General features: G+C 37.2%; 1 long non-coding RNA gene across 1 annotated transcript; it reads left to right on the plus strand.

Moving 5' to 3' along the window:
* The first annotated feature begins 3,669 nt into the window (after positions 1 to 3,669).
* LOC120097925 (uncharacterized) lies at positions 3,670 to 27,722 on the plus strand. The gene is made up of 4 exons (XR_005495849.2): positions 3,670 to 3,812; positions 4,899 to 5,025; positions 27,215 to 27,321; positions 27,425 to 27,722. It is a non-coding gene; the product is annotated as an uncharacterized LOC120097925 (long non-coding RNA).
* The last annotated feature ends 44,367 nt before the right edge of the window (positions 27,723 to 72,089 follow it).

Here is a 72,089-nt window from a genome sequence, read left to right on the forward strand (position 1 = left end):
TTGGCATAGCATACAGGGCTGGCTCTCTGTAGGAAACAATGAATGTCTCAGAACAACTCATCCATTTGAAATAATAAAGCTAAGAACAAGCTTAATCTACCTAATTCAGTAAATTATAATGTATAAATTGTTTACAAATACCTTAAACAAGTTGCAAGAGCAGTAAATCAAGAGAATAACACACTGAAGAAGTATTGACTAAGGAATGAAAAAATTGAAATTAAGAGACCCTACATGATTACCGTACAGTCAGCTGTACATTTGAAACCACACTGGCTCCAGAAATGGAAACCCATTGACTACTGAGATATGCATTTTCCACTTACTGCTTTTCTTTAATCATTGTGTTTCAGGGAACATAGCAAAGACTGTTGTAATTTTGTAAGCATTGATATGACTAAGCCCAGTTATGACAATAATCTCTCTGGCATAGATCCCCAGCTCTTCACTAGTCCTGCTCCACACAGCCACTCAGAACAAAGGCCATATGGCTGTGTGTTATAACGTGTCATGGTGCATAGTCTTCTAAAACCTAAGCAAACAACATCCAAGCAACGGATTCCACCATTCTGTATTCACTATCAAGAAGATCTGAGAGAACCCAATCTTCTCAGAAGTTTTAGTCCAGTGTCTACACCTCGTACTTGAGGTTTTCTAATTGAATTGACTCCTTCAAAATGAGTAAAAGGAGATATTTATTCAAATAAGCATCATTTATAAGTTTAGACACAATAAAAAGAGCATACTTGGTAAGGTTCTGGTTATTCAAATAATATCAGGTCACGAAAAACCTGGTCTTGGGCTAATTGATCAACTAATACCAATGGTTATCTTAAGTCACCAAACACTAAACTTTGATATATCCAGATCATCAGCTAATATTTACTCTCTCCTTCCAATTTTGAATTTTGGATATCTAAAATATTAAACCAACACCACTTACATGTAATGTTTAGGATAAATGTCTGCCAGTAGTTCTGAATCATTTTCCTGAGAAATCTCTAGTTCTCCAAGGTCAGATTTCATAAACTGGTATGACAAAAATCTCCTCCCATACAGTGTTATTGGCTGCATTGTGATGGCTATCTAATTGATGAAAGCTTCATTTCCATAAAGAGGAATATTCACTTTGAAACTTTTAAGAAGTTACAAAGCACGCCCACATACTGAGATTGATAAACAGTATCAATCCTGAGAGGAAGAAATCTGTTGACTTAAAAAGAAATCTCAACATTTCAACTGTCCTTTATTTTGCTTACAATTTAGTAGTTCTGGAGAAGTGAATGCCCTTTTATTCAGAACCCATTTTCACCTCCTGTCTCCCAGCATCCTTTACCCAAGGAGCCCTCACCAGTACTTGAAGAATACAAACATCAGGTATGTACTTTGGCACCAGAACGTTCCAATGGAACGCCGAATCTAAGAGCAGACAGAAATAGCTCAGCTGGTTAAGTGCTTGACTTTACTCAGACTGCAGTTCCTTCTCAAGACTAAGGCAAGAAAAGTGCTGGTGATGGTGATATGTCCTTCTAACTCCAGTATTTGGGATGAAGAGACGAATGAATCTCTGAGATCACGGGTCAACCAGCCTGGCCTGCCCGATGAGCTCCAGATAGGCCATGAAGAGATTACGTTTCAAAAATCAAAACAAACACATTTAACAGTGTAGATGGATAGCACCTAAAGGCCAGGTGCTCTGCTCTCTGTACACATAAGGGGGTGGGGAGAGAAGGAGGACAGAGGAGGGAGGGGGAGGGAACAAAGGAGGGAGAGAAGGAGAGAAAGAGAGAGAAAGGGGGAGAGAGAGAGGAGTCCAATAATTCCATGCACCCAAAGCAACTCTGTGTAAATCCAAGTGTGTTTGCAGAAATTGAGAATTCTGGGAGGGCATCTACTTTGTAAGTAAAAGCTCTCCATATGCATGAATGGAGACAACCAGCCATCCCAGGCTGACAGCATCATCCGGCTATCATTTAATAGACAAAATTTTTCCCACAAATGAACAATGACAAAGAGTACAGCTTCCCCTTTAGTACTTTAGCTTAGTTAATTAGAATCAGATAATTTCATTGGGTACAGACTAAATTGGATCGAGAGTAAGAAAACAGCTACTGAGGAAACTGAATGTAACACCACATTTATTCTGGCACTTTCGCCTTAACACAAAACTGTGCAGGGGCAAAACCTGACTGCAGAACTAAAAGATGGGGACCTTTGTTTTTATGGGTTTCTCTAGACACTGAAATAGCTGCCGTACTACCCTTAGGTTTGGTAGGAATTATGCCACACAGCCAATAGAGAAACACAAGAGAGAAATGAGATATCATTACTCTAATCACACACTTTATTTGGTCAAATGATCGTTCCCTTTTCTTTCATTTGCATAATGCTATTTTAATAGTGTTCCTTCTCTATGTGACAAATACGCATTTTTGCAGGTATGAATAGGTATCTGCAGGTATCTATGAATAGTTGCAATATGAAGAAAATAAAAATTTTTCTAGGGGATCAGGTTATCTGCACTGAATGAAGCCTTAGGTCCTTTGTGACTTATTGAGTGTGTCTGGCAAATTCCTGACAAGTGTCAGTTTTAGAGACTCAGTTTAACCACGTGGGCATGAGAAAACTCTCTCCAACCCCTTGAAGTCTCACTAGTTTCCAGGTTCAGTAACTTTTCTGAAAGCTTGGTCAGTTACACAAAGGTCATTTAAAAGGAAAATCAAATATTTTGACTTGGGTAGGAACTACATATGATTATGCATTGTAAACCATTTAGTTATGTGAATACCTCTAAAATCCAAACACTTCACTTCTAAATTCAAGCGTCTTCCATAGCATCTTGCTGGGGTTTGCACTAATTGTCACTGTGACTGGACAGGGAAGCAAAATTGCTGAATGCAAAGAGGTCTGTTATTTCCGTAATCTGATCTACCATAAATCTTAGAATAAATGTCAAAAGTAGTTAAGAGATATTTAATGCAAATCAATACAAATTTTAGGTAGCTTTTAAATAGACATGTGGATGGATTCTTTTGTTCCATGGCTTCTGATAAGAGTACTTACTAAGATTTTTGTTATTTGGTTATGCGGTTTCAGTATACCTGATGTTTCTAAATAAATAGTATCACATGGGAAATGGACATAATTATATAACCTTCATCTATGACAATGACTGCATAAAATTTCTTTGTAAATATGCATATCCTTTTCTGTAAAGGACAAAGAAATAAAGTCCCCCAAGTCTATTAGTGCTTTCTCAAACAATTCAAATGGAAGCCAGACCCTTTTGATCTTACCTAGTTTACTGGGCCCCATTTCCCAAGTCAGCTTCTTCTGTGAAATCAGCACAGATTTTACAAAATGATTTTATGTGCTAAAAATGTCATAATATGTAATAATGAAAGATGTAATAATTGGTTGAAAGATAGGAAAGGGCAATAAGAAAATCACAGTTTTGTAAAATGAAGTTTCATATTACTGTATAAACATTAGGTCTTACACTAAAGAAAAGCTAAATTTAGTGACTCTATTACATAGTAGTGTTGATATGAGTAATTTCCTTTCCACTAAAGCAACCTAAAACCCAACTTCCTATCCTAGTGTATAATCTGCCCCACCAGCAGATTTTAGATCTCATTTCTACATGTCTTTGTTCCTCAAAAAGAAGAAGAAGCAAAAGAAGTAGAGGGAAGAGGAAGAGAAAAGAGAAAAGAAAGGAAAAAGAAATAAAAGGAAGGAAGAAAGAAAGGAAGGAAGAAGGAAAGAAAGAAGAAAAGAAAGAAAGAAGAAAGAAAGAAGAAAGACACCTTAAGGTACGTTTTTACTTTCAGAGGTAGAGAGGCCTCCTAACAATAATAATGAAAACAAACTGTGAAAACTAAGCAACCAAGTTCAGCCCAAAACATTTCACTTTCAGAAATGGAATAAGACAGAGGTTAAACTCAATGGGTACCTTAAAAGGAAAGGTTAGGGGGAATAAAGAGCTGTATTTAGCAAGGTAAAATGACTTGCATTGAATTGAGGACACACACACACACACACACACACACACACACATGCACACACATACATACACACACACACACAGACATGGTGGTTGTGACTTCTTTGTTTCAATTTCATGATGACACCTTGTATAATCTTTAATAATGTAACTCACTTTATAAATGAAAGATAAAAAGAAAACTATTATCATTGTTATAAGTTCTAGACTCTTTTTCAGTCTTAACATGATTTCTCTTGACATTGCAATTTAGTCCAAATATTTAAATACTTATAACATTTTCTAATTCATTCTTTTGTTCCAATGGATGATTTACGCATATGTGGACATGTCTTCAACTCTGGACCATTGTCATCCATCTCCTGGCCAGGGAAAGAGTAGGCTAGTATGGTTCACAAAGCACACCATAATAGCGGTTCTTATAAGATCCTTTCATTGCCAAAGAACATGAAGGAAGTGAGTATAAATTGGAAATATCAGATGGAGACGGCCACAGTTTGAGTTACCAGGTTGCAAGCAAAGAAAGAGCAATGTCCAGGGAGACAGCATTAGTGAGCTGAGGGTAGAATCCATCAGATAAGGAGAATCGTGCAGTTCAGAATAGTTCTTTACAATGAAGGAAGCAACTCTTAAATTAAGACTGAGAATTCTGGGTGATCCTTGGTCTACTAGAAAAGTGTTTTCGTTTTTGATTTTGTTTTTGGTGGGCTGTTGGGTGGGATAATTGGATGATGGGAAAATGTGGTTGGAGAAGACTGAACATAGAATACAGAGAGGAACAAGTCAAGGGCATAGGCTACAAGCAATTGCAAAAACGAAGGTTATGATGATAGCTGGTGTGAGAAGTAGGTCCACTCTTGAGCACGTTGGTATAAAGAGTATGTTTATTTTATAGTAGTAATGACTGGTTAAAGAGAAAATGGAACCTTCCTGGAACATTTGACCACGTGAGATGAAGCGAGGACTCCAAATCAGCAGACGGACCGAGCCAACCCAACAACAGAAGGACTTGATTAACAAAGGTAAACAAGAACCAATGGTGCATGGTTTGAGACAGTGATGGAGAGGCAAGGATGATGTGTGGAAGTTCTCATGTGCTTCTTCTAATTCCCTCAATGTAGCAGAGGACACTGACTAGGGATGAGAATAGGGGCAGAAAAGATGATGGAAATTTGTGTAGAGAAGGTGAATGGTGGATGTCTAAAGCAGTTTATAAAACTATAGATTTCAAACCCATATGGGGATCATGCACATCAGTGTGGAGCTTGCAAAAACATCATCATCAGTAAATGTTAATCATTGTTCACAACCAAAATTTAATTGGGAAAAAAACGATGTAAGCAATTTCAGCTCTTTCTTTGGTATCTACGTCTCCACTTTCATCTTGGTTCTGAACACACAAAATTGACACTTTGCACTGTGGCCATACTATGCATTGTGACTTGTCCTACCAGTATCATCTCAGCTCAGATTCAAGACTGCCATATGTCATGAATTGCAAAGTTTTTAAAAAATGTTTTTACTACATATGTATAGTTCTCCGCTATTAAAAACACCACATTTTGGTTAAGGGGAAAAAGTCTCTTGAATTTTTTTTTGCTTTAGACTGTTTTCCTTTTTAATTTTATTTTCTTGGATAGTTTATGTATTTACATTTCAAATGTTTTCCCCCTTCCCCCCTCCCCATGCTTCTATGAGGACGCTTCCACTCACACCCACCCATTCCCACCTAAACACCTTGGCAGTCCCCTACTTTGGGGAAACAAGCCTTCACAGGATCAAGAGCTTCTCCTCCTATTGATGTGAAACAATGCCATCCTCTGCTACATACCTGCCTAGGGCCTTGAGTTCCTCCATATGTACTCATTGGTTGGTGGTTTAGTCCTTGGGAGCTCTGGAGAAGTCTGGTTGGTTGATATTGTTGTTTTTCCTATGGGGTTGCAAGCTCCTTCAACTCCTTTAGTCTGTTCTCTAACACCTCCATTGGGGTCCCTGTACTCAGTCCGATGGTTAACTGCAAGCATCCTCATCTGTATCATTAAGTATCTGGCAGAGTCTCCCAGGAGACATCACTATCAGGCTCCTGTCAGCAAGAACTTCTTGGCATCAGCAATAGTGACTGGCTTTGATGACTACATATGGGATGGATTCCCAGGTGGGGCAATCTCTGGATGACCTTTTCTTTGGTTACTGCTTTACTCTTTGTCCCTGCATTTCCTCCCATGAATACTTTGTTCTCCATTCTAAGAAGGAAAGAAGCACCCACTTTTTAGTCTTCCTTCTTTTTGAGCATCATATGATCTGTTAATTTTTCTTAGGTATTCCAAGCTTTCAGCTAATATCCACTTATCAGTGAGTGCATACCTATCTTCTATCCTTCTTCAGCAGCTGAGTATTACATTATTATGACTTTATTAGGATGTGCAATTTTTTTTCCGGAGCTGGGGACCAAACCCAGGGCCTTGTGCTTGCTAGGCAAGCACTCTACCACTGAGCTAAAACCCCAACCCCAGGATGTGCAATTTTTAAAACTGCTTTTGGAGTTGCTGATTTAAGTTTCAGTTACACACATAAAATCATTCAATTAATTCTGGCTTGAGATTAAGTCAGAAATTCTAACCACTTCTGAAATGGCTTTAAACATAGATTTGTCATTTTGTTTTGGTAAGCAAAATGATGTATTCCACAATGGGTCTTGTAAAATCAAAATTTTTATCAGCTCAGAAAATGTTGAGGAGACCCTGCATCTTCATTATCAAATATTCATCTGAGGTTTGTGGTAACCAAAAAGGGGATATCATTTGAAATGTAAAGGAATAAAATGATTAATAAAAATTAATAAAATAAAAAAATATATATCATGCTTCAAAAAGTAAAATTTAATCTTTTCTTAAAGGTAAATAAGCACACTAAAGTCTCACTACTAAATTTAATTTTGTCTAAGGAGTTGCCATAAAATAAATTTCAATTTATTATTAACATGCCAATTATATAGAAAGATACACTTGTATGATATATATATATATATATATATATATATATATATATATATATGGAGAGAGGGGAGAGAGAGAGTGAGAGTGAGAGAGAGAGAGAGAGGCATTAGACATACAGATATACAGAGACACATACCTATTTCATATCTATTCAAACAAAGCAAGGTAGATTTCCAATAACAAATATCAAATTTTTGTCATATGTGACATCTACATTTAAGGAAAAATGGACATTAAAGTAAAAGTGGACAATTTGAAAAGAGTAAGGGGGCAAGAATGAGGATGTGCAGACAAGAGAGGGAAATGGGGTGAATATGGTAAACTATATCATGTGTAAGAATGGGATGTCAATATGAAATGCAAACACATTTGTATAGTTAATATGTGCTAATAATAAAGTGTAAAACATTAAATCAACACAGAGGAAATAAAATCCTAAAGGCAGAAAGGAATCCAATCAAATAATTTATCGTCTTTCTATGTTGTAAACCTAAAGCATCTATCCAATGATATAAACATTAGTGAAGGTTATCTAACAGTCCACAAAAACAAAACAAAACAAAGCAAAAATTGAACAGTTACCACAGTGCTCCAAGTCTTCTATGCCATAGTAGCTGCCATTTGAGCCTCTGTGCACCTCCTTTCTTCTCAGGTCAAGGCCATAAGTTTTCTCAAGGGCCATTGCTGGTGAAGAAACACAATGGTCTTCTATTTCAGAACACCCTGAAGATCTGAGAGGAGGAGAGCCGAAGAATCTCGTTAATTATTATGCAGAGTAAAGGGAATCTGGTTCTACAAATGTCCATATCACCTGGGGCCGTGAATCATGTCTCTCATTAACAAAGAAAGTAATTAAAGTCCTTTCCTCGTGTTCAGAAATGCAAATCAAGGAGTGTATTTTGAAAACAAACATTTTCCTTGGTTATAGTGTGAAGTAAAACTACTATGTCATCGTAAATGGTCCTGTCGTCTGCCACAATCATTAGAAAGCAAGGTCTTGGATGGTAGATACTGTGCTTTAATCAACATGAGTGTGAACTCCTGACTCAACCGCACATCACTTAATTAAATGAACTAAGTCTAGATGGGTTGCAGATGTAAATTTAATAGTAAAAGAACAGAACCTCTTAAGTACAATAGGATGGCATTGGCATGCCATCGCTTCAGGTAAAGCTTTTGTTTAAAAGGACTCAAAATATTGAGTATAGAAGAAAATTTCACAAACTGAATTCACTGAAATTAAACAATTTATAAAAAAACATACCCTATAATGGAGAAAAGAGAAAGAGAAATCCTTACAATGGGAAACCACAGATTATTTTGTACTGTACCAAAGAATGATACCCAAAATTATATAGAGAACCATCAGTACAGAAGACAGGCTATCCATAGAAGTACAGCCCAGAGGACAGAATAAGTGCTTCAGAAAAGAGTACACCAATAAACATATGAAACGCTTTCATCTCATGGTAAAAAATGTAACTGAAGTCATGGCATCATTCTACTATGCTCTAATTGAAATTGCTCAGTAATTTCAATGGTGAGACAGAAAGAACCATGTTCAACTCAGACTTTAAGCTTTGGTTGGTGGTGGACATTCCAGACAGTTTTGGTAGCAGTTTCTTCTAAAGAGGACTGAATTACAGAGGCTGCAGAGATGGTAGCATGGTTAAGAGCAAGTATTGTTCTTGCAAATGACGTTAGTTAGGTTTCCAGCAGTGGCTTCAAGGGCAGTAAAATAATCTGTAACTAGCACCAAGGAGTAGGACACACCCCATATCTGGGCTCTTCAAGCATCGCTGTTCATGTGCACATATTCCTACACACACACACACACACACACACACACACACACACACACACACACAGAGAGAGAGAGAGAGAGAGAGAGAGAGAGAGAGAGAGAGAGAGAGAGAGAGAGAGAATGCTAAAACATGAATTGAATAAAATGGAACAGGTGGACTCAATATTATTTCAGCCATCAGCCACATCAAGCTGGAGCTAATTATGTGCCACACAATAAGCAAAGTGCACGAGAAATGTCTCAGTAGTCCCTTCATGATGATGGCAAGGCATTCTGTAAACATTTCAGAAGTAAGCTGTACTTTAAAACATCACTGAAACTATCCACCTTTAATAGTAATTAAATTTCTAGAATTATTTTATACGTAAGAAATGGCTCATGAGCAAACAAAACACAACTGGTATGGGATGTCCTCTCCTAAATAATAGTTTATATATATATATATATATATATACATATATATATACATAGATAGATAGATAGATAGATAGATAGATAGATAGATAGATAGATAGATAGATAGGTAGGTAGGTAGGTAGATAGATAGATAGATAGATAGATAGATAGATAGATAGATAGATAGATAGATAGTCTTGTTTTTGTAGAATCAAAGTGAACATTTCAATCCTCACTAGATCTTTCTGACAGTTTTTACCTTGCCTGAGCAACATCTCTTAACAAGGTATGGTAAGACATGATCTCTCTCTTTCTGATTGTTATAAACACTGACACTAGAAGACCTTAGTGCTACAGCAAATGAGCCCTAATGTTGAAGGCTGACTATGAGCTATAATAGGGTCATGACTTTGTAGTGTTTACTAAGCACTGCACACCTAAGCCAGTAACTTGCTCAGAACTTAGAAATCTCAAGTAAGAGGAACATTGTATGAGCCGGCTCGTTTTTATTCATTGTATTTGATTAATATGGTGTGAAATATTATTAGATAATTTCAATGCAGGTGTATGGATTTAAGATACTAGAGATCCTTCGTGACATAAACCTTGACAAATGATGTGCAAGTTTAAGTTTTCACAAGCGATTAATGTGCTTTCCTGCAGTTAAAATTAATTATTGCACTCATAGTTACATGGCTGGATAATATATGCGCAGCATTAGCATACCACATTTGCACAAAATTATTAATACAATGTAATATTTTAAATATTTTTAATATATATCAAATACAATGAACAAAGACCAGATTAGAATTCTAGTTTTTTTAAACCTGTTTTTGAATCAATTTTACCTGATTCTTTTTATATTAGTTTAGCGTAGCTGAGATTTTATTTTTCTTTCAGTACCAGGGATCATAAAGATGGTGGTGTTCAAAGGCTACACCCCCTTTCTGAGTAAATTACATGCCCAGCACGTATGAAGCTTTTAATTTTGTTTCCATCATTGGGAAAACAAAGCTATTAACATAACTGTTGTCACAGGTGGGTAATAGGAGAGTCATAGCCTTACAGGAAAGGGGACAAGATATATGTTTATAAATTTTACTTTCAACTATTACTGTTATTTCTTCACAATATGTTTAGATATTCTTGCACTCTCTCATAAATTCTCAGAAATGAGTAGAGAGGAGGCTTTTATATACATAAGATTAGTAAAATAAAATTCTAAAATTGGAAGAGAGAAACTGAACCTGGAGACTGTCTCTTCAGTCAGCTTGACTCATGGTTCACTTGAACAACTTTGGACAGACAGATAATATTTATCTTGCTGTCCAGAATTCAATATTTCATAGCTTGTACACACTCGACATTCTTTTTGCCCATTTTTCTTCAAGAATATGAGATTGAAATAAAAGAAATCAGCATCAAATCACTTTTATTTACACAGCGCCTACTTGGTTATGGATATTGTTTTCACTAACTCATACTTACATGTCATTAAGATCTTTATTGTTCTGCATCTATTGCAACCAACAATAGATGCTTAATTTGTCCAAGGCCAGTGTTCACAAAGATCTAAGAATGAGAAAAGAAAATTTGAAGGGAACTTTCCCTGAGCAGAAAAGTTTGTGACCTACATGAAACGCAATTCTTTCATGTAAATAAGCCCCTACTTTCTTTTGACATGTGGCCAGGCGATTTTCTATTTGGTTACTTAATTTTGAACCAGATTTTAAGATTTTGGATGCATACCAAGTGTCTCCTATTGTTGGAATCCATACTTCAACTGGCTGCCATTCATGGCTGTCATCCTGTACCATTATTTAGAAATGAATTGAAAGTGAAGGAAGAGGGAATGCAATGGTCAGTGAGGTATTTGTAAAACCCTAGGGTAGAGAAACAAGAAGAAGGCAAATCAGAGGGTAACAAATTAGAAGTGATGTGGACTGACACTTTCACAGTTTCATTAACTTTTATTGCTCTAGAGCTTCAAGTTGGTTCTCATTTTTACAGCGTCGCGTCTACTAATAGGTCTGTTAAACACATCCCTTTATTATGTTATTAAATAATTTCCACGGTTAGCATTCCATTAGGCTTTTCTGTATAATCTCCGCCTTTCTCCTGAAATTCTTTCCACTGCACAAGACATCTTTACGAGTTCCTAACTTAAAATACGGACCTCAAACTCTGTTTAATGCTGCATCTACAGGAAGAAAAACACTTGCAGAGAAAGGCAGGGTACACACAGAAACGCGAGAAAGCAAGTGCATGGGGAAAAACAGTAGAGTGGTATTTATTTGAATATTCCTGGTCACTGTGCTGATAATAATTGACCCTAATAAAATGGATTACATCCTATTTTTAGATTGCAAGTTTATTTTTTTAAGCAGAGGATTAGAAGATATTTTATTCTGTCCTTCTCAATTACCGCTACCAAAAATAATAATTGAGTCAAAATATTATTTGGTGACAACAGATACTGGTCACTTACCACTCCAGTTAGTCCTTCAGTCAGTATAGGAGGTTGGGTTTACCTGATCAGTTAAAGTTATGGATGTGTCATCTCTCTCTCTCTCTCTCTCTCTCTCTCTCTCTCTCTCTCTCTCTCTCTCCTTTGTTGTTATTTTGTTTGTTGTCATTAGCTTTGATATTTGTTGATTTTTGTTTTCTCTTGAGACAGTGTCTCACTATGTAGCTCTGAGTGTTGCGGAACTGTATGCAAAACAGGCTGGCCTAGAATTCACACAGATCCATTTATCTCTTTCTTATGCTGGGATTAAGGTGTGCACCCCTGGGCCCAACTTGGCATGGGTGTACATTTTAATTGTTCTAGTTTCGGTTTCTTCTGAAGTGCCTTGGGCTTAGACTGAAAGCAGGGTGGGAAGATGTATTTCATGTCCCTGTGTATTTTGTCAAGCATTCTTGTTTATCTGAGCTGCAGTGAAACTCATCTCTAAGCTCTGGTTACACTGGATACACTGCTCTTGTTCCCATGGGTTTGTTGAGTTGGCAGAGAAATTGGGAACTCTCCATGGTCCTGCTCTAGTCTCAGATTCAGAGGAGGTTTCTGAATCGTTCTGTCCATTGTTTCTGTGGTGTTCTGCATAACCTTGCATCGTTGGAAAGTGCTATATGAGGTAGAAGTTCCCGCTCTCGTGACAGAAATAGGAGAAACTGAGTAGACCATGGCATGTTTTCAATGACTCTATGAATGTTAGATAATTTTAATTTTTTTGGATGAAATTCGTTTATGAGGAATTTATATCATTCCTTTCTCCATTTTCTCCCTCCGTCTTTTCCATACCTACCTTCACAAATCCTCAAATTCATAGCCTCTTGTTTTTAATTATCTTGTTGCAAAGGTATAAATTCATAAATACAGACTGCTGAGGTCCTTTCCTATTGATAATTTGTATGTGTCTAGATCTGGCTCTTTGGGATTGGCTTACCTAGCACAGGATTCATTCTCGGAGAAGACAGACTCTTTGTACTTTGGCAGCCGTTATCGCTAATCACCCCTCTTCATTGGTGAGTTCTTGGTACATTTCCTTCATTCACTTTGGTGTGTCAATTGTGATTGCCATTGTTCAGATCTTATCTATATTAATATTTCATTTTCCACGTCATATATTGATGACATTATCAAATATCAGAAATGCTGGTCCTCTCTGTCTACCACTTGATGAAGTGTCTTAAAGATGCAAATCCATATAGCACAAAATTCCTATGTGTCTTTGGCTCTGGTGAATTCCATTCTTACAGGCCAATCAGTGTTCAAAAATGAAAGAATGTCTGGGATATTTCAGGTCTTCGTAGCCACTGATGCTCCATCTGGCCTCTTTCTACTCTATGCTTCATTCATTGTTTTGCCTCTTGTTTGCTCATCAATCTTTAAGATTTCACACCATTTGGTTGCTGTGCTATCCCAACTTTAAAATTAGTTCAGGAAAAGTAAAATAATGTTTATTTATTTGTGAGAGTAGCTTTTTCACACCTTTCTATATCTTGGGTGGAAGTGGAAGCCATTATAAACAGCATTTCAGCCTGAATTTTTTTATTTCAAAAATGCAAACTTGAACTGGCCACTCAAACCTGCACTGAATCTTTCATCATATAGTAATGTACTCTTCATTATATTTTTAACATTTTTTTCACTTGCACACAGTCTTACACAAATCTATAAATGTGATTTAAAATGCACTGATTTTTTGAAAAATAAATATTATGATTTACATTTCAATTGTTAATTTATAAGAGCATGCAATTTCTGTATGTAGGTTAGCCACAGTCATTATTTTTTCCTGCCCAGTGAGTATGTAATGAGTCCATTGCCACTGTAATCTGTATCTCTTTTGTAAGCTTGAACATTTTGTTATACACCCTGCAATAGTTTAGCTTTACACTGCTACAAATTGCTTCTTTTTATTTTGCCCATCTCTCCATTCAATGTCTGTTCTACTCAGGTGAATCTGACAAATCTTTACTTGACTTTTTTTTTCTGTTAGAGTCTCCTTCCGAAAGTAGTTGCCTGTCTATTTGCCTGTGTTACATTTTGTCACAGAGTAATTTTCATTTTATATAATGTAGATAATGTGAATATATTCTTTGTAATTTCTAAGATTTCGATCTTTCTTAAGTCGGATTCTCTAATTCTTTATTTCCTTTTTATTGGATTTTTTATTTACATTTCAAATGTTATCCCCTTTTCCGGTTTCCTCTCCGGAAACCCCCTATCCCATCCCCTCCTACTTCTGTGAAGGTGCTCTCCCAACCCACTCACTCACCTACTCCTGCCTTCCTGCCCTGGCATTCCCCTACACTGGGACATCGAGCCTTCACAGGACCAAGGGCCTCTCCTCCCACTGATATGCAATATGGCCATCCTCTGCTACATATGCGGCTGGAGTACATGGGTCACTCTATGTGTACTCTTTGGTTGTTGGTTTAGTCTCTGGGAGCTCTGGGGTGTCTGGTTGGTTGATATCGTTGTTCTTCCTGTGGGGTTGCAAACCCCTTCAGCTCCTTCAGTCTTGTCTCTAACTCTGCCATTGGGAACCCCGTGCTCAGTCTAATGATTGGCTGTGAGCATCTGCCTCTATTTGTCAGGGTTTGGTCTAATTCTTATTATAGTGGTGGTTGCCTACATTTCTAAATAGCATGAAGACAGCTCTAGTGGTGATGGTGATTTTGCAGAAACACATATAATTAGAGTAACTTACAAATGGTGTAGACACTGCATATCTCCTGCTTATCCAGCATTCATATGGATTCCATAGCACTTTACTTAGGTATATGGAATAGAAGCAGCAATTTCCCTGGAACTCAGGGGATGTCTAACCTCAATATAGCAAAGTAGCTTCTGGTCCTTATAGGGCGTAGAGATGTATCTCTACAGTCCTTCTGTGTTTGTATTTTCATTAGATTCTCTTCTAACATGATACTAACATCTAATTGTACATCTAAGTGTTTAACCATGTGGTATTTATGATTATGTGGTTATAGTGTTCATGTTACATCTTTCTAAACATGTGTCTACTTTTCCCTGTTCTATTCATTTAAGAGTTCTTTTCTTCCTTAATAAAAATACTGTCTTTCTCATATGTCCAACATATCTTCATTTTTTCAAGTATGAGGAATTGCCTGTGAATATGTTAGGTTGAGCACTCTACCGCTGATAGACATCCACAGGACCTCTCCCTCCTTATGTATTTTGATTCACAGGCTTTACATGTCCCAGGCTGACTCGAAATCACTATGTAATTAAAACAGACTTTAGGCTTGTGAATTTTCTGCTGCAGCTGTGGCGATCGGCATACATGAACCTCTCCATGCCAAAAATACTTTAATTCCTATGGATTCATATTTCCTCTGATGTATGGTAAGTCAAATCACTCATTTCCTAGTCATAATATTGAGAAGATTTTACTTATTATAAATCAGATTTTTTGGCTATTTGAATACATAAATTTAATAGTCAGATGATTTGTGTGAAATTTTATATAATTATGCACATTAAAATTATATGTGTTGTATTCAAAACATCCTTCTAAACTGTTATGACTTTCTATTGTTTGATATGTTATATTCTTTAACAAAACAGTGTTTTGCTCTGTATATAGTTTCCTTCTTATGAAATCTATACCTAAATGTCTCATACTATTCTTACTGTTATTCCACACTTTATTCTCTCATTATTAAGAGCAAAACCAATATTTCATGCATTTAACTTCTATATATTCACCTTGATCAATTTTTATGTTAATTTCAGTTGTTTATATCCTCCTGAGCTTTCTAGTTAAAAACTTATGTCCTGAAAAGGAGATATTTTTGTCTCCTAAAAACTTCGTTCAATTTATTTAATTATGTATCTCATTACAAAGGCTTGATTGTTGGAGGCATTATTAAATTAAGACATAAAAGTACAAATACATATCTAGTTTCTGATTTCAATTAAAACAGAGTTTTCACTTTAGCATGTAGAATAATAAGTCAGCAAAGCAATCTAGCAATCTAATTTTTTAAAAAAGAAAACTGTAAAGAAGAATGTCTAATGGGAGTTTTATTAAACAGCTCTCTTAATAAACTTTTATATCAGTTTGACTTTTAGGCTTACATAATGGATTTTACATGGCCAAATAGTGATTAATCTTTCTTCTACTCCATGCCCACATCTGTTACACTGAAGATGGAGAAAAAAAGGAACAAATCTTAGCTAGACTTTGAAATCTTCCCACCAATTATATTTTATTTCAACAGTCCTTTCCCTATTCCACTCTATCTTAAATGTATGTTTATATTTAATACATACATATGCATTTCTATATTTAACATGTAAACATCTTATATTTTAACATACACAATACATGTATATACATCTACATAAATATATGTACATACATGTATATTACACATACACATACATACATATGCATAAACACATTCACACATACTCGTACACATGCATACACAGATACACACATTCTCACATACACACATACATACACACACTCATATGTATATATATACATACACTTACACAAACACATACACATATCACACAAGCATGTACATACACAGGTACATATAAACCTGTACACACAAACACATTCACACATACATAGACAGACACATATACATGCACATGTGCACACACATAAAACACACACATATACACAGAAATATATACACATACACACATATGCACATGCATACACACACAAACACACATGCATACAAAAATATGCACACATACCCATACAAACATACACATAGATACATATAAACATATACACAAAAAACACATACACATGTTCACACACACACAACATTTCCTAACACTTTGACTGTCACGATTTTTATCCAAGGCATCTGAACCCCTATGTTAGGTATACAGAACACCTCCTTCAGTTTCTGCACTTCAGTGTCACGACACTTGTCAGAGCCGCACACTGGGACAGAAGTTAAATAACTCCAGGTCTTTGTTGAAAGTGCTGCAGCTGCTCCTTCATGGGCGAGTCAGTTTCACTCAATACCCTGGATGACCTCAGCACTATTTTCTTCCTGACAACATATTGCCCTGTCTTCCGGCCTTGCTTTGCAGCAGGTACACTGCTATCCACAGTGTCTCATGGCATTCTTCACTGACTTTTCCTCTGCCTGGAATGGCCTCTTGTGATATCCATTCTATTCACTAATCTCCAATAGCGCTTTCTGGTCTATGGCAGTCTGCTCGATCACTAGTGGAGCACCATCTCTGATAAAAGGTATGCGCAATGCAAAGTGACTAACTCCGTCTTAACATCTGCCTGCGTGTCTCTGCTCAGTCTTCTTTCTTTCATGTACCATCATCTGATATAGCAAGTGTGTGTGTTCACTACTTTTACTTTGATATTCATCATGCTAAAGAGAAAGCTTCATGAGGGCATGGTAGGGTGCCTTTATCTTTATTTCATTTCTGTTATTTTGACACAGAAGCATCCATTGACCATGTTACTTACATGACAACAACAAAACACATAAAAGGAACATAGTCTTAACGTAATTCCTCCCATTTTAATACAATTTCATCTTTGTTCATAAACAACATCTTTTTATCATCATCTTTTATTGTTCCATTTTCCCTATTTTGAAAGTTATATTGCCTTTGTAAAATGAACTGTGGAAGGCTTTTATCTTTTTTCCCCCTAAGGCCTGAAATAATTTAACTTTGAACAGCTCTCTTTCTTAAAGGTTATATAAAATGCATGTTACATAAACCTCAGCTGGATGGCCATCTGTTCTCACTGCCTTTTTCAATGATAGATCTTTAAGCATCTTTTTCTAAACTCTTTTATGGTAACTGGTGTATTTAAGTTTCCCCTTTCTTCTTGGGTGAATTTTGGCAATACATATTTTGCTGGGAAATAATCCATTTCCTCTAAACTTTCAAATGTCTTGTCAGAAAGTTTTGTATGTATTTTTATGACTGCCTCAATCACTTCAAAATTTATGCTTATTTCTCATTCTTATCTCTGAATTATGTTTTAAAAATCATTTCTTTTTTCTGAAATGAGCTAACATATATCATTAGTACTCTACTGTTAAACTTAATTGTATTAAGATGACTACCATTAAAGTACAAAGTAGGTGTGTGATTGAAGAAATCAGAACACATGCAGTATGTTGGTGCATTTATAAAATTCTGTGCCTGCAGAGGAAAACAATATGATTGTGCTTGAAAATAGAACTAACATATGATCCTGAAATTCCAGTTCTGAGAGATCCAGAAATTCGATTCTGGGAGTATACAGACTTTAGGAGATATCTTTATAGCTGTGTTGATAGTATAGTTATTCATAACAATTAAAACATGGAGGAAACCCAAATACATACACAGCAATGAACAAAGAAGCACACAGAGAATGGAACATTCTTTAGTTAGATTGAAGAAATTCTGATGTTTGGTGCAATACGTATTTACTTTGAGAACATTGTGTTGAGTAAAACAAGCCAGTAATAAAACAACAAATACTATTTTATTCCCTTATGAGATACGTATGAGATACTTTCAGTAGTCATAGACATAGACAGTAGGATGGAGGCTACCAAGAACTATAATTAAATAAGGGGATGAAGGGATGGACGTCTGAGGATACAGAGATTCAGTGTTAAAAAATTGAAAAGTTATAGAGACAGATGCTGATGATCTTGTAGCAGAGTGCCAATATGACTAATATCACGGAGCCTTATACTTTGCAGTGGCTTGATTGCTGAATTTATTCTGGGTTTATCTGATAATAAAGCATTCCTAAGTAGACCAAACTGATACAAAATTGTGTTTGCCTTTAAAGACACTGAAGTTTTGCTGTGTATCAATTTTAGCTGTGTTTATCAGTTTATTTTCATTGTTTTCTTTTTATTGGAATTATTTTCTGTCTTCTTAAAATGATCACAGCCTCCTTAACTGTCATATTTCCTTTATTAGTGGGGAATTTTATAGAGACTATCTCTACCTTCTTCCATTGATTTAGCTAAAACAAGAGTCTTTATTGCCTTTCAAATTGCAATCTCTTTGTTCCATTGTGATTCTCTCTGATTCGAGTTGTCTATTTATGAAGATACTCTGGATTATGAGGGGTTATGCTCTTTTGCTCTTTTATGGTTATTTTGATGTTATTAGTTTATGTTCAAAGAAAGTTCAATAATATTTTAACTCAAAAATGTTTTGGTTATTCTTTTCATATTACATATAATAGGATTTTGATGAACAGTGTGATAATTATAGGAAGTGCGATCCTATCAATTAACTTTTCTAGTCTTCTTTGTGTGTAGTTTTGACTAAAACCCACTTGGCTAATTATCAATCGATAATATTATTAACAATCCTAAAACCACATGTTACATGTCTATCTCTGTCCTTCGTTTTTAATTTAATTTTTCACTTATTTATTTATGTCCTTCTCACTGCCCCTGTCCTGCTCACCTCATCCCACAATCCTTCCCACATCCCTCCTCCCCTTCTCCCAGGCATTCCCCCATCCTGGCATTTCAAGTTTCTGTAAGAATAAACACTTTCTCTACCCATGAGGCCAGATAAGCCAACTCAGCTAGAAGATCATATCTCATTTACAGGCCACAACGTTAGGGCTAGCTCCTCTGGCAGGTATTTGGGTCCCACAGGAAGACCAAACTGAACATCTGCTACGTATGAGTGGGAGAGGTCTAGGTCCATCCCATGTATGTTCTTTGGTTGGTGGTTCAGATACTGACAGCCCCAAGGGTCCAAGTTAGTTGACTGTATTGGTTTTCCTGAGAATTTCTACCTTCTCAGGGCTGAAATTCTTCCTTCTATTCTTCTATAAGAGTCTCAAGTTCTAGTCACTGTTTGGCTTTGAGTGTCTGCATCTGTCTGAGTCAGCTGCTGCGTGGAGCATCTCAGAGGACAACATGCTCCTGCCTGCAAGCATAAAAGAGTATGATTAATAGTGTCAGGGATTGGTGTTTGACTATGGGATGGGTCTTAATTTGTGCCAAGTATTGGTGAACATTCCCTCAGTCTCTGTTCCATACCCCCTGTCTGCATTCCTTTTAAACAGAATATATTTGGGCTGAAAGTTTTGTGGGTAGGCTGATCTTCTATCACTCCACTGGGTTTTGTGCCTGGCTATAGGAGGTGGCCTTTGTAGGTTCCATATCCCCAATGTTGTGCATCACACTAAGGTCATTCCTATTGATTCTTGTGAGTCTCCTTTATCCCAGGATTCTCTCTTGTCCTGGAGATGCTCCCCACATATCTCCTCACCCCTCTCAGTTGCAGATTTGCATTCATTTTCACACCCATCTCTTATGTCCTTTCACACACCTGATGCTGACCTGCCCATTCTCCTCCTCATCCCCCTCCTTCTCAGTTCTTTCACTCCATATGCTTCTTATGACTATTTTATTCCCCTCTTTCAAGTGAGAATCAAGCATCCTTGCTTGTGCCTTCCTTCTTGTTTCTCTTCTTTGGGTCTGTGGACTATAACATGGTACTGGTATTTTATGGGAAATAGACACTTATAAGTGTGTGCATACCATGCATGTCCTTTTGGGACTGGGTTACTTTACTCAGAATGATACTTTCAAGTTCCATCTATTTTCCAGCAATATAAATGATGTCTTTGTGAATAGAATTCCACTGGGCAGATGTGCCACATTTTCTTTATCCATTATTCAGTTAGGGGACATATAGGTTGTTTCTGGTTTCCAGCTATTATGAATAAAGCTGCTATGCACATAGTTGAACAAGTGTCTTTGTGGGTTGTTGAAGAACATTGGGTATATGCCCTGGAGTATCATAGCTGGGTATTGAGGTAGGACTACTCCCACTTTTCTGAGAAACTGACAAAATAATTTCCAAAGTGGTGGTACATGTTTGCACTTCTGGCAGAAATGAAGAAGTGTTCCCCTTGGGCCACATCCTCACCAGTATGTGCCATCTCTTGAGATTTTGAACTTAGTTATTCTGATGATTGAAAGATGAAACCTTAGAGTTGCTTTGATTTGCATTTCCTGATGACTAAGGATTTTGACTATTTTTCTCTTATAAACATTGATGCAAAAATACAAATACTCAGTAACCTTCCTGCAAACTGAATTCAGGAACACACCAAGATCAAGTAGGCTTCATCTGAGGGATATAAGGATGGTTCAATATATGAAAATCCATCAATGTAATCCAGCTTATAAACAAACTGAAAGAAAAAAGTCTCATGATTATCTCATTTTGGTGCTAAAAATCCTTTGATAAAATCCAACACCCCTTCCTGTTAAAGATATTAAAGAAATCAGAAATACTGGACACACACCTAAAGATAATCAAAGCAATATACAGCAAGCCAGTAGCCAAAATCAAACTAATCGGAAAGAAACTAAAATAAGGACAAGACAAGGTTGTCTACTCTCTCCCTATCTGTTCAATATAGTACTTAAAGGTCCAGCCAGACTAATAACACAACTAATGGAGATAAAAGGGAAAAATTGGAAAGAAAGAAGTCAAAGTATCGTTATTTGCAGATGATAGGATAGTATACATAAACTATTGGGGGCAATATTCCTACAGCTGAAAAACACCTTCAACAAAGTAGCTGGATACAAAATTAACCTAAAGAAATTAGTATCCCTCCTTTATACAAATGATAAACAGGCCGAGACAGAAATTAAGGAAACAACATCCTTTATAATAGCCATGAATATTACAAAATATCTAGGTATAACTTTAACCAGGCAAGATTTGTCTGACAAAAACTTCATATTCCTGAAGAAAGAAATTGAAGAAGCTACCTTAATATGGAAAGATTCTCCATGCTCATGGATAGGCAGGAATAGTGAAAATGGCCATCTTACCAAAAGCAATGTATAGATTCAATACAATCCCCATCAAAATTTCAACACAATTTTGGTAGACCCAAAACAAGCAATTCTCAACTTCATATGGAAAAACAAAAAATCTGGGATAGCCAAATCAATCCTGAAGAATAACAGAACTTTGGGAAGAATCACCATCCCTGACCTCAAGCTGTACTATAGAGCAATATTGATTAAAAAAAAAAAACAAAAAACAAACCAAACCAAAACAGCAACAAAAATACTCAACAAAACAACCACCCCAACAAACAAAGAAAAATATCCAGTATGGTACTAGTTGAGAATCAGACAGGTTGATCAATGGAATAAAATTGAACAGCCAGAAATATATCCATATACCTATGGGCACCTGAATTTTGATAAAGAATTCTAAACAAGAAAGCATTTCCGTAAATGGTGCTGCTCTAATTTGATGTCTATATGTAGAAGAATGTAAATAGATCTCTCTGTACACAGTTTAAGTCAAAGTAGATCAAGGACTTCAACATAACACCAGATATACTACATCTTACAGAAGAGAAAATGGAAAATAACCTTGAATGCAATGGTGGAGGAGATAATTTCCTGAACAGAACACCAGTGGCTTATTCTGTAAGATAAGCAGTTGTTAAATGGAATCTCAAGAAACTGTAAATCTTCTATAAGGTAAAGGTCACTATCTATATGCCAAAAAGGCAGCCTACAGATTGGAAAAGCATCTACCACTGTTCTTTTGTGACCAAGAGAAGTAATTGATTTTGAAAACATTCCACATGAATGTGAATGAAAATATTTCAGCTAAAGAAATTGAACTGATGTCAGATATGCAGGGTTTTTAAAAATTATTATTATTAGTAGTAGTAGTTGTATGTATGTATGAATGAATGTATGTATGTATGTATGTATACCTTTATTTACTTCAATATTTAAGGGTTTGTGGAATATTAGTGTTACCTTTTAAACTAGGCCACTTTTCAAGTAATCAAATTAAAATACTCCATTGTTTTAATCAGATAGATCCCTGGGAGAAAAACACCAGAAACAATGTAATTTTTTAATATTTCAAAACTTTTAATTATGGACATTTAGTTCAGTGATGAGATTGAGCATGCTAGAGAAAACAGAGTTGTTCATCATGATAGTATGAAAGATAGAAAGAGAAGGGGATGGAGGGAAGAGTGGTGGTGGAAGAAGAAGAGAGAAGAGGAGGTGGAAAAGGAACTGAGAAAGTAAAAATGAGGATGGAGGGATGACAAGAGGTAGGTAGATATAGAAAAGTAAGAGAGACCAAGATGGCGACAGCTAGAAGAACCAGGGAGATATATTCTTCATCCCTTCAGAAGCACATACTAATGAAATGCTTCCTCCAATTAGATCCCACCTCCTTCTAGCCCACTTCTTATATCCTCATCTACCAGAACTATCATAATCCAGTGACTTCTACACAGTGCCACTAGTTGATGACCAAAGCTTTAGCACCTAAGTTGTTACGAACCATTTAGGTTCAAAGTTTACTGCACACTAAATTTATAAAACTGGATTTCATTTTCGATTCATTTATTTGTATCTTCATAGTTTGGCACACACAACAATAGAACCTTAGTGGGTTTTTTCATTGATGAATATGAAGTGTCCTTCCTTATCTTTTTTTTATTTTTTGATAACTTTTGGTCGAAAGTTGATTTTATTCGATATTACAATGGCTACTCCAGCTTGTTTCTTGGGACCATTTGCTTGAAAGATTTTACTCTGACGTAGTGGCTGTTTCATCACTGAGGTGTGTTTCCTGTATGCAGCAAAATGTCAGGACCTAGTCTGTCTTTTTCTTGGGGAATTGAGTCCATTGATGTTAAGAGATATTAAGGATATTAGTGATTGTTGTTTTCTGTTATTTTGTTGTTAGAGGTGGGATTATCTTTGTGTGGCTCTCTTCTTTTGGTTTTGTTGCAAGATTACTTTCTTGCTTTTTCTAGGGTGTAGTTTCCCTCCTTGTGTTGTAGTTTTCCATCTATTATCCTTCTTAGGGCTGGATTTGTGGAAAGATATTGTGTAAATTTGGTTTTGTCATGGAATATCTTGGTTTTTCCATCTATGTTAATTGAGAGTTTTGCTGGGTATAGTAGCCTGGGCTGGCATTTGTGTTCTCTTAAGGTCTGTATGACATCTGACCAGGATCTTCTGGCTTTCATAGTCTCTGTTGAGAAATCTGGTGTAATTCTGATAGGTCTGCCTTTATATGTTACTTGACTTTTTTCCCTTACTGCTTTTAATATTCTTTGTTTTGCATATTTGGTTTTTTTTTACTATTACATGACAGGAGGAATTACTTTTCTGGCCCAATCTATTTGGAGTTCTGTAGGATTTTTATATGTTTATGGGTATCTCTTTATTTAGGTTATGGAAGTGTTTTCTTCTATAATTTTGTTGAAGGTATTTACTAGCCCTTTAAGTTGGGAATCTTCTCTCTCTCTTCTATACCGATTATCCTTAGGTTTGAACATCCATTGTGTCCTGGATTTCCTGGATGTTTTGGGTTAGGAGCTCCTTGTGTTTTGCATTTTTTGACAGTTGTGTTTTCTATGGTATCTTCTGCCCCTTAGATTCTCTCTTCTATCTCTTGTATTCTGTTGGTAATGCTTGCGTCTACGGCTCCTGATCTCTGTTCTACGTTTTCTATCTCCAGGATTGTCTCCCTTTGTGATTTCTTTATTGTTTCTATTTCCATTTTTAGTCCTGGATTGTTTTGTTCAATTCCTTCACCTGTTTGGTCGATTTTTGTGTTTCCTTTTTAAAGGCTTCTACCTGTTTACCTGTGTTGTCCTGTATTTCTTTAAGGGAGTTATTTATGTATTTCTTACAGTCCTCTAACATCTTTGTGAGTTTTGATTTTAAAACAAAATCTTGCTTTCCAAGTGGTATCCAGCACTGGCTGTGGTGGGAGAACTGGGTTCTGATGATGCCAAGTCACCTTGGTTTCTATTTTCGGTTCTTGCCCTTGCCTCTTGCCTCTGCTTATCTCTGGGGTTAGTTGGTCTTGCTGCCTCTGACAGTGGCTTTACCTTCTTGTAAGCCTGTATGACAGCAGTACTGGGAGATCAGGTCTCTCCCCAGGGGATCTGGGTATAGAGAACTGTAGCACAGGGCCAGCTCAGGGCTCAGGCAGAAACCAGAAAGATCATGCCCCAGAATGTTCCTCAGTTCCTGTGTCCTAAGGACTCTGGATGGGTTCTTGTTGGGCCAGGAATACGAGCAGAAATGGTGGTCTTACCAGTGTCAGCACTTCTTAGAAACCAGCTCTCTTCCAGTGGGATATGGGTACAGAGATCTGTGCCACAGGGCCAGCTCAGGGCATAGAGAGTAGCCCAGAGCATGTTTTTCATTTTAATGTTGGTCTTTACTTGTCTTTCCTTTGTATTTATAAAATCCTTATCATCCATCCTGAACTCTTTATTTGGATGTATTTATTGTTTTGATTTGTTTGTTTGTTTTTAGTACATTTTAGGAACTGATATCACTATTTTCTGAGTGATTTGAACTGCTAACACAGTCTTTGACTTCAAAAGGTGTTCAACTAGTCTCACACACTAGCCAAGAAAATTATTGTCGTTTCTAAAGGACATCTTTAACCCTATGGACCTGGGTTGTTAGTATGTCTTATGTGATTTCTCCAGCAGCATCTATGTTTCAGAATATAATTTCTTCTCTCAATGAGCTGTATTTAGAGACTTTTTAGAAGTACACTTTTCCTTTCCTTTTTGATATTTATCTTTCTCTTGCCATTACTTTCCCCCTCATGTTTACTCTATCATCACTGCCTATACAATTCTGCCCTGAGTTTTGGGTTGTTCTTATACTGGGAAAGAAAGAATACCTACAGGGAAGATGATTCCCTCTAAGCCAAACAGAGCCAGTGTCACCTTTTTTGAATAAGGAAGAATTAATTCCTTCTTAATGCTCATCTCTCAGGCTACAGAATCTCTAGTTTTGTTTTGTTCACTGCCTGTTCCTTAGATCTGGTGTTTCTAGTGTCTGACATACAAGATGCCCTGAAAAACAGAGGAAGGCAAAAGGATTTATTCTTTTATGGCCAATGGTAGAGAATTAGGAGGTCTCCATTTCATCTTCCAATGAAGTGTTCTTCCCTGTCTTTGACTTTCAAGAGCAGGTAAAACTGTCCATATCACTTGCCCCTTTGCCTTTAAAGCAAAGAGATTAGGCTTGATCATATAAATCCAATATTGCTTTAGGCAGTCTTCTTAGCTTCTTCCTTGAACTCTCTGACTTATATTCCAGAAAACTAGGATTTACAGGCTTGATGCTGTACAGAGTAACCTTGTCTAGTTTCTCTGCAAGTATTATAGATTATAAATCATTAGCATGCTTGATTCAGTGGCTAAGACACTATTGGCATTTAAACAACAACAAAAGAGGAATTTGATGATGGTATGTTAGAGTGGAGAGTTAAGGAGGTATATATAGGTAGCATCTCCTCAGAATCCTCTACACAGATTCTCCCCTATTTCCAGAAAGACGTTTAAAATTGCCTCTCTTTCCTCCTCAATAGAAATAGGTTTTTAATGGTTTCATAAAATTCATGGATTCAAAATACTACTGCAAGGTAATCACTAAATGTCTTAGTATCTAAAAATAATCTCAATTTAACATTTTCTAATATATGCCACAAAGCATCAATTATTATATTTAGATAGAAATATATTTAGATGGTGTTCTTTTTCTGAATAAAATTTCAAACAAAGGACTTTAATCATTACTCCTTTAGATATTCTTATTGTGTATGTAGAGTCCCTCTGCTGATGTGCAGTTCAACACAAGTTGTTTATCTTCATTGCTGACACAACCTTCCCAACTCATATGACAACTATTGGTTACCTTTGGGCACAATAAATATTTGATTGTGTACGCATTTGCTCTTTAGGATTATTTCTATGTATTCTGGGTTAATGAATTTGTACAAGTTGCATAGAACTCTCAGAGCAGCCAGTTGATGAAATTGTATTTGGAAAACTATTCAGAGTACTAAAAATGATAAACATAACACAGTTTCTGCATAAACATTGAACAAAATACTAAGTTCATTCAATCTAGCCTTTGATCTGTACTTTGATTTCTTAGTTCTAGAAACCGACAGAAAGAAAATCCTTTTCCCACTCAACCAGGCACAGCCTCTGACATTTCACTTCAACCATTGGCTCACTACAGAAGGAAGATTAATTTGCTCTAACTCAGGAAGAGGATAATTAATTGAAACTCCCTTCATTTACTTTCCCTCAGTTAAGAGCTTTTCAAGAAACATTTACTTATTGTGAAAGTGAAAATGTAAAAAAACTATTATTGGGATTTAATATTACCATGTGGTTCAATAAGTACACAGTCTAGTCTTATTATCCTCAGCATCTGTCATGCAGATATGTGTTACCACATCTATCTCGATATACACAGTTTAGAATAAAGTAGGTTCACCATTTGACTCAAGTTGTTTCTTAATAACTTTGGTTTTGCTCATGTTGAATTTTATTTATCTACAAAATTTATAATTTATGAAATACTCATGCTACAACTTGAACTTTGCGCCTTGAAACTTGATGGTTTTGACATCAGATTTACAAATGGATTTCCTGACTCCCCTTCTAGCCTGCACCTTTTGCCTGGGCAGATCATCAGCATGTCTGCCCCTCTAAAGACCCCACAGTCTGAAGGCTCCCAGGAGATCCTCTGTACCCATAGCAACCTGGCAATAGGTAAGAGACACTCCTAATTACTGTAGCAGCTGGGACTCCCCAATGAGCTCAGTGAACTCAGATCCCATCCTCTTCACTTGAATTCTACCTCCCTTCCCACCAGGGTACATCATCAGTGTGATCCTCTGAAGACCCTACAGTTTGAAGGTCTACCAGAAGATCTGCTGCAGGCAGATACTTTGGAACCACAAGAACCCAGTTCTCTCATCACAGCAAACTCTGGATACCCCAACACACCTGAAAATCAGAATGCTGACCTAAAATCCAATTTCACAAAGATAATAGCATCCTTTAAGGAGGATCTAAATAACTCACCGAAAGAAGCATAGGGAAACACAGGTAAGCATGTTGAAGCCCTTAAAGATGAAACAAATAAATTCTTTTAAAAATACAGGAAAACACAACCAAACAGGTAAGGGAATTGAATAAAGAGGTACAAGACTTTAAAGAATGGAACTAGAAACAATAAAGAAATAAAAAGTGGAGGTAACCCTGGAAATGAAAAAGCTAAGAAAGTGATTAGGAGCTACAGATGCAAGCATCAACAACAGAACACAAGATAGAAAAGAAAGAATATCAGGCATAGAAAATAACTTAGAGGATATTGACATAATGGTAAAGGAAATACAAAACATAAAAAGCTCCTAACCCAAAACATTCAGGAAATCTAGGATACAATGAAATGAGCAAGAGTAAGAATAATAGGAATAGAAGAAAGTGAGGATTCCCAGATTAAAGGACTAGAAAACATCTTCAACAAAGTCATAGAAGAAAATCCCCTAACCTAAAGAAAGAAATGCCCATAAATGTACATAAAGCCTATGAAATACCAAATAGATTGAACCAGAAAAGAAAATACTCCCATTACATAGTAATCAAAACACTAAATCAACAGAACAAAGAAAGAATATTACAATCTGTAAGGGAAAAGGATCACGTAACATATAAAGGCAGACATATTTGAATTACACTAAGCTATGGAACAGACTCTAAAAGCCAGAAGAGCCTGGACAGAGGTCATACAGACCATAAGAGAACACAAATGCCAGTCTAGGTTATTATACCCTGCAAAACTCTCAATCATCATAGATGGATAAACCAAAATATTCCAGGAAAAAACCAAATTTAAACAATATTTATATACCAACACAGCCCTACGGAGAATTCTAGAAGGAAAACTCCAGCACAAGGAGGGTAGCTACATGAAATAAAAGACCAAGAAATTAAACATCTCAGAAAAAAACAAAAAGGAGAAAATCATACACATAATACTACCTACAACAAATATAGCAAGCATATGTATTTAATATCTCTCAACATCAATGGACTCATTTCCCCAATAAAAAGATAAATGCTAACAGACCGGATATGCAGGCATAACCCAGCATTTTGCTTCACACAAGAAAAAATCCTCAATGACAAAGAGAGACACTTTCTCAGATTAAAAGGCTGGAAAACAAATTCCAAGCAATTGGTCTCAAGAAACAAGCAGAAGTTGCCATTTTAATATTCAATAAAATAGACTTTCAAGCAAAAGTTATTAAGCAAGATGGAGAAGGACACTTCTTACTCATCAAAGGAAAAATTTACCGGGAGAAAAATCTCAACTTTGAACAACGATGCCCCAAATGTAAGGGCATTCACATTCATAAAAGAACTTTACTGAAGATTAAAATGCACATTCAAACCCACATAATAATAGTAGGAGACTTCAATACCCCATACTCACCAATTGACAGGCCATTAAGACAGAAACTAAGCAGAGATACAGTAAACCTAATAGAGAGCCAAATGAAATACAAAACATTTCACCTTAAAACATTTCTCAGCACCTCATGGTACCTTCTCAAAAATTGACCATAGAATCTGACACAAGACAAGCCTCAACGGATACAAGAAGATTGAAATAATCCCAAGAATCCTATCAAATCACCACAGACTAAAGCCAAACTTCTATAACAACAACGACAACAGCAACAACAACAAAAAAAAAAAATCAGAGAAACCCATATACCCATGGGAAGTGAACAAATCTCTACTCAATAAATAAAAATACTCAAGAAATAAAGAAAAATTAAAGACTTGTTGGAATTTAATGAAAATGATGACATGGCATACACAAACTTATGGGACACAATGAAAGCAGTGCTAAGTAGAACCTAGTTAGCTATAAGTAACCTAGTAAAGAAATTGGAGATGTCCTACATTAACAACTTAACACCATGCCTAAAATCCTAGGACAAAAAGAAGCGTACACAGGCAAGAGTAGTAGAGCGCAGTAAATAGTCAAGCTCAGGGCCAAAATCAACCAGATAGAAACATAGAGAACAATACAAAGAATCAACAAAACCAAAAGCTCCTTGTTTGAGAAAATCAACAAGATAAATCCGTTGCACAACTAACTAAAGGGTACAGAGATAGGATCCAAGTTAGCAAAATCAGAAATTAAAAGGGAGACATAACAACAGAAACTGAGGAAATTTAAAAAAATATCAGATACCACTACAAAAGCCTATACTCAACAAACTGGAAAATCTAGATTGAAATGGGTCATTTTCTAGACAGATACCACATACCAAAGTTGAATCAGGTAAACTATCATAATAGTCCTATATCTCCTAAGGAAATAGAAGAAGTCCTTAAACAAATCTTAAAACAAAACAAAACAAAAACAAACAAAAAATCCAATAGGGCCAAATGTTTTTAGCATGGAATTCTACCAGACCTTCAAAGAAGAGCCAATACTCCTCAAATGATTCCATAAAACAGAAACAGAAGGAACAATATCCAATTCATTCTATGAAGCCACAGTTACTCTGATAGCTAAACCGTACAAAAAACCCAACAAAGAAAGAGAACTTCAGACCAACTTTGCTTATGAATATAGATGCAAAATACTCAATAAAATTCTAGCAAACTGAATCAAAGAACAAAGAGCAAAACCATTGTTCATCACAATCCAGTAGGCTTCATCCCAGGGATGCAAAGTTGGTTCAATATACAAAAATCCATTAATGAAATTCACTATATAAACAAACTCAAAGGAAAAAACCATATGATTATTTCACTCAATGCTGAAAAAGAATTTGACAAAATACAACACCTCTTCATGACAAAAAGTGTTGGAGAAGTCAGGCGTTCAAGGCCCATAACTAAACATAGCAAAATCAATATACAGCAAACTAACAACCAATATCAAATTAAATGGAAAGATACTTGAAGCAATCTCACTAAAATCAATATCTACTCAATATAGTACTCGAAGTTCTAGCTAGAACAGTAGGACAACAAAAAGAGATCGAGGGGATACAAATTGGCAAAGAAGAAGGCAAGGTACCACTATCTGCAGATGATACATTAGTATATATATATATAAGCAACCTCAAAAATTCTACTAAGAACTTCTACAGCTGATAAATAACTTCAGCAAAGTGACTGAATATAAAATTATCTCAAGGAAATCAGTAGCCTTTCTTATACAGATGATAAAAGGGCTGAGAAAGAATATAGGGAAACAACACCCTTTACAATAGTTACAAATAATACAAAATATCTTGAAGTAACTCTAACCAAACAAGTGAAAAATCTGTATGACAAAAATTTCAAATGCCTCAAGAAAGATGTCAAAGAAAACTTCAGAAAATGGAGAGATCACCCATGCTCATGGATTGGTAGGATTAGCACAGTAAAAAAGGTCATCCTATCAAAAGCAGTCTATAAATTCAAAGCAATCCCGATCAAAGTTCTAACAGAATTCTTCACAGATATGGAAAGAGCAATTCTCAATTTCATATGAAAACCAACCAACCAAACAAACAAAAAACCCAGAATAGCAAAATCAATTCTTTACAATAAAGGAACTTCTGGAGGAATCACCAACCCTGACTTCAAGCTATACTACAGAGTAATAATGATAAAAATTGCATGGCATTTGTATAGAGAGAAACAGGTTGATCAATGGAATAGAACTGAAGACTCAGAAACAAACCCATATTCTTGATCTTTGACAAAGAAGCCAAAATCTACAATAGAAAAAGAAAGCATCTTCATTAAATGGCACTGGTCTAACTGGCAGTTTGTATGTAAAAAATGAAAAAAAAATCTGTATTGGTCACCTTGCACAAAGCTCAAGTCCAAGTGAATCAAGGACCTTAACATAAAACCGAATACATTGAATCTAATAGAAGAGAAAGTGGGAAAGAACTCATTGCCATGGGGGGCAGGGTAGATTTCCAAAATAGAACTCCAGTGGCTCAGGCTCTAAGATTAAGAATTGATATATGGGACCTCATGAAGCTGAAAATCTTCTGTAAGGCAAAAGACATTAGTCAATAGGACAAATTGGCAGCCTACATATTGGGAAAAAACTTCACTAACCCTACATCTGAAAGAGGGCAAATATCCCAAATATATGAAGAACTCAAGAAGCTAACCTCCAAAAACACAAAGAACCCAATTTAAAAAGAGGATAGAGACCTAAACAGAAAGTTCACAACACAGGAATCTTGAATGGACAAGAAGCACTTAAAGTAATCTTCATAGTCATTAGTTATCAGGGAAATGGAAATCAAAATGACCCTGAGATACTACCTTATACAAATCAGAATGGTTAAGATCAAAAACTTAAGAGACAGCACATGTTGACAAGGGTATGGAGCAAGAGGAACACTCCTCCATTGCTGGTGGGATTGCAAACTGGTACAACAACTCTGGAAATCACTCTGGAGGTTCCTCAGAAAAGGGGAAATAGATCTACCTGAAGACCCAGCTATATGAGTCTTAGGCATATACTTGCCCACCAACCCACAGGGACATAAGCTCCACTGTGCTCATAAAGGCCTTGTCTGTGATAGCCAGAAGCTAGAAACAACCCAGATGTACCACAATGGAAGAATGCATACAGAAAATGTGGTTCATTTACACAATGGAATACTATTTAGTTATTACAAACAAGGGCATCAGGAATTTTGCAGGCAAATGGATGGAACTAGAAAATATCCACCTGAGTGAGATAACTCAGACCCAGAGGACATACATAGTATGTATTCACTAATAAGTGGATATTAGCCAAAAAGAAAACCCACAAAAAACAGAATACCCAGGATACAATCCACAGAGTAAAGAAAGTTAACAAACAGAAGGGCCAAAGTGAGGAAACTTCAATACCACTTGGGAGGATAAAGAAAGCAATCATAGGAGATGGTGGGTGGAGGCTGGATGGGAGTGGAGAGGGGGATGAGAAAAGGAGAACATGGTCAAGTATGTGGGGGGAGAGCAGGAGAGAAATTGTTAGGGCCAACAGAAAGAATGGAACTAAGCAAGCACAGGGGATGGAAGGTACTCTAGAAAGTACCAGAGACTTTGGTGGTAAGAGACTCTCAGTACTCAATGGGAGATACCTTAGATAAAATGTCCAACAGTGGGGAGAGGGAACTTAAAGAGTCCACCTCCAGTAAAAAGACAAGGTATCAAGGGGTTGCCATCTCACAGTCAAAAATTCTGACCCAGAATTGTTCCTGTCTAAATGTATTTCAGGGACAAAATGGAGAAAAGACAAAGGGAAAGAAGGTCCAGTGACAGGCCCAACTTGGAATACATCTCATGGGGCGCCTCCAAGGCCCAACACTATTACTGATGCTATGTTGTGCTTACAGATAGAAGCATAACCTGGCTGTCCTCTGAGAGATCCAACAAGCAGCTGACTAAGACAGATGCGGATGTTACACCCAACCGTTGGACTGAAGTCAGAGATCCCTGTGGTTGCATTAGGGAAAAGCTGGAAGAAGCTGAGGAGGGAGGAGACCCCATAGGAAGATCACTAGTCTAAACTAACCCAGACCCCTGAGATCTCTTAGACATTGAGCCACCAACCCGGCAACATACAAGAGCTGGTTTTAGGACCCCAATACATATACAGCAAAGGAATGCCGGATTTGGCCTCAGTGAGAGAAGATGCACCTAGCCCTTGACACACTTGAGACCCCAGGGATTAGTGAGACCTGGTGAGGATGGGGACATCCTCTTGGAGACCGGGGAGAGGGGGGCAGGAATGGGATGAGGAACTGTGGGAAGGCATATTGGGAGGGGAGCAACAACTGGACTGTGAAAAATAAAATAATAACAAACAAACAAAACCAAATATATTTCCTTTAAAAATAGAGGCAGTGTTTCTATTTTTAGATGAAAAATTTAATTCACTTTAGTTGCATACAATAGCTGCAATACCTGTATATTACATTTATTGATTAGTTGTTTATTTGCTTTGTTTTCAGATTTAGCAGACCCTCAGAAAGAGAAAAGCAAAACCACAAACACCAATCTTTGAATATGTGCTATGCCAGTATTTCATACTTTGCATCTAATTGAGTGGTTACAACCTTCCTAATGCTGTGACCATTTAATACAGTTCCCTATGTTTTGGTGACCTCCAACCATAAAATTATTTTTGTTGCTACTCCATAACCATAATTTTGTTACTGTTAGGAATCATAATATAAACATCTGATATGCACAATATTGATATGCAACTCCAAAGCAGCCAGGACGTGAGGTTAAGAACCACTATTCCAACTCTTTATCTAATAACTTGGTCAGTGGATAACAAGACGAATAATAAGACTTTCCAAAGAACGTAGCTAACCGAATTAGGGACTGTAGACCTTTACATAGTGCCTCATTTTGCCTTATTTTGTTTCTTTTGCCTTTCTTTCTCATATGGCTCATTACCCTATGATTATCCCAGTTTTAAGATATAATTAACAAGATTGAAAATAATAGTGTAGAGAAATAGTCTCTTTAATATGATTATGTCTGAGCACTATTAGCTGAGTGCTTTAGCATTCATAATTTCATAATTAATTTATCATGGAAAATATATATTGCTTCATGCTGACTAGATTACAGTCCCTGAAGTAGTAGGAGAGAAATATGAAATAGGTGGGTTTCAGTGGGGGGGAGGACTTTCTTATGTAAACTGGTTTATATAATACAGATATATAGTTTTCAACTGTTTAAAGATAGTCCGAAGACAGAAATAGATTAAAGACAGCTTTTCTCCTAAAGAATGATGCATTTTGAGTCCGTAGGGGTCAAGGTCAAGGGGATTTCATGCTGAGCTGTGAACCCATGCTGCTTTTATCTTGAAGGCAAGTGGCTTGTGGCTGACTCAGGGGTTGTGTGTGCCCTGTTAGACTGTTTCTACCTGGCCACTGGCAACTCTTCCTCCTCCTTTCAAATCTCCATAGATTTTTTTTCTAATTTTCCACTTCTCCCTTTTCATCATGAAAGAACATGATTTGTTGGCATTGGTAGAGACAATGTTTTCTTCAGCTTTTGAGAAAGGCTGACTGTGTGGGACACCTCTGGAGTAGATCATCCATGTAATGCAGCAAGACACAAATAACTGTTTTCACGCCAACCCCCAAAATGCAGGGAACATGGACACTTGGGGGAAGCTTCCCTGTAGAAGACATACAATTCTTAACTGACTGTGTTTTATGGTTTCTTGTGTCTGTTTCTATCTGGACATTTAATTGAATTACAGTGGCACACTTGTAAATACAGTAGTCAGTGCAGATTTTGTAATTTATTTCCTCTTTTTGGTCAATTTGACAAGCGCCCGTGGGACTGATTCTGAGAAGAGATGGTCGGGGATGTCTCTAGTGCTTCTTGGGTATGGGCCCAGTACTGTTAGAACACATTCCAAGAAAGATATATCTAAGAGGGACTTGATACATGGTTACTAGCTGACAAAAAACATGTTTATTGCATGTTGAAATATGGCAGAAGATGAGTTCCATGGCGAACCTCTAAAATATGGCTTTAAAGTCTTTGTTGTAGAAGCCAGATGCTTGTGAGAAATCAGAAAGGCTGAGAGTAAAGAAGAGATTTGTTGTGTAAAGTCCTGCAGATCATGGGCATGTTTGACGTAGGTGGGACTAAGTGGGGTAGCAGATTAACTTTACCTGTGTTTGACCTTGGTAGGTAAAAAAAATTATGTTCTGAAGACAAAAATTTTCATTTGTAATGGCAAGGTCGTAGATTTAAAGGACACAGACATGGCCTGGGGTAGGTTAAACCTGTACACTGAACAACACATAGCAAAGTCGGGAAAAAGGAAGACAACCTTGTGGAGTGCTTGGGCATTCTCCTTTATTTTATTCTTCAAATGCCACTACGGAAAAGATCAGTGTGATGCAACTTTGGCTTGATCTAAACATTTCTGAAGCTAAAATTGTTTTCACTGCAACAGACATGCATACAGTGATACTGATGAATAAAGATAATAAAGTTTAGAAATACCATTCTCCATTTCTCGGGCTAACATTATGGACTCTGATAATTATTGACTCATTTTTAGGACACTTTTATGCATCATGATTTAAAGTAAATAGAAAACAATGAGTACAGAGTAACTATTACTTTGCATTCTATAAGCAATCCACAGGTCACTGATGTTCTATTGTGATTTCATATTACTTAGGTAGAGTAATGTTTACCACAAGGTTGTCTATGTGTTCATAATGACAGGGAAGACATGACAAGGCATCATTAGTAGGGTGGTGCACATATCTTTGGCACACAGGAAGTGAGCATGGGGTACAAGAAGAAATAAGGCAAGGATATAACCATTGAAGGTCCATGCCATATGGCTACTATAAATTCTATATCCTCCAGCAAGGTTACATTCTCTAAAGGTTCTATCAACCCCTCCACCCCCAAATTTGGAACCAAGTGTTCAAACACATGATCCTACAGGTGACATTTCTCCTTCAATATTAAACCTCCACTATAATAAAAACTAATTCATGATAAAGCATAGAAACTGACAACCTCTCAGCCTGTGAGATGTTGGTTTCCCTCTGGCAGTTATAATGAACAGTCATGTCTCTGGGATTATTTTAAACATGAATATACGTTAAGGGCTATCAATTATCTTGTGGGTTCTGGCTCTGAATTAATCCACTAGTTCTGCCAATAAAAAGAAAACAGAGGACCAGAGATTTGAAATAACATATGTTTATTTTTTTGTAGTTCTGGTGGCTGAAGTCCAAGATCAAGGTATGGATGAGTCTCGTGTTACTGAAGATCTTCTTGGCTTATAGGTGGCTGCTGTGTGTCCTTACTATGTCTTTACTCTGTGCATCTTTAGATGCTCTTCCCCTTGTAAGGACATTAATTGGATAGGATTAGGACCCCATCCTCATGACTCCTCCAGCACTAATATCCTCTTTGAAGCTCTTACCCACAGCAATACCATGTTGGTACCCTAATGGTATAAACTTGGGAAGAACACTAACCTGTACAGTAACAACACTTTCCGTTGTTGAACACCTCTGGAGTAGATTATAACAATCACAAAGAAACCTAATTATTGTTTGTTATTAGAGTCTCCACAGATCTTTTCACTCCATATCATCTTATTAATGCTTTGAGCCGTTCAAAGCTGGTACTACTCTACCTACTTGGGAACTGAATAGGTTTTGTGGTAGTTGTTGCTCATATCTCTTAGAATATTGTAATTGCATTACTTTGGATCAGTAGATGTAATGCTTCACATCTCTGATGTTGTTTGAAGAATAAATATTGGAACTTTGTACAGAGGTTAGCAAGGGGATATATATCTCTCTTACAGTCTTCGGCCATTCTAAGTGCCTCGTGTTTAAGGTCTGCTTACTTGATGCTATGTTAATTTACAGTATCTATTGTAGCATTATTGTTATTGAATGGCATTTGTCCCACCACCATAACATTCAAAGTCTCATAAGAGTAAATGTCATGATCCTCACTTCTCCATCCTTACATTTCCTGGTATATTGAACATGCTACTTAGAAATAAGTCTTTGTTTCAAATAGGAGCTGGGAAAACAGAGCATGTCCATGGTCATTTAAACAAATACTAACTGGATATGCTTGTTTCTTGACTGAAATTCCTTCATTTAAGTTTTACTTGAAATTAAAATAGTACACTTTTCAAATTTTATAGTGAACGTCAGTGATATATTGTTGGAAAATATGGCAAGAAACAATAACTGATTGTGCTTCATTTAATACCATACAGAAATATATACAGATGTAAAAATGTAAATATATAAATATAATAGTGTATCATATGTTTGTATCATATAAGTGTATTTAAATGATACACAAAATATATATGTACTTATAAACTTTAGTGTGTGCGTGTATGGGTATGGGCACATGAGGACAGGTGCCAAGAGAAGCCAGAAGAGGATATAAATCCCCTGAAGCATGAGTTAAAGATGGTTGTGGGCCACCTCATATTGGTGCTGGAAACCAAACTCAGGTCCTGTACAATAACAACCCGATTTCTTACCCACTAAGCAAAAATACCAGCTCCTGCCTTGACTTGCATCTTAATAACATTTTTCAGTTTATAGAAAAGTTGTGAAGAAAATATAAAACAGGCTCATGTATATCTTTTATATAACCGACCAAGGGCATCCTGATCTAATTTCTAAAGTAACAAAAAGTGCATTGGTTTTGTTATGGCATTTTCATACCCACAGTCCCACTGCTCTCTGTTATATTTTGGGGACTCCCCTGAAGTGAATTTTCTGGTTTCTTTGGAGACTCATTGTGTCACGCGATGTTTTTTTCGGAAGGTGTCACAGGAGAGAATGTTTTGCTGGAGCAGACATGTGAGAGGGTATTGCTCTGAGAACAGACAAGTGGTGTTTAGCTGGAAGCTGACTTGTGAAGGGCATTTGATGTGTTGCTGGAGCAGACACTTGAGAGACCATGTGACACTTGGAAAGAGTGCAAATTTTACCCAACAGACAGTGGCTGCTTCGATGGCCTTCACTGATCACGCTCTTGCACTCGTTCGCCTCACAACATTTCACTAGTCTTCGCTGATCTCCACTTGTTTTGACTTCATAGAGAGAAAAGTACCAAAGAACACATTAACATCTGTGGTATCCTGCTTCTTGCTGTTTCTGAGGGAAGCCATTGCTACTGATTTATGTTTAGCATTTGCCGATTGGGCTGGACTGCCACTACTGGTTTGTGTTTCCAATTGGCCCAAAGAACCACTTCTTTTTTATTTATTTTTTATTAACTTGAGTATTTCTTATATACATTTCGAGTGTTATTCCCTTTCCAGGTTTCCGGGCAAACATCCCCCTCCCCCTCCCCTTCCTTATGGGTGTTCCCCTCCCAACCCTCCCCCCATTGCCGCCCTCCCCCCAACAGTCTAGTTCACTGGGGGTTCAGTCTTAGCAGGACCCAGGGCTTCCCCTTCCACTGGTGCTCTTACTAGGATATTCATTGCTACCTATGAGGTCAGAGTCCAGGGTCAGTCCATGTATAGTCTTTAGGTAGTGGCTTAGTCCCTGGAAGCTCTGGTTGCTTGGCATTGTTGTACATATGGGGTCTCAAGCTCCTTCAAGCTCTTCCAGTTCTTTCTGTGATTCCTTCAACGGGGGTCCTATTCTCAGTTCAGTGGTTTGCTGCTGGCATTCGCCTCTGTATTTGCTGTATTCTGGCTGTGTCTCTCAGGAGCGATCTACATCCGGCTCCTGTCGGTCTGCACTTCTTTGCTTCATCGATCTTGTCTAATTGGGTGGCTGTATATGTATGGGCCACATGTGGGGCAGGCTCTGAATGGGTGTTCCTTCAGTCTCTGTTTTAATCTTTGCCTCTCTCTTCCCTGCCAAGGGTATTCTTGTTCCCCTTTTAAAGAAGGAGTGAAGCATTCACATTTTGATCATCCGTCTTGCGTTTCATTTGTTCTAGGCATCTAGGGTAATTCAAGCATTTGGGCTAATAGCCACTTATCAATGAGTGCATACCATGTATGTCTTTCTGTGATTGGGTTAGCTCACTCAGGATGATATTTTCCAGTTCCAACCTTTTGCCTATGAATTTCATAAAGTCATTGTTTTTGATAGCTGAGTAATACTCCATTGTGTAGATGTACCACATTTTCTGTATCCATTCCTCTGTTGAAGGGCATCTGGGTTCTTTCCAGTTTCTGGCTATTATAAATAAGGCTGCGATGAACATAGTGGAGCACGTGTCTTTTTTATATGTTGGGGCATCTTTTGGGTATATGCCCAAGAGAGGTATAGCTGGATCCTCAGGCAGTTCAATGTCCAATTTTCTGAGGAACCTCCAGACTGATTTCCAGAATGGTTGTACCAGTCTGCAATCCCACCAACAATGGAGGAGTGTTCCTCTTTCTCTGCATCCTCGCCAGCATCTGCTGTCACCTGAGTTTTTGATCTTAGCCATTAGTGGTCCACATCCTCCATTTCCTATCAACCCTTCTTCTCCTCTGCCTTTGCTTCCTGGGGTAGAAAAGAGGTTGAAGCACTTATTAACCATAATTAAAGTAGATTTTGAAAACTCTAAGTCTACACCTTGCTCCCTTGATCCCACACAGGTCCCTTTTGCTTTTTTATGACATCTATTCTATTATTTTCTCTCCCTCCACACTTAAGATTTATTCCTCCCCTTCCCTAATGTCTTTTCTAAATAAATGAACTACACTGAATACATATATATACATACATACACACACAAATGCAGACACATAAATTTTAAAGAAGAAATAAAATTATCTGTAAATATTTGAAAACTCTTCAATACAGTTTGTCATCAAGGAAATAAAACTTTAAATTGCTTTGGCATTCTATGTCCCCCCAGGTAGAAGAAAAAGCATCAAGTTTAGCAAACAACAAAAAACGAACAACAATTATTAGGATGTGTGTCTGGAGGATTTTATTTCTTTCTGATGGAAATACAAACTTGTACAGTCACTATGATAATCAGGATGGAGGTCCTTCTACCAATCTAAAACTAGAACTACTGTATGACCTAGTCATACCATTCTTAGGTGCATAATCAAAGATTCCTATTTAACATGTCACAGGGAGACTTGCTCTTCTATGCTTGTCACTTCACTTACCACAGTAGTCAAGAAATAATGCAAACAAAATAAACTGTGGTCACACACACACACACATACACACACACACACATACACACACACACACATACACACACATACACATAAACACACACATACACACATATATACACACACATACACACACAAACACACATACACACATAAACACACACACATACACACATACACACACAAACACACATACACACATAAACACACACATACACATATGCACACACATACACACACATACACATACACACATATACACACATATGCACACACATACACATATACACACACATACACAAACATACACACACATACACACATACACAACACACACATACACACACACACACAACACACACACACACACACACAGACACAAGAACATGAAGTTCTAAAGAAAAGTAAAACCATGAAGTTTGATGAGAAATAGGTGAAACTCCAACAGACTGAAAACAGTCTAATTTAGAAAGAAAACTATTGAATGTTTTTTTCTTCGGAGCAGAGTGCAGATTTAAAATTATATCGTGCTTTTGTAGGTTTCCATGATTTTAAATCTTCCATTAGTGTGATATATTTATTACGATTGATTTCCCAATTGGATAGATTCTTATCGACATCACAATTGGTATATGTCACGTCCCACTTCTTCTGCTGTATAGCTCCACAAGTGTAGAAAATGAACACATGCATCCACTCTTACTGTAACAAATAGCCATCCTTACCTTGAACCCAGTCTTAGCAGGAAAGTATCCAATTTCACACTAGAAATACTGATGGCATCCTTGGAGTAGTATGTCAGTTTGAGGAATCTCTGGTCTATTTCAAGGTTCTTACATTTTATGTGTATGTATCATGAACGGACATTGTATTTTATTAATGTTTTCCTGCACACAATTTTGTTTCCTTTTCTTTTCAGCCTGGTGGAATGGTAGATTGCATCATTTGCATTGGGAACAGGAGATCAGCATTGCATAACTGAGATAAATTTTGTTTGTTTCAAGTAATAATGACTGAACATTTTCCAAAATAAATAACTAATAAACTTGATACTTAGCTGTATATTTTAACCACAGTGGCTTAGTCAGCAGGCTACACTTCTTGACTCTAAGTTGTGATTCCTTGTACCCTTTGATTTTTGGCAGACTGGGGCTAGTACTCAATCATGTGACTTCACACCTCTGGAAATTAGTTGTCCATTTCCTTTCCTGGAAATGCCCTTGATTGTCTTGAGAATGGGTTTAGGAACTTCCCAGCTCTGTTCAAACCAGTCAAAAACTCACTTGATATCACCTCTAAAGACTAAAATCTTTCAGACTTAACAATCAGGACCTTTGAGGTTTTGGTCCACTGAAGTAAAATCTAATGGCCTGTATCATTATGTATGAGACAAGACTGAAAGGAAAGGACAATTTAAGTACAATTTTTATTTGGTGAGTTTGTGAGGTGAATGTCTGTACAAGTTCATGTATTTATGAGTGTACATGTGTGTTTACTGAGGCCAGAGGACAACCTTGGGTTCCATTTCTAATGAACCTCTATCATATTTGAGACAGACACTCTCATTGGCCTGGAACTTGTCAAATAGACTGGATTGACTGAACAATGGCATATAACTTTTGTCATTTGTTAACACTTAGGAAACATTTAACATTTAAGGGGCAATGGTTTTATAACCTAGGTAAGTCTAAACTGCATATATTGTGTGCCAGGTAGCTTTGTTCCTATTCACAATAGAACCATGGGATACTCACTAAACCACATGCAGAGGTAGTCTGCATATAATTGTATCATTGTGAGGAACTATGATAGGGCTAATGCCATAGTGATCTTTTGCCAGGCATGTCTATGCATGTTAAAGAAGAGCATATTTAAAGAAAAAATAACTAAGTATCAGGTTTGAATCAATATCTATGCCTTCCTCTCTGGATAACTGTGTCTTCCTTGGAAGTTCTGTGTAAATGTAGCCATTGTATAAACTTCACCAACCACTGACTCTTTTCTGGTTGATCTGATATTGCTCTTGATCTCTGTACTAACATCCTGCCTCAGACATTTGTTGCTCCAAAAAATTAATAAATATTGTCAGTTTATAAAATAATGACTAGATTTCAAGATCTACTTAAAGACTGGACCTCTGAAAATAAAAAGAGTGGTAGAATAAATATCTGTTTGCTTCAGACTAAGAACATGTCTCTGCGGATACTTTCGTGTGTGTGTGTGTGTGTGTGTGTGTGTGTGTGTGTGTGTGTGAGAGAGAGAGAGAGAGAGAGAGAGAGAGAGAGAGAGACAGATATTGTTAATGCATATGTAATCTCAGCCTCTATGTAATCTATAGAATGTGATTACTGTATAAATCCTCAATATTATTGCTTAATATTTAAGTAATTAATACAGACTTTTAAAATATCATTTATTCTGTCTATTGTGTGATTATGAGGAAAGGTCAAAGGACAAATTTTGAAAATTAGTTCTCCTTTACCTTGCTTGGAGGTAGGGTCTCCCCTCCTTCTTTCGTTTCACTGCTTCCAGACTCTTCTATCTCTGCTTCTCATCTCAGAATTGGGGTGGGATTACTGATACTCTACAGCCTATCCAGCTTTTATGTGGTGTAAGGCTAGAAAACAAACCTTCGTGTATATGGGCAAGTATTTTCACTCACTGAGCCATCTCCCTTGATTTGTTTGGTGGTGTTTTTTTTCCTCTATTTTGTTTGTTTGTTTGTTTAGTCTTTTTGTTATTTTGTCTTTTTTTTCTCATAGCTGAGAATCAAATCCCTAGGTCCTTGTGTTTGTTGGCAAGCACTATACCACTGAGCTAAATCCCCAACCCCTCTCCTGGATTCTGAACACACACATATATATTCTTGAATATATTATTTAGTTCTGCATATTTTGACATTTACATAAATTCAATAATTCTAGGTTTGATTAAAATACGTGGTTATGTGTCAATCTTCTGTTCTTTTCATGGATACTAGCTCATTGGATTTAATAAAACATCATTATTCATTTTGTGGTAATGGGCATTTAGAGTATCCAGGTATATCTAGTTATATTGCTCTAAACAGACATTAAGCAGGCACATTCAATCCTGGCCAATGATGAAGAAAGGTGGAGTTTTATTTTGTTTTATGCCAAGTGTAGTATAAATGTGTAGACACACACACACACACACACACACACACACACACACACACACACACGCACACACACACAGCTTTATAACTAAAAGCAAAAATTTTCTTTACTCAATAATGCACATTTGATTTTCCAAAATATTCATTAAAAACTAATACCTTTATAATCTTTAGAAAAATATTATATCCTCAAAGAGACTATATATTTTAAGATATTTATATGTATTTGACAATCCATTTGGTTAGGATCTGAATTCATTTTATTTTATAATTTGCATTATTCTACATATGTCACAAATTATTTGGCTACTCGCTTTTACTTTTCTTTCAAGTTACTCTTTTTTTGTCCTGTCCATTTTTCTATTGAATTATTGAATTTATTTCCTTAATTTTATAACAACCTATTACTGAAAAACTGATACATTTGGAAGTTCCTGGAAATACCTTCTCTTGCTTTATATTTATTTATTTCAGTTTATGGCATTATAATTCCAATTTAAATGTAGTTCGAATCATTATTTTAGCACAATGGGTTATAGCTCAGTCTATTTCCTTTATGATTTATGAATTTTCATATACTTATAAAAATCACTTCTTATTCTGTGAACATAAAGAACACGAAGCTATTTTTATACCGTTTTCTAAAATCTCTATATATGTCTTTGACATTTGTGTCTTAATGCTTGTGATATAGTAACCTAATTTTATGTTCTGAAAACTCTATCTAGTTTTTACTGACCTATAAAACATGCTCTTTTACCATTGTGTATGATTTCTTTTCTCCAAGTTCTTATATATTTATATATAAGTACACTAATTTCTCAACTCTATATTATTCTTTAATTATCAACATTTGTTCTTTGTCTATACACTGGGATATCTTCATTTTTTCTGCTCTCTTATCTTTCTATATTTTGTTTAACCATCTCCTTTGTGGTTTTTTAAATCTACTTTAATCAACCTGTGGAAAATATCATAACTTAATTAATGCTTGCAAGGGTATGATGCATGTGTTTGTTTCTATTTAATGGAACAAATTTTGTTTTAAGTAAATATTACATATATTTATTTAGGCTATTTTTCCTTGTTTGAGTGTTGACCTGTGCGAATGTCTGAGTACCATGTATAAACCTGGTACCTGTGGAGGTCAGAAGAAGGTAGTCAATACTCTGGAACTGGAATTTTAAGTGGCTGTAAGCTGCCATGGAGAGGCTGTGAGCCCAACTCCTGTCTCCTGAAAGAGCAAAGATCAACTGCTGATCTATCTTTCCAGTCTCCTGTATTTAGTATCTTATAACTTGTTCTGCACTTACTATTTTCTTTCACTAAGTATTCTCTTTTCATGAATGGCCCCTTAATCATGTAGACATGATTTGTTGGTTCTGGTTAGAGTAACACTCTTTAATTCATAGCCTCTTGTCTATCTCATATAAATGGGAATTGGGAAAACACATCCAACTCTTGACCCACAGGAGACACCACAATGGGTATACCAGTACATATTTCCTTAGGGATTCATTTTAGATTCAAATAGGTGGATTATATTAGAGCAGGCAGAGTTTATATATAATTAGTTTGATCATAAGGAGAAAGTATTATGCTAAGCAGTTACCACAATTCTTAACCCTGTTAACAGCAAATAGGGGTTTCTATCTCCCCTCGTACTGAAGCTGGCACTGCTTTCTTTCTGTAAGATTAGCCATATATAGGATTTATGAGCCCCACACTTGCTTTACAGAGCATCCTTTGCTCAGTGTTTCTGCTGCACTTGTATGTTTTCTCTCACCCCTAATACCTGTGATAGTTACCTTCCATGGCCTAGTTCATGGCCTTATTTTATACCAATCTGTGTAACTTCATCTGGTCTTTCTGAATGTTTGCTAAAGTACACATCAAGCTGGATGTCTGATGATATTTCTAGAGTCTTCAACCCATGACCTACTGAATAAATTAATCCTTCAATGATTTCATGGTATGAAGATGTTATTGGAGAGGCTGTGTAGGAAAAAGATATACGTTACTGAAAATTTGTCCTTGGGGTTGGATCTCACATGGCTTGCTCCTATATACCCTTTTTGTTTCCTATCTACCATGAGGCAAACTGCTCCATATCAAAATACAATTCCACCGTGATAACCCGACACCTGTGAACCCATGAACCAATACAGTTTTCCCACTTTAGATATTTTCTTTCAGTTACTTTGAGCACAGAGGTGAAGAATAATATAGAACAATTCTTTTGTAAGCATACATGCACACACATGCACGCACACACAGTTGTGTTTCCTTGTGGCATTCTCATAATTTTTATTTGATTTCTATCATATCCACTGTCTGCTATTCTGTGTCATTTCCCATATCCGTCCATAAATACCTTCCCTTCTCCCAACTATTTTAACCTTTTCTATTTCATCTTATTTTATTTCATCTCACACTGTCAATAGGACAAAACAGAAACCCACACATTAGAAAAAGATCTTTACCAACCATACACCTGATAGAGGGCTAATATCCAAAATATACAAATAACTTAAGAAATTAGACTCCAGAGAACCAAATAACCCTATTTAAAAATGGGGTACACAGAGAATTCTCAACTGAGAAATCTCAAATGGATGAGAAATACTTAAAGAAATGTTCAGCATCCTTAGTCATCAAGGAAATGCAACTCAAAACGACTCTGAGATCCCACTTTATACCAGTGGGAATGGCTAAGATAAAAAGCTCAGGTGACAGCAGATGCTGACAGGGATGTGGAGAAAGAGGAACACTCCTCCATTGCTGGTGGGATTGCAAGCTGGTATAACCACTCTGGGAATCAGTCTGGTGACTCCTCAGAAAATTGAAAAGTTCTACCTGAGGACCCAGCTCTACCACTTTTGGGTATATACTCAAAAGACACTGCAAGATATAACAAGGACACATGCCCCCACTATGTTCACAGCAGCCTAATTTATAATACCCAGAAGGTGTAAAGAACCGAGATGCCCTTCAACAGAGGAATAGATATAGAAAATGTGGTTCATTTACCCAATGGAGTACTACTCAGGTATTAAAAACAATGACTTCGTGAAATTTGCAGGTAAATGGATGGAATTAGAAATTATCATCCTGAGTGAGGTAACCCAGTCACATAAGAACACACATGGTATATACTCACTGATAAATGGATATAAGTAAAAAAAAAAAAAAGCTCAGAATACCCACAATACAGCTCACAGGTCTTATGAAACCCAAGAAGAAAGAAGATGCCACCAAAGTCTGGATGTTACAGTTAGAAGCAGGGAAGAAAATAATCCCGGGTGGGAGAGAGAGAGAGGGATCTGGGAGGGAGAGAGGAGGGGGAGAGAAAAAGGGGGTGGTTCAGATTCTGAGGGAGATGGGGAAGAAGTACAGAGGGTCAGGAATTTGAAAGGTGGAGTGTAACAGTGGGGGGATGGGAGTCTGGTGGTAGCCACTAAAAGTCCCAGATGCCAGGGACCCAAGAGGTTCCCAGGATTCATCAGGAAGGACATTAGCCAAAATACACAACAAAGGGGACAGAACCTGTAGAGACCATACCCAGTGGATAGGCACAGTCTTTGTTTGAGGGATGGGGCCACCTGCCCACCTCAAAAATAATAATCCAGAATTCCTCCTGTCAAAAGGAAATGCAGGGACAAAGAGTGGAACAGAGACTGAAGGAAAGGCCATCCAGAGACTGCCCCACCTAGGAATCCATCCCATCTGTAGACACCAAACCCAGATATTATTGCTGATGCCAAGAAGCTCTTGCTGACTGGAGCCTGGTATAGCTGTCCCCTGAGAGGCTCAGCCATAGCCTGATCAATACAGATGCAGATGCATGCAGCAAAACATCAGATTGAGTGTGGGAACCACAATGGAGGAGTTAGGGGAAAGGACTGAAGGAACTGTAGAGTTTTGCAACCCCACAGGAAGAACAGCAATATCAACCAAACAGACTCCCCAAAGATCCCAGGGATTAAACTACCAATCAAAGAGTACACATTGCAGGGAATCATGGCTACAGCTGGATGTGTAGCAGAGGATGGCTTTATCTGGCATCAATGGGAGGAGAACCCCTTGGTCCTGTGCAGGTTTGATGACCCAGAGTAGGTAAATGCTGCAGCACTGAGGAGGGAGTGGTGGATGGGTGGAGAAGCACCTTCCTAGAGGCAGGGGGAGGGCATGGGGGGTTTGTGGAGGGGAAATTGGAAAGGGGGATAACACTTGAAATGTAAATAAATAAAATAACCAATAAAAACTATTTAAAAGTATCTTGTTGAGATATAATTAATAGAGACCTTATGTGGCCTCACTTGTACTGCTTATCTATGAAAAGGTTAACTCTCTTTATTATTCTAACTCATGAGTTAGTATGGAAGTATTCCCATAATCTTGAGCCTGTCTTATGAATGAACTACAGAAACTGTCAGGTCTGCTTTACTTCTCATTTCCTCTGTCTTTTGTTTATCATTCCTAGTGTGATTTATATGCCACATGTGGGACAGGCTCAGAATGGCCGTTCTTTCAGTCTCTGCTCCAAATGTTGTCTCCAAATCCCCTGCTATGGATTTTTTTGTTCCCCTTTTAAGAAGGAGTGAAGCTTCCACACTCTGGTTGTCCTTCTTGAGCTTCATGTCGTCTGGGGATTGTGTCTTGGGTAACTGGAGCTTTTGGGCTAATATCCACTTATCAGTGAATACATACCATGTGTATTTTTCTGTGATTGGGTTACCTCACTCAGGATGATATCTTCTAGTTCAACCCATTTACCTATGAATTTCATGAAGTTATTGTTTTGATAGCTCCATTGTGTAGATGTACCACATTTTCTGTATCCATTCCTCTGTTGAAGGGTATCTGGGCTCTTTCCAGCTTCTGTTGATTATAAATAAGGTTGCTATAAACATAGTGGAGCACGTGTCTTTATTGTATGTTGGAGCATCTGTTGCCCAGGAAAGATATAGCTGGGTCCTCAGGTAGTGCAATGTCCAATTTTCTGAGGAACCCCCAGACTGATTCCCAGAGTGGCTGTACCAGTTTGCAATTTAACCAGCAATGGAGGAGTGTTCCTCTTTCTCCACATCCTCACCAGCCTCTGCTGACACCTCAGTTTTTTTATCTTAGCCTTTCTGACTGGTGTGAGGTGAAATCTCAGGGTTGTTTTGATTTACATTTCCCTGATGACTAAGAATATTGAGCATTTCTTTAGGTACTTCTCAGCCATTCAATATTCCTCAGCTGAGAATTCTTTGTTTAGCCCTGTACACCATTTTTTAATAAGGTTATTTGGCTCTTTGGGGTCTAACTTCTTGAGTTCTTTGTATAATTTAGATATGACCCCTCTATCAGATATAAGATTGGTAAAGTTCTTTTCCCAATCTGTTGGTTGCCATTTTGTCCTCTTGACAGTGTCCTTTGCCTTACAGAAGCTTTGCAGTTTTATGAGGTCCCATTTGTCGATTTTTTATCTTAGAGCATAAGCCATTGGTGTTTTATTCAGGAAATTTTCCTCAGTGCCATGTGTTCGGGACTCTTCCCGTTTTTCTTCTATTAGTTTGAATTTATCTGGTTTGATGTGGAGGTCCTTGATCCACTTGGACTTAAACTTTGTACATGGTCAATAAAATGGATCGATTTGCATTCTTCTACATGCTGACCACCAGTTGAACCAGCACCTTTTGTTGAAAATGCTATCTTTTTTTCCATTGTATGGTTATAGCTCCTTTGTCAAAAATCAAGTGACCGTAGGTGTATGGGTTCATTTCTGGGTCTTCAATTCTATTCCACTGATCTATCTGCCTGTCTTTGTACCAATACCATACAATTTTTGTTACTGTTGCTCTGTAATATAGCTTGAGGTCAGGGATGGTGATTCCCTCAGAAGTTCTTTTATTGTTGAGTATAGTTTTTACTATCCTGGGTTCTTTGTTATTCCAAATGAATTGCAAATTGTTCTTTCTAATCTATGAAGAATTGAGCTAAATTTTGTTGGGGATTGCACTGAATCTCTAGATTGCTTTTGGTAAAATGGCCATTTTTACTATATTAATCCTGCCGATCCATGAACATGGGAGATCTTTCCATCTTCTGACATCTTCTTCAATTTCCTTCTTCAGAGACTTGAGTTCTTGTCATACAGATCTTTCACTTGCTTGGTTAGAGTCAAATCAAACTATTTTATGTTATTTGTGACTATTGTGAAGGGTGTAATTTCCCTAATTCCTTTTTTAGCCTGTTTATCCTTTGAGTAGAGGAAGGCTACTGATTTGTTTGAGTTAATTTTGTACCCAGACATTTTGCTGAAGTTGTTTATCAGACTTAGTAGTTCTCCAGTGGAACTTTTGGGGTCACTTAAGTACAGAATCATATCATCAGCAAACAGTGATATTTGACTTCTTCCTTTTCAATTTGTATCCCTTTGGCCTCTTTTCATTGTCTGATTGCTCTGACTAGGACTTTGAGAACTATATTGAATAAGTAGGGAGAGAGTGGGCAGCCTTGTCTAGTCCCTGATTTTAGTGGGATTGCTTCGAGTTTCTCTCAATTTAGTTTAATGTTAGTTACTGATTTGCTGTATATTGCTCTGACTATGTTTAGGTATGGCCCTTGAATTCTTGATCTTTCCAGGACTTTTCCATGAAGGGGTGTTGAATTTTGTCAAATGTTTTATTGACATCTAATGAAATGGTCATGTGGCTTATTTTCTTTGAGTTTGTTTATATAGTGGATTACATGCATAAATTTCCATATACTGAACCATCCCTGGATCCCTGGGCAGAGTGTTGTTCTAATTTCTATTCTACTTCTGCCAGCAGACATGTTTGTGTATCAAACATCTTGCTCCCTTCCACTCTATTATACAAATCATCTTCCTGATTTCTTTGGTACCAGATTAGTCTCTCATTCTTTCACATAGCTTTCTTGATTGGTGTACCTTGATGAGGAAAGTCTGTCAAGCTTTAATGTTTGAGAGCGCGTAGAGAAAATGATGATGCCATTCCTACTCATACAACTGCAAAAATCTGCTTTGTTTGTAGATTCTTGGCATTTATTCTGTACACTATTGGTTCAATAAGCAGCTGAGGTCTATATGAGCTGTAGGTAGTTGATATCTGCTGTGGGAGGAATCATCCTTGTTTGGTGGTATGTCCATTGCTTTCCCAAGCTCCAGTGGATGCCTTATGTCCAAGCACATGTGGGTAGTGCTAGTTAGACTTAGAGGATTGTCAATAATATAAGAAGATGTGTTTTTAGGAAATGAGGGGAGATGGGTGGGGAAAATGGGAAGTAGATATGATAATATTTCACTGTATACAGGCATATTCTTAAGTAATAATTAAAGTCATGACAAAAACAAGTTACTGTCATATTGCCAGTCAAATAAACTTCCTTTGTTAAGTAATTCTGCCTTAATTTGTCGGGTAATCTTTTATCATTTAAGTTAATGAGAGGCTCTCCATGCCTTTCCATATCTGAATTGTGAGCAGTTGGTTTCTTTTGAGTTGGTATTAGATAGACTTCACAGAAAAGCTTCCCCTTCCTTCATTGTCTTTGAATACAGCATAAATATTCCCTCCCAAGAATCTTTTGTATTTCTTTGCTTATCTGTTTTTTAAATTTATTTATTTATTTATCTATCTATATTGTAGAGGTGAGGTGAGTGCGTGCATGTGTGTGTGTGTGTGTGTGTGTGTGTGTGTGTGTGTGTGTGTGTGGTGTGCACATGTGCTCACATACCACAGTAGATACAGTAAAGTCAGAGGAGAGGTTGCTGGACTTGGTTCACATTTTCTACCATGTGGCTACTAGAGAGAGAACTCAAGTCATTAAGGTCAGAGACATGCTTATTTAGTCAAGGAGTCATAACCCACGTCTTTTCTTTTTCTTATTTGGAAAGCAAATCAGAGTTCACCCAAAAAGCAGGGCTGTCTTAAATCTAGGATTTAGATTTGGTCTTGCCTAATTTATATCAGCACTGTGAGTGACCATTAAGTATACATACTTCAAGTCTGAAGGGAAATTGAACTTTAAGCTAAACTGTAGTCCAAGGCAAGCTGTAGATCATCTATATGTCATTCAGAATCATAAGATAAGACTTTGGGCATGGGCGTAGGAAGTATGATGGATAAGGAATATTTTACATGACGTAAGAGGTCAGTTTCAGTGTCAGGAGTAGAATGGAAATGGAGGCGTGGATTGTCGACAATACTAGACGACATATGTGTGTGACTGAACTATGTGGCAGAGAAAGCAAATCAGCTTTTAAGTGAACTGAAAAGTGTACAACAAACTCTGAGGACCGCTGGGTCCTTTAAGGAACTTTGTGATATTTTCTTTCCCTGTTGAGCTTTGAGTTGCTTTCCTTGTACACTCTCACTCCTGAGACTTTCTGTAGGAAGACACTTCCCTGCTGCATTCCAAAAATTTTGTTGTCAAGGTGTCTTCGATGCAGCCTTTTAGAAAAGCCAGAACCCAAGCTGAAGTTCTGTGTGTCTTGTTAGAACTTCAGAGGGATTACATTCACACTTAATTAGCTCATTTGGAAAATATTGATCAGAACATCCCATTTTCTAAAAATTACTTTTCAATTAGTCCTCCAATCACCATATTATTAACTTCATCTCCATAAAATTAGGTGGTCTCTATTAGGCTTTACATTAGGAGAGATGCCAGTTTGATTACTGAAAAAAAAATGACTTACAATTCACATCAGACTTTGAACTATATGTGGATTGATGAACATTCTCAAGTCACTGTGCTTTTAAATGCAACCAAACAGGTAATTATCATATACCATCAAATGTAATTATATATGTTAATCTCCATAACATCCTACAAGTTAATACCACATATTAGCAGTTAATCATATAGCTTAAATGGGACCACGATGCATTTTTATGAACTTTCTAATCTGCATCAGTAGGAATGCATAGAGCGAGGGAGAGGGAGGAACACAAATGAATGCTGAAGTGAAAGAAGATAGATTTTAAATTACTTCCCACTCTGAAAGTATCTTCCAATTCCAGGGCCCTAGCCTGTTCTAAGAAATAAAGCCTGAAGACGTTACCTTTAATTTCAATAGTATGTTTGGGAGGCTCTCCACATACCCAAGACGAGACTTTCTCACCTCCAAGACTTATTTTGCTCTACTTCCTTCCCACCCATAAGAACACAATTAACTACCATATATTGACCATTTTCTTACGTCTGCTTTCTTTCTTTTAGCTCTGACAACATCTTAGTACAAACTCATAACCACATATGCCTTCTTGGAGGCCTCCAAATTCTGCCACTCCCTTTACAAATTATCTTGGCATGATATTTAGCCAAGTCAGTGTTCATTGTCTTTTGTTCTTTCTTTGCATTTCCACTCAATACAAGCGTGTGGAGCAAAGAGACTTCCCAGAGCTATCCTTATGTTCAAATGGGAGGGCATGTGCCAATAATTGTCTTAACATTTGCTATTTTAAAACAGGAAAAGTAACAGCCTAGATATGTAAGGACATCTAGAAATTATGAATGCCATGATAAATTGCCTAGCCCTGACACTATTGATGACATTTTCCTATACTTGCAGACAGGAACCTAACTAACTGTTTTCTGAGAGGCTTTACCCAGCATCTGATGGAAATAGATGTGGAACCAAATATTAGACAGAGCTTGGGAAATCCTGTGGAAAGGGTGGAGGGGGATTGAAGGAGCCAGAGGTGTCAAAAAAATAAGAAAACCTACAGAGTCAATTGACTAACCTGGGCCCGTGCGACTCACAGAGACTGAACCACCTTTAGACCAATAACTGATATCTAGGCTCAACAGAAGAAGATATACGTAGTCCTACTCCAACTTGCTATTCCAAGGCAGGTTGCTATCTATGGGAGCCCTTCCCCTCTCTGTGAAGAAAGGCAGAGAGGAAGGATGGGAGAGGAGGTGAAAGGGAGAGACTGAGAGGAGAAGAGAGAAGTGAAGTTACCTTGAGGATGCAAAGCAAAAACCTAAGTTAATTAAAAAAAACTGTGAATATTCTATGTGTAAATAGGAAGGAGGTTAAAACTGGTGGTAAAAAAACCAAGTTATTCAAAGGAAGTCAATAAAAGCATGCAAGGAATGAGGCATAAAACACATTGTGTTTCTACAGAGTAGAGTGCTGTGGTCCTTGGTCTTTCTGTTCATGCTAGAAGATAGATTGGAAGACATAGCACAAATCTCTGGAAGGCAATAGCATGTGAAACTTGGATCATGCTGCAAGGGTGGAAGCTTAAGAAAAGAAAATCGTATTTAGTATTCTCCAAATATGGTCAAGGATGATGGCCATGCAGGGGAGTTATGAGGTACTTTGGAACTCAGAAAACAAAAGGCCCCCAACGTTATCTCCTTTATAGATGTTTGTAATTCATTCTCAGACTGGAAGTGAAAGATATGTCACCACAAATTCAGCATTTAGAGGTAACCCATTACCCATGCTATGGGTTTCCAACTGTAAGAAATGGAAATCAGCATAAAGAAAATGTTTAATCTAGAGACAAAGGAGAGGACTAGATGGATAATCAATTTGCTTCTATTACCAGGAAAGGCTTTATTTTAGAGTAGAAAAAGCTGAGGCCATGGAACATAGTCATTTCTTTGACATCTATGAAAAGTTTTCTGTGATTACTCATTATGAGTATATAGTAACATTTATTTTAAAATGCAGGCTTTAGTTGTTTTCTTTCTGTGCTGCAAGTTGTGCTTTCTTTTCTAAATGGCTTCTGTTGCTTTGTTTTTCTGTCATTTCTTCTAGATGGCCTTCACTGTTTCCATAGGTTGATCTACAACATTAGTTGAGATATAGGAGTACAGAAAGATAGGGCACGAAAGGAAGAGGAGTCAACAGGTATAAGAAATTTAATGCCTGGGTAGCTCCCTCCATATAATGTATTCACGCTGTACTAGAAAGTCACATCAAATGATGTCATTTAATATATTTCCAAGAGGATAGAAAGAAAAGAGTAAGGAAAAGAGATGATGAGAAGGGGGAAGGTGCAGAAGGAAGATGGAGAGGAGAGGAGAGGAGACAAGAGAAGACAAGACGGGATGGCCACTGAGATCCTTCATGACTTACAGATTGGGAACTCAGGTAAGGATATGTTAGAAAGTTGCCTGAACTCGTGACTTCAATTATGAGAAGTTGTAACATGGTCGTATATTTAGGATTCTAAAGTTCACTTTTGTTTATTTTTAAAAAGTAGTAGCATTTTATTTCTAAGTGTGTCAGAATATTTCAGTTTTATTGAGCTGACTAAATTATCTAATATTATGATTTAGTAGGTATGTGGGGATCAAACAATTGAAAGGATACAGAGGTGAAAGTTACAGAGAAGGTCATCAGAATAAAAACGTTGGCCTTGAGGAATGAGTGGAATTTTAACTGATGATGTTAAGAAACATTGCATTTTACAGCTTTAGAATGCCATGGGAATAACTGGACAGTTTCAGTGGTAGTTTGAGCCTGGAATTCTCATAGAGTTGCATAAGATCATGATTATATTTGTAAATTAAAGGTTGGGTGCCAAATATGTTTGGATGATTCTGTGTGCTTCCCTCTTTTGATCTGTGACATTTGAAATCATAATAAGAGTCAATGAACATCAGAAAAAAATATCAAAAAACCAAACAAACCCTCCCAGGGTGTGGCTATATGCTCAGACAACCTGTTTCTGTAACAGGTTGGATCAGTCTAGTAACTGCGCCCCTCCCAGAAATTCTGTACTCTTTCATACAGTAATTAAAAAAATTTATCAGAGAAATACCTTTCCCCACCTAAAGGACAACATTCTAACGTATATCTCTGTAACAGTTCTCACTGGTTGCCTATGGCTGATTAAGTCTGCAAAGGCTACTCTCCCCAAGCTGAGCTACCTCACTTTCATCCCTCCAGATCTGGAATTAAATGTTTTTGATTGCAGTTGCTTTCACTGAGACAGACAGAGAGAGAGCAGAGAGAGAGAGAGAGAGAGAGAGAGAGAGAGAGAGAGAGAGAGAGAGAGAGAGAGAGAGAGAGAGAATCTCATAACAGGAAAGCATGTTAGTCATGATGAGGTGGCCAGATTCTCCTATATGAGATAACAGGATAGCAAAAGAAAGGAGAAAGAAAAACATGGAGAGAAGGAATTGAGAGACAGTGATCAGGAGGGAGAAAAGAAATGGGAGAGAGTCATATAAACAATCAATGTAGGTGGAAAAGGAACAGAGACTGAGGGCTCCCTCATATGTCTGGGACCTTTGGATATGCCCCTTCATGTGCAGCGGACAGGAAAATCACAGATTATTCTTACTGCTTCAAACTCCCTCACTGGTCCCTGCTTCAACACCCTTGTCTTACATTCTAAAGTTATATTATTCTATAGTTTATGCTTTCAATTAAATTCATTTGTTCTTGTGATCGTTTGTATGTATGTAGAATGTGTGTCATATACTCTTGACATATGAAAAAAAAAAGCTATCTCTTTGCCATAAGAGGTTGAAGTGAGAAATAAATGGGGCTGTATCTAAAGGACTATAAGCAAATACTGAGTCGCTGCCTATAAAATATCCATGTTCTTCCTTATGATTGTGAGCCTCTTCCCTGTAGATGGACCTGTGACAATTTCTTGCTAATGTACAGGCTATCAAAAGTCCTGTTTTACTTGGCGAATGAAATACTAATGAGGGGTCTGTTTTGCTGTGACATTTTTCTCTTAATGGACCACAATGTTTTCATGGCTCTTTGTTCTAGAAGATGCAACACAGCCACAAAGAGGCTGTATTGGATGAGCACCTTGAATGACAGGACCTGGCTGGACAAGCTCTCCTCTGACTTACACTCTACCAGCCACACATTAACAAACTAAATGTTATTCTGTTACTCTGCCCTATGGTTTGAGTAAAACAGGTCTCTACCAGCCCTGTGGGTGTACATTTGGTCCACAGCTGATGCCATTATTTGCAAGGTAGTTGGGTTTTGAGCAGGTAAGGGGTGGTTGCCATAAATAAGTTGCTGAGAGTCAAGCCTTGAATGTGATGGCCTGCTGGGTTTGTGACCCCAGTTTCTTTTTCAACCATCCAGTTCACAGAGCTATACATAGGCGAGACTATGTTTCCTCTAGCACAGATTCTGCGACCACACTACAACACCGTGATGTGCAATCAAGCTAGGAGTCAAAACAATTCTTCCTCATTTAAGTTTCTAGTTTTCAGAAATTAAGTCTATGTGTCAATGGAAACGATGGGTGCATGCTAAGATTCTGGAGTCATTCCCCAGTTCATGATCCTCTCAAGACTCAGGAAACAAATGTGAGCCTTCCAATCTACCCACCAAGGTCAGGTAGGGTACGTATTTGATTTAGAAATGAAACAAGGAATTATTTGATAATGCGGCCTCTTTATACCCCATGCTCTCCTACTTAGCACAGGGCAAACACAGTGGGAAGACAGAAATATGCTTAAGTTGAAGGCTCTTGCTGTCAACAAATCTATTTTCTCCTACTCTTGCCCTGCTCTGCCTGACCAGGGGTAGAGAATCTAAAAAATTTAAGTTCAGAAATGTAACCTTTACATGGTTGAAAGTACCCATATTGCGGAGTTATAACAATGAAGTAATAGAGTACAGGTGATGCTAAGTTATGTTGAGGGCTCAACAAATAGACCCTACTGTGATTAGATGATAACTAGATTGATTGAGTAATGGTAGCTGTGAAATAGGCATTTGTCCTGAGACACATGCTTGGCTTGGGCATCATGTCTGATGTGGTCTTTTGGTACTTTTGCCATTTTTCAAATATATTCCTAGGTGGGCAGTTTCTCAACATGGTAACTTGTACATTGGGGTTTGTTACTAGGATTTTTCATAGTCTTGTGTGTGTGTGTGTGTATATATATATATATATATATATATATATATATATATATGTATGTATATTGGCTCTAGAAGAAGCCCAGTGAAAGAAAGGAAGGTTTGACACCTTGGGAATTCATTACAGAGACTAGCAGAGGCTTGCCTAAAGAAGGTTTTAAGTGCTCATTAGGCAGCGAAACATAGCTAACTCATAAACAAACTTGTTTCTAATTTCAGTGCTTGTTTTGTGTTATTTTTCACAGCTTGATTTTAAGCTACTTTATGTTCCTTGACTTGGCCAAGCCACTAAACCAGACTAGTCTAACTTGCTTTGTAACGTGCTTCATAACTTGCTTTGCGGGCTTCTAAATACATACCATTTTTGAATATTCACAGAGAGAATTTTCAAGTTTTATTGGGTGTGCTCGGGGAAAAAAAATGATAAGAATCTCGCTTGTGTGCAGCAAGATCTTAGCAAAGTGACAAATGTCCCATGGCTGTAATTCAGCCAAAGGTCTTTGGCAAGGGATGATTTGGGCCTGGCTGGCACACCAGATTTTAGTGTCTTAGTGGGTGAGGCAGAGCTTTTTACAAGTGTGACGGGAATTTTACTGGAGGAAAGGCCTTAAGTTATTCAGAGAAACCTTTGGCTTCTTTTCGTTCCAGAATCTGGCAGAGCGATAGGGTGTGGTGCTGACTCAGCCAGTTGCAGCGTGAGTGTCTTAATGACAACTTTTAAGTGTAAGCTCCACAGGTGTCAGCACACAATGAGATAGAAGTAAAAGCTGAACGTAACAACGAGTCTGTGAACAATTTCAATCAGTGCCTTTTTAAATTCCAAACACTGTGGGAATCAGCATGCAAAGCATGATTCCATTTGGGGAAACAGGAAAACGGAAGTAAAGCCAATCCAAAAATGGAAGCTTTCCTTTTACCCTGTATTTCTGTGCCTAGACAAGGACATATGATCAATGTAGAGTTGTCTATATTCCTATATACCCTTATAAGACTCCTAATTTATTTTGTTCGTTATCATTATTGCTAAAATATGTTTCTACGCTAATTTGAATATTAACTACAAGTTGAAGTTTTAGATATCGATTCTACTCTTATCTTACTCCAAAGGCTTGATGGTGCTTTCCATTGGCCCCTGACTTCTTGAAATTCTATGAATCTCCACCACAGCATCATCTCTTGAACTGAGGCTCAGAACACAAGCCTTTCATGGGAAATTGGGAACCCCTAACATGAATGGCCTTTTGGAAAACAGTCTAGACTTTGACAAAGCTTTCTGTTTCTTCCCCAGAAACTGTATTATTCACAATTTTTTCAGGACATCTCATTAGGGAAATAAGTCTAATATGTGAAGACTTGGGATGTTGCTTCCCACAAGGTATGGCCACTCCGGATATACTGGATAGAACATCTCATGCTTTATGATTGTTCTGGGCTTCAATGTAACCTGATCACAGATTGTAATCTGAGAATTAGGGTGAATTTGCCAGATATAATGTCAGAATGAACCTTATTGAGAGGGAACAATATTTTCAGAGGGTCTCAGGGAACTTTGTACTGATCAGATTTCTCACTGGGCTAAAAATAATACTTATTTCTCTGTGTTCATGTTCTGATTAGGGCAGGAGAGGGAATGGTAAGAGAAAAACCTTCTTCCAGATATAATATCTCATGTGCTTGTAAGCTCATCTTGTAGACAGTTGTGAGTCACCTTAGAAACTTCATATCCAGGGCTTGGATACAGGTGGTCAACTTGAGGTTTTCCTCTCAGTACTGTGTGAAAGCTATTGAGAATGTTCAAGGACACTGCAAACCAATAGATCATGATCTTGATTTTTAGCACTTTTATTTCTTCTATGACTTCAGGAACATGGCATAACTTCTCTAAGCCCTCTTTCTCTGTTCTAGAACAGAGTCTATTATAATTCTTAACTTTTTGAGGATGTAAAAAACACTTTAAAGAAAAATAGCAACGTGGATCAAAGTTCCTCTTCAATGAATTTAAAAGAGAATGTTTTATTTCTGGGCTGTAGAAAAGCTCCAAATTCATAGATACCTGCCCCTGTATTCAACCTGGCCCTGTTTACCAATTAGAAGTAAGACTGCCTTCACTAGCAAAGCCCACTTTTCCTTCTGCCTCCGGGTCTCATGTTTTATCTTTTCTTCTGTGTGGCTTTTCTAATTATCGTTCTCACCTACCCATGGATTCTTCCAGACACAGAGACCATATCTCAGAAGTTTGTGACTAGAAAACATGCACAGTGTGAACAAACATCAAACTCTCTTTTGACCTACAGCCTCCAATGCCGTCTACCTTCTCTCTCAACCACATACAAGCTCCTCAAAATGCGATTGATCTGTTCATGTGTCTAAAAATTTTCTCCCCAACTCCCTATCTCCTCTTCATTTCCTTCTTACAGTTAGCAGTTGTGGTTGTTTTTCCTCTGCGGGCTGAGAATCTTTGGGCTTTGTTTTCCAAGGCCTCTTTTCCTATTCTATCCCCAAACTTTCTCCAAGGATCTCATGATTCTGCTCTGAGTACACCAGGTACCATTGAAGTAGATCTCTCCTGGAGTTACTAGATCCTGCTACAGCTCATTCATTGCCTATGTAACTACTGCTCACTGCCCAGTGTCCCTCCACCATCACAGGATTGAGTCCCCACATCCTACTCTAATAGACTAGGATTTCTCCTTTCTATAGTTACATCTTCCTTAACTCATCCTCTCTAAGGGTAAATTCAACTCTTCTTTTTTCTTTTTTTCTTTTATTTTCTTTTTCTTCTTTTTTTTTTCCGGAGCTGGGGACCGAACCCAGGGCCTTGCACTTGCTAGGCAAGCGCTCAACCACTGAGCTAAATCCCCAACCCCATAAATTCAACTCTTAAAGCAACACCTAAAGACAAAATGTCAGAAAACGAACTTTGGGAGATGTTTTAGCTTTTACAAACAATAGTTGGATATAGGATCTCTTGTGGCAATCAATCATTATGTTAGAGTTATGAAGGGATGTCCTGCTGTTTCAAAGCTTTCACAGTTGCTATTAAGAAGTCCAAAGCCATTCTGGCCTTTGATCTACTAAATGCGATCTGGTTTTAATCTGTTAGACCCTCCCTTTGTACACACTATGCGAAACTTCCCAGCAGAATTATCTGCTGTAATTCTATTTCCATCTCTTGCTGTGAGCTCTCATTGCGTCTTTATTTTATTTTATTTTATTTTGGTATAGAAATCCTTTGGCTCTAGGAAATGTGATTGAAGTAGTCCTTTGATGGTTTCTTACTCAGAATTATCTCCATTTTCTTGTCTCTTTGTTACCTAAAAGTTAGACACTCATAAATCCTCCAGCTTTAAAATTTTTTTTCCTAATATTTTTCTTTTCTAGTTTCTTCCTTTGGTTAGCTGTTCTTAGAGGGCTTTTCAATATGAATTCCAGACATTCTCCTAGTGAGCTCTCTTACATCCTGCACATGATTTAGAGTACTATTTTTAATCTCAAGATATTTCATATTTTCCCATATACCATGTGTTCTTGTTTCTCAGAAGAAGTCTCTGCTTTAGTCTCTCTGAATATTACAATGTTGTGTTTACATATATGGGGGGTTTTACTGTCTCTGCTTTGTTTCTGTTTCTTTCAAGTTCACTTTGTTATTATTTGTTATTGTTCGTTCTTGTCTTGGTGTGAAATGTTTTCATGTTAGAAATTCTTCTCATATGTCTAGTGGTTCTTTGTTTTCTGATATTAATTATATAAATAATTGGCTATGTAATTTTCCCACCACTAGGCTTTGATACTATTTCTCTGGGTCAGTAATTACTCACATTACATCTGCTTGGAAGATTCTTTTTAAAAGCCTACCCATGTTGTTATTTTAGGTTATCCTTTTAATTATGTGTCAGGGTCTTTAACAGATGCTTAGAATTTCTTAGTTTGATTTGTATGGAAGAAAAAGCAGGAGGCTATGTAATTTCTGCTATCATTACCCACCCATCTTTCATTCATGTTCATGGTCACATTCTGGATAGATTGTCCTGCCAAGATTACTACCAACTTTATCAATGCAACAATCTTCAGTTGTCACATCCATGGACCACATTTCCTTTTCCTGCATGGTAGACCACTCCCATCCTCTCCTTCCTAAAGCTCTGTTCTGTAGATAATGTCTCTTATGATGAGCTGAGGAAGAGCAGCTCTCTCATTCTATGTAGTCCTTTGCCCTGTTGGTATACCAAATGAAGTGCCTTGACACAGGACACATTGAAGATCAAAACTAACTTCATGTGGGTAGATCGGTATGATACTGAAAATAGCCTCCTTACCTTTCCCACTCTTGCACAGATGAAGAGCGATCAGGTTACAAGCTCTGACACTCAGTGCTCTGACCTGATAGACAGCTTTACACTGCAGGGTCACTGACCGGAAAGAACAACATAGCTCCTTAAGCATTTTAATCATTAATCACAGTGCTTTGGTTTTGTTTTATGTGTTGTAATTTCCAATAAATTGCTTTATACATTTACATTTGTAGTAGAATTTGTCCAGAATGAACTTCATGATTTTTCTTTGAAAATCAGGAAAACAGTCAGCTTCTGGCATACTTTACTTTTGCTAAGATTCTCTGGTGTTTTGTATTTTATGTGGCTAATTACAGGACAGTATACTATACTACTCTACACTACACTACAGTGTAACACATTGTCCTTTGTTAAGGTTTTATTTGCATAAATATACAATTATATTATTTGACTCTGATAGATCATTGTCTTGAGATAAATTAGTAACAAAAATATACTAATACAAGGGAAGAACTACCTCTGTATTGTATATCTCATGCCAGCCTGATGCTTTGTCACAAAAATAACCTCAGAAAAAAGAAACAAGTGTTTTAGTTACTTCTACTTATAGTTTTTTAACTTTGAAAATGGAAAGATGGGTCCGCAGTTAAGAACAGGTCCTGTTTCTATAGCTGCTCCCCGTTCAGTTCCTAGTACCTTGCTTAGGCCCTCTTAAAACCCATTATAATGTGCAATGCAGCTCTTGTTTCCTCCAGCACTCAAAGTATGTGGCATACACAAATACATTCACACACACAAGAGTGGTGGACATTGATCTGCCTCTCTTTCACTGAGCATATCTCTGTCTGTCTGTCTATCTATCTATTATCTATCTGTCTGTCTGTCTGTCTACATAGTTAAAAATAACAAAATAATATTTAAAAAGATTATCTCCATCTTCTCCTTCCACCAGCTCAGATCACATTCTCAACAGTCCAAAATGCCATTGTGCATGTTAATGCATGTAGAAGACCTTATCTGTTTTCACATATTGCATTTTAATAAACATGTTATCTCATTCCTTTCCTATACTTTAGGATCTTGACATTTTAGAGAGTTTTCTTTTCAAATATTGTTAAAAGCTTTTACATTTCTCTCTTATTATATCACTGTCACAGTGCTTTGGAAGGATGGACCACTTTCAGTGAGAATGATTTTTATCGCCACAAAAGCCACTTTCGAACCAGAAGTCGAAGAGCAAGAATTGAAACCCAGTTCCGAATGGTAAGGGTTGGCAAGTCTAAGCAGTCTACAAGGGCAAGGTGATTTTGTCCTTGTTCTGTGGTTGCAGTGATCATAACCTAGATGTCAGACAGATGTCTAGCCATATTCTAGCTTACTGGGATGGATGGAAATATGGCTCAAGAAAAACACAGGCAACATCCAAGGCAGGATCTTAGGACAAAAAGGACTAGTTGGTAATTCAGAAGCAAAAAGTTTTCAAAGTAGGAAGAAAATTAAACCAATATGTAGCCAACAGGGAGGGCCCCTCTAATTCTACATTCAAAGAACACACATAGAACAGGGTATCATGTACATTTCATTGTTCTCTCCCCAGCCTGTTTATAAAAACTGTTAAGACCACACAAGGGATGGGGGACCAAAGAGTTTCAACTCTCAAAGGGAGAGAAAACAGGGTTGGCTTTGCCAGTTCCTTGGTGCGCAGATCAAAGATACCAAGAACAACTGGCCAGAAGAGAAATGCAATGTGGCTAATACATTTGTTTCTGAAAACTTGGAAGATTAAAGTAAATGGTAAACTAAAATTATCTATAATGTTAAAAGAAGATCCATCGTAAAGTTTCTGTTAAAATTGCTTTCAAGAATAAGTCAATAGTGTGGTATGGAGAAAAAAAAAGAATATTCTTTACTTTAGAAGCAAGAAGTGTGCAAAGTGTGTCTGTCTCTTTTACTATGTGTGTGTGCATGTGAGTGCATGAGCATGTGTGCTTATGTTTCTGTGCTCATGTTCACATAAACTCATGCATACTCTAATCCATATATGTTAAGTGGCATAGAATGCATTTGTGTGTGTGTGTGCATGTGTGTGTGCACGCACGTACGTGTGTTTGTGTATATATGTGTTTGATATGATCAAATGATGAATGTATATAGTTTGAGCATTGCTGGGAATACTTGATTTTGTTTGGGGACATCCTCTTCCATGAGCTAATCAGCCAGCGTTCAATGTCGACCTAAATAGTGCAGAACAGAACCAAACTTATGTGCTAAGCAATGTTTTCATCCAGTTTCCTAGTGTCAATCTGCAAGAAGCACATTTCAGCATTGTTTGCCAAGAAAAGTTAATCCCTCAAAATTCAACTGAATCAACTGAATACATGTTAGCTCTATGGCTCTGCTTGTGTCTGCATGCATGTTGTTTTATGGGTGTTTGGGAAAATTGCCTCAGATCTGTAGCAAATTATACCATGTTTTCACATGTAAAGCCCAGTGTCTCATTGTGTCCTTAGAAAACATCTTCCCTAAAGAGCAAAACTGATATGTCTGGAAATAAGGATTTTATTTGTAAGCACCATCGTGAATACTGTATTTTCTTTTGGGAAAAAAGTCTTCTCTACAACCACTATTTTTAATTACTGTCTAATCTCTCTAACCATTTAATGGTATAGAATAGATAAAATTTTTTACATCAGAGATGACTTATCTTACATCCTTTCTACTCACATAGCATACTAGGAATGAATCAGTGTGGAAATATCAATCCATTTCATGTGAATGGCTAAGCCACCTACTACAAAATTCCTTAACTTTCATTTATTACTGATATAGTGAACATTTTATTACAGAGTATTAAATCACTTTAAAAAAACCATAAACCCATTAAGGGTTATGAGTTATTTTAAATCCTGTGACTTATTTTCCTTTAAGTAAATAAAGAGAAATTGATCATATTATGCTCTGCGAGTTTTGAAGTCAAGATATAATTTTTCTTAAATTGGTATGCAACTTTTGGGCTTTTGTTTTTGTTTTTGTTTGCATAATTGTAGTTAACTAAACTTGGAGTTCCTAGGATGCATTTCCAGCTTTCCAGATTAGAGAAAGCATTTTTTAATGAATATCCACGATATTTAAGTTTGTGAAGAAAAGAAACAAATGTGACATTTAGAAATTATATTTAGAAGTATCTCATATAAATATAATATAAATGCCATATATCTTTAAATATAGTGTCTGTTTTAGTAATCACAGGCCAAAAGCCGTTTTTCGTGGTAGCAGTATTCATTTATAAAAATAACTGTGTATTATAGAGACATTGAAATCATACGTATAGCTCCCATTGTATTCAATATACAGTTTATCCTACATTGCGCAAATGAAGTAAAAGAGGCATCAGTTTTGACTCAGAGGAAGTCAATATGGTGTGCGAATTTAAAAATAATTTAGAAGAAAATGCCAAGACATTTTACTTTTTAAATGAATTATAAACTGACAACACACATGAAACCTGACAGCGGTCTTTTGGCTTTAGGAAGGCTTGGTGCTCTGTCCTTCATGGTTGTGGAAAGTGCTTCAAATGTATTTCATTAATTCACAAGTGGCATTAATTTAATTTGAATGTATGAAGGGAGGAAGGAAGGACATCACCCAGATCCTGTGCACCAATCACACACACTTAGGCTCTTTACGGATGTGGCTTGGTTATTTTTTCAATTACAAGTAAAAAATTAATTGACTGTATAATTAATTGCTGAATCCAAGATGTATCATATCATTCGCATCCTTCTTATTTTGACAATTTAGTGCCAGAACTTGAGGAAAATTAGGTTTGTTGGCTTTGGTTGATTTGTTTTGTCTGATTTTGATCTTATTTTCAATGTTACATGCTTTCCTAAGTCTTGATTATTTCCTGTATGTCTACAGGTCAGTTAGTATTTAAGAGCAACTTTGTATCCTATAAAACTATTGTGGTGGATGGATATAAATTCCACATTATGCTTAGAACCTCATGTTCACAGTATTTCACAGGTATTTTGAAATCACATCTATCTTGCAAAATGAAATGCTTTTGAATATTAGGTTAGACTAGTCTGCAAATTTTACAAGGATCATATATATATATATATATATATATATTATATATATATATATATATATATATATATTTCTTTACTCTTTGAACCAGAATTGCATAGGACCAAACGTCCAAGAGAATAGAAGTGGAGAATTAACAACCAAGCTGACCTTAATTTTGTGCTAAGTATATGGTTACACTCATCCCAAACTTACAGCAAACTTAGGGCACAGTCTGGTAGAAGGGAAGCCCGGAATGGGTAGTCTGTGAGTACACAAACCTGGAGAAAAGCAGCAAGGCCAATGGAAGGGCAAATCCACACACACACATGCCCACCAAATGTGAAGCCTAAGAAAAATACTTTATTCTAGATTGGACAAAGTTAAGCAAGACATTTAGTCGAAGAGACTTCTTAGATAATCCAAAATGATCAACTTAAAAGTCTTTGTCTTTGGCTTACCCTTAGCAGGGACCATGGCTACAGGCTGTCTAGTAACCATGGGCAAGTAGTATTTTGAAAGAGAGGAAGCGCCACCTTTGGACTTTCTACTTACTTGCTGACTAAAATTAGAAACAATTTAACGTGGCTTTCTGTTTTGGAGTTCGTGCACAACAGTTTTTTGGGAATGCTGAATTAGAAGCAGATGGGCTCTCTATTCAACTTTCTTCCCTTTCCTGTTATTCTGAAAACAATTCCAGACCGTGGGAGTCCCTGAGAAGAGACAGTTTCACAGCTCTGCTGGAATTGCATCATCAGATTCTAATACTATGAACATAGTCGCTGTAAAAGATTTTTTTCTACCAAGTAACATACCTCATTTTATTTTCAAGTAACACTCTCCATTAGTAACTTTACTCATGTCTGTAGCCAGATACCTGATGAGGAGCAACTCGAGGGGTGAGGGGTTTATTTACCTCACAGGTTATGGGCTATAACCCATCATGGTGGTAGAGTTTGGGGTAAAGGCTTGCTCACATTGACACATAGAAAGCATAGGAATCCAGAAGGTTGAGCTGAGCTATAAACGTCAAGGCCAAGAAATCTACTAGCAATCTAGAAATCTACTTCCTGTTCCTAGGTACAACCTTTAAAAGATCTACAATCTTAAAAGTAGGTCTAGAACCTCAGGACCAAACACAAAATCATAGGAGCCTATGGGAGATGTTTTATTTCCAAATCACAAAAACATTTGAAGCAAACCACAGTATATCTTCTTTTCTCTTGAATTTTGTATATTCTGGATATAATAATATATTAATGCTGGGCTTAAAATTTTTAGTTAAAGATGATTTTTATATAACAGTGGATAAAAATGTGCTTTTGATTCACATGACTAGAAATTCTACAATTTCACTTAAGAAATCTTTTTCAATATGAGTCTTATAATTTCCCTCTGATACTGGAATGGGCTATTTCTCCAATTCAACATTCTTTTCTTTGGCAAATCGAAGCAGGATAATATTTCAGATATTTTATTATATAGATTCAATAAAAAAGAGAGCAACACAGGATTGAGCTTCCTATAGTACTGAACTTACACACAGATAGTTAAGTAATATGATAGATTCATTCATTATCCCTTCTAATAATTCTGTTCCTAAAGAAACAATTTAGTATATGTCATCTCTTATGCATGAATAGCAACTGCTGCGTTGCAGAGAAATGATTGACTTTTAAGATGGCGGTCCTGGTTGTCACCGTGATGACAATAGATTGTCACTGACATACAATTAGGGAGGAAGAGAATGGTTATAAACTCATAATGATGCTGTCACAGTTTTCATTCAAAGCTTGTCAAGTGGCCACAGAAGTAAATCTGTATTATGAACTAGGAGCTTTTCAAATAAAATAATTCCTTTTCTGTTTTCTGAGTGAATCCTTTAGATACTTTTATTTACTGACTGAGTGAATTTATGCACGCAATTTAGAAAAAAAATCTGTTGTTTTCTAAGAAATAGATATTCATCAGTAGATACCATGAGCATCATAGGCAAGAAAAGTACAATTACCACAACATAAGACTAAGAGCATCTCCTGGAGATGACAAGTATGATTCCATTTATGGAGGTGAGCTGTAAGAAAATAGGCTCTAACTACCATGTGCTTTCCACAGTGACCCCTCGCCTCCTCTTATTGGCAACACAGTGATTCTCTTTGTGTGCATCCAGATTCTTACACTGAGGTAAACCTAGCTTATGCTTCTCTTGACTCAGAGTGATCCTCTAAATGAACTGAGGACACACATTTCATTTGCTTTGTTTTTCAGTGTATCTGTCTCATGAATCAGCTCTTTCCACCACTGTCTCACCTTGGACCACAATTAATAGGTGAGACTTATATTGATCTCTTAAATAAGTAAAGTGGAGCATTTGGCCCTAGCCTAGAAAATAAATAATGTGTTTTATTATACTTGAATGGTATCCTCTGGCAAAAAAGCAAAAGTACATTTACTTCTTGTAAAGGGGCTAAAATGTTGGTGAAGCCAATACCACAATGATTAAGTCCCATCAAGAGTTACTTATTTAGGCTTTTTGATAGTTATCTGTTCCTCAGTCCAACACTTCAGAAGAACAAGCCTTATTTTACCACACAGAGTCTCTGCCTAGCAATCTCATTTTCTTCCCCATAGATAAAGAAATGTTCCGTCTCTGGCTACCTACTTGATCCAAAGCCAGTGTAAAAATACGTACAGCTTTGTTTCATGAAGGTGACTTTAAGATGACCTAGGTGGAGTCATGCTTTAAAGCCCAGCATATGAACTGTGATAAAATAAAAAGATTGAATTTCTTTGTTCAGTTTTTCTCGTGTGAATTCTGATTAGAATCGGAGAAAAGAAAAAAAAATCCTGAAACAATTTTAGCTCCCAGTATCTGAATATCTCAGCCAACAAAGGGACTTTTTTTAAATGGTGTATTACTCTTTCAATATTTTCTTTAGTGGCCTAGTCTGATTCCAAGGCATCCTGCTTGCTGACCTGTCTACATCGCTTTGTTGTCAACGTTTGCTTTTAGAATGGGCTCTGAACTTTCATTGTTTTCTTATATTCATATAGAGAATAGAATTTCCTCTCTCATAGTGACAGCACAGAACTCCTAACTATAGAAAGCTGCACAAATAAACTTTGAAGATCTTTCTGTGGTGGCCACATGTGGCCCTGGTCTCCGCTGCACACTCTCTGGCCCCTCTGGCACCATATGCTTCTCTCTGTCAGAGAGACACAGCATGTGACTTGCAAAGGAAAAGTCAACTCTGCTATGGAGGAGGAAGCTGAAAGGGTTTCATTACAAAGGCGTTTTTTTTTCAACATTTGCCTCTTGGTAGATGATGCTTCGTTTAAGCAAACACCCATTAGCAGATGTGACCTGGCCTCTCATCCAGTGCTACCACAGTGATAAGAAGGTAATAAAAGATCAAACTGTAACAGTCTCTCTGACTGGTGAATTTCAGAAATGAACCAGGGAGGAGAGTGTCTTCCACCTGTTAGATTTTCAAATATTAATATCAAACATCAAAAGCAATTTAGAACACCAAAACAGCCTCAGCCAGATGTGAATTTCTTTGAGGAAACCATTGATGCAGTTTGGAGCTCTAAAGAAGATTAGGATTGATCTCTCTTGTTTAACGCCTCCAGGATGCAAAGCAGAGGCTGGTGTTTATTTGATAATGCTTCATGACTCTACATATTTACGGTGTCACCTAAGTCATTACACTTACACAAGAATTGTAAACACTGCTTTTGACTGATAGCTAAGGGAGACCCATTTCTTTTTTTCTGGAACTCCATAAAATGACTTTTCAAGGAGGAGTTCTACCTTTCTTTCTCATATTTTGCTGTTAAATTGTGCAGCTAGTAACATTCCCTGGATCCCTTTTTCTGTACAGACATGTCCTAATTGATTGATTTTGGCTTGTTCTGCAATGATATTGTGTTCCCTTAGAGCATTGAACATTACTTAATTAATTGCTTGCTATAAGGTTGGTCAAAATAGCCTAGCTGTGGAATCACCAACAAGTGATTGGATGAAGACAATCCAGTGTGTATTCACAAGAGTGTTTTACTCAGTCATGTAGAAAAAGGAAATTTTTTGTTTGTATAAAAAACAAACGGCACTGGAGATCATCATGCTAAGTGAAATAAGCTGTTCCTATAACAACACCTCTCACATTGCATTCCTCAAGTACAGGAGTTTAAAGGAAGACTATGTGCATGGGGATCAAGTGAACAGGAACAGAAATGTAGAAGGCAAAGGAATATGCAGAAATGAGGAATGACAAGAATGCATAACACAGAAGTCATTATAATCCTAGCATGTATGTCTATTAAGGTAAGCCATGGTGAAATCATTTACTGAATGCAATAAACAAATAGAGCATAAATATGAAAACAGTGCAACACAAATGTAAAAACAAGAACATAATGCGTTTCTAATTCTAAGGATTGCATAAGACATTGACTAAAGACAAACTCTAATGTTTCAAACAAGAAGAGAGGAGAGTTGTAAATTTAGTTTATGTTGCTTGAAGAGTACATATCCTGTGGGTAGGCAAATAAAATAAGAAAAAGAAAAAATAAGTCTGTATGGATGAGAAATCAGAATGGAGGTGAGGGGAAGGCTATTACAGCATGTGTTTATATTTGATTATTTGATTTTGGAGGATATTTTCATGACTTTTAGGTCATCCTGTGTTTTAGAAACATCTTCACATAACTTCTTCACCAGAACCCAATATTTCCTTTCATTGTGTCATACAAAGACTCCTATGGAGTTGCTGGCATCTCACATTTTCATCTTGGCTCTACCCATGTCAAGCTTGATTCACTTAACCAGTTCTCCTGAACCCATTTGGTAAGCCTACTGTCCCACCCATCTGTGCACACACAGAAGCACCCGGAAAGTTTTAAAATGTGTCAAACATTTATGGAAAGGGTCAATATTTTGTCCTTCTCCATTCATTAAATGTTCCACAATCAAGTTCACTCTGGTAAGCATAACCTCCATGGTATGGAGAGGTTTTTGATAAAACTAGGAGGGAGGCCATTATTCTTTCTAGATCCTTGTAGAAGTCCTTGGGTAGCGGAGATGAGAAATGTTCTGCAAGGAAACGTGAAAACGGTGCAGGCATGGGTGTCAAGGGGGGAAAATAATAGGCAGAAGCTCAGAGATGCTCATCCTGTTTGTGGGAAGGCAAGACGAGTTCTTCTGAAACATCTCTAGATGGGATGAAGGGTATAATGAGAGAAAGCGATTTGAAAAATAGTTTGGGATTATACCAGAAATTTTTACACAGGCTGAAAAGGGAAATGTATTTATTGGTCAAGGAGTGAGAAGATCCCTGGGCTTTGGAGCCTTGGACCTTTCCTTTGACAGCAAGCCCCGAGCATCTTTGCCTCGATTGCTGCAGTATTTATTATTTTCTATCTGTCTCTGGTAGATTTTTGCTTTAGGTCTCCCCCTGGGCTTCCTCTGTTGTTGAGCCTATGGCTATGTATTCTATAGCTCCAGAAAAGTGAAACGAACTTTTTTAAAAAATTATTTTCATCCATGTAGGCAAGCAGTTGGGGTGAACAGTCTGTATTGTGAAGCCAACACAGACACATTTATCTCCTTTGTGCTTTCCAGTGACAAGGGATTTAAGATGAACTAATCACTTTCTGTGACCTTAACAGAATGTCTGTGGCAAGGTACTTATAATGAAAGAGGTACTTGAACTCACAGTTTTGTGTGTTGAACACCCAACTAGCAAACCAAGGATTGCCTTTTGAATCAAGGAGCCCAAAAGCTATTTCTGAGGCAATTTTATAACCCTGTGACCAGAGAACTCAGTTCAGGACTGAGTTTTTCTTTCGATTCACAATACCCTTAGTGACCTAAGTAGCTGCTATGAATCCTACCTCTTAAATTATCTGCACCTCCTACAAACATGCCCCTCCACCCCAGGAGATACATTCAATTCATGTCCAATCCACAGAAAGGGAACCCCTATTTAAGGCCAGGCTGCGCGAGACTGACTTTTGCTTATAATGATGTGGTTTGGGAAGAAAGTCTCCCAGTCAATCCTAAGTCAGTCTTGGTGAAGTTTAATGTGCAAGCTGCTGACCCAAAGTTCTTACTAGAATGCATATTCTGATCTGGATTTGTGCCCGAGACACTGTATTTGTCACAGGCTCTGTGGTAAAGCTGCTCTTTGTGAACATCATGAAGGATGCTCTAGCACCCAGGCCTAGACATCGAGATGAGGGAGCTCATCCCTAAAATGAAAGGAAAGATTCCATAGGAGAAGTTTCTCAGACTTGGACCCAGTGGACTTCTGATGGAAACATACTCCAGGAGTCCCACCTAATCATCAAGATGGATGAAGTTTCCTCTGGGTCTTACTACTTTAGTCTGATTTCTTCCTCTTTGTTTATTCTCAATTCTTTTTTCAATGATCTTATGAGAAAATAACC

The sequence above is a fragment of the Rattus norvegicus genome, chromosome 17 (genome assembly GCF_036323735.1).
Source record: "Rattus norvegicus strain BN/NHsdMcwi chromosome 17, GRCr8, whole genome shotgun sequence".
NCBI classification, from domain to species: Eukaryota; Metazoa; Chordata; class Mammalia; order Rodentia; family Muridae; genus Rattus; species Rattus norvegicus.